The sequence below is a fragment of the Amblyomma americanum genome, chromosome 1, assembly GCF_052857255.1.
Source record: "Amblyomma americanum isolate KBUSLIRL-KWMA chromosome 1, ASM5285725v1, whole genome shotgun sequence".
Lineage (NCBI taxonomy): Eukaryota > Metazoa > Arthropoda > Arachnida > Ixodida > Ixodidae > Amblyomma > Amblyomma americanum.
In genome coordinates, this window is record NC_135497.1 from 408,684,297 (window position 1) to 408,756,112 (window position 71,816).

General features: G+C 48.4%; 1 protein-coding gene and 1 pseudogene across 1 annotated transcript; both read left to right on the top strand.

Annotated features, from left to right (window-relative positions):
- Positions 1-1,697: 1,697 nt before the first annotated feature.
- LOC144115791 (uncharacterized) lies at positions 1,698-3,840 on the top strand (annotated as a pseudogene).
- A 796-nt stretch (positions 3,841-4,636) lies between these two features.
- LOC144115793 (uncharacterized) lies at positions 4,637-41,489 on the top strand. Its single transcript, XM_077650286.1, has 7 exons — positions 4,637-4,720; positions 11,284-11,343; positions 11,816-12,109; positions 20,920-21,018; positions 23,775-23,922; positions 29,416-29,661; positions 41,156-41,489. Exons 3-7 carry the CDS (start codon positions 11,838-11,840, stop codon positions 41,441-41,443), a joined length of 1,053 nt encoding a protein of 350 aa, XP_077506412.1. The 5' UTR covers positions 4,637-4,720; positions 11,284-11,343; positions 11,816-11,837; the 3' UTR covers positions 41,444-41,489.
- Positions 41,490-71,816: the final 30,327 nt, after the last annotated feature.

A 71,816-nucleotide genomic window follows, 5' to 3' on the forward strand; every position in this document is an offset into this window, starting at 1 on the left:
GAGACCATGCCTGAATTTACTACACGGCTATTTTACGGATGCATATATTGTTTTGTTTTCATGAAAGCCAAATAACTAGCAGGTTACACTGTAACCTCTGCTATAGAGTTTAGTTATTTGGCTTTAAAAAAAACGATATGTGCATTAGTAGAATAACCGTGTTATAGGTATTTTTACTAATACCTTCGAAATGTTGCACCAGCTCACGATGCAAGATCGGTGGGAGTCGTGAGACATCGCTCGAACAACAGCTGTCAATGAACGGCACCATCCTTTGCCAATGATTTGCCAGAAGACACGTTCTGAGCGAAACAGCGCTCGCAGACAACGGACGACAACAAGGAAGACACAACACCGCAGGACAACACAAAGCGAGGACAAGATCTGCGAGCGCTCTTTTGCTCGGAATGTATCTCAACCAACTCGCCCAGAAATACGCACTTTGCCAGAAGACCCGGCTCTGATTGAACGGTTCTTCGAACGGCTCACTGAACGAGAGAGAAGCGGATCTCCAAAAGAGCCGCACAGCTCACTGAACGAGAGAAGCGCCTCTCCAAAAGAGCCGCACGGCTCACTGCACGAGAGAAGCAGTTCACCAAAAGAGCGACTCTCCAAAAGAGCCAAACGGCTCACTGAATGAGAGAATCGGTTCACCAGAAGAGCGGCTCTCCAAAAGAACCAAACGGCTCACTGAGCCAAAGACCCAGCTCTTCAAAAGATCCGGATCTCCAAAGGAGCCAAACGGCTCACTGAGCCAAAGACCCGGCTCTTCAAAAGATCCGGATCTCCAAAGGAGCCATTCGGCTCACTGAGCCGAAGACCCGGCTCTTCAAAAGATCCGGATCTCCAAAGGAGCCAAACGGCTCACTGAGCCAAAGACCCGGCTCTTCAAAAGATCCGGATCTTTTGAAGAGCCGGGTCTTCGGCTCAGTGAGCCGAATGGCTCCTTTGGAGATCCAGATCTCTCGTTCAGCGAGCAGGCGACCCGTTCACTCAACCAGCTTTCTCGCACTGCTAATAGATGGCGTGCAAATCGCACCCAGCAGCTCTGACGGACGGTTCGACATGGCTAACTGAACGACAAACCAGCTTTCTCGCAGTGCTAACAGATGGCGCGAAAATCTCACCCGGCAGAAGACCCAGCGACACAGCTCTGACGGAACAGACAGTTCGCCGTTCGGCACGGATCACTACGCTGGACTACGGTCCTATGGATCAGTGAGCCGGATCTCTAAAAGAACCGCCGCTCACTTTTACTGAGCCATGGCTCACCCGCTCTTTTAAAAGAGCGGCTCAGAAGACCCGGCTCACTCCTGAGCGACCCATCTCTAGTTTTGCGTTGCACGTGCGTACGCTGACGTTTACTCTCTGCAGCCGTGTGTTCAGACAGTTCTCTGCGTGTGACTGCAGCAATCCCGCGATCCGCAGAAATGCCCGGAAAGTGTACATTTCAAAGCGCGTGGCTCAGTAACAGCGCCTACAAGGATTGGGTGGCACCGGATGCTACGAATCCACATCGAGCAAAATGCAAACCTTGCGGGAAGTGCTTCGACCTTGTTGCTATGGGCGAGTCTGCACTGAAAAGCCACAGGAAGAGTGCAAAGCACAGCGCCTGTATGAAGAGAGCAGCGGCAGGTTCGGTGCGCGAGTATTTTTCCGCTAGCGCGCGACCCGTAGATACTCCATCGCAGTCGTCTGACGTCAACATCGCGTGCGAGGTAAACGAGCTGGTGACAGATGCGGAAATTTTATGGACGCTGAAGTTAGTCACAACCCACTGCTCCTACAGATCGTCGTCGGAAGCAGGCGAGTTGTTTAAACGCATGTTTTCTGATAGCGAGATCGCTAAAGGCTTCTCATGTGGTGAGAAGAAATGTGCTTACATAACCTGCCACGGCCTCAGACCTTTTTTCTGTCATTGCTGCAACGAGATATAGAACGGTGCGAGAACTATGTCGTACTTTTTGATGAGTCTGCTAACGAATGCCTTCAAGAGAAGCAAATGGACGTGCACATAAGATTTTGGGACTCGTCCAGAAAGGTGGTAACGAAGTAGTACACTTCTGTTTTCATGGGGCACGCAACGGCTGAGGATATTAAAGACCAACTTCTGAGTGCACTAGAACCGTTGCCACTGGCGAAGATTCTTCAAATCTCAATGGACGGACCCAACGTGAACCTGAAGTTCTTCAAGATGCTGCAATCTCACCTGCAGCAGAACTTTCAAGTCCACTGTCTTGACTTGGGTACTTGCAGCCTCCACACTGTGCACAATGCCTACAAGGCAGGCGTCATAGCGAGCAAGTGGGGACTCGACACCCTTTTGTCCAGTCTGAGTGCACTGTTTGAGGATGCCCCTGCAAGGAGGCATGATTTTTCAGCACTCACTGGGAAGGCAGTATTTCCTCTGAACTATGTTGCCCATCGCTGTGTTGAGAATGTGGCAGTCATCGAAAGAGCTCTGGAACTCTGGAGTGATGTGAAGAAGTTTGTGGAATCCGCAAGGAAGAAGCAAGTGAGTCTGCCAAAGTGTGTGTCTTTTCAGAACATTGTTGAATTCATTCAGGACACATTAGTAGTGGCAAAGCTGAATTTTGCTCTTAGTGTTGCTGCCACACGAAGCCATTCCTAATGGAATTCCAAACAGACAAACCGATGTTATTTCTTCTGGCGAGAGACTTGGAGACGATAGTCAGAAAGTTAATGACAAAATTTATCAAGTGTTCTACATTGTCTTCAGCAACGGGGATCACTGGCATGCTGCAGATTGATATAGAGGACCCAAAGAATCATACACCACTGGAAAAAGAGGATGTTGGTCACACAGTCGAACAAATCCTGAAGAAGTGCAATGCAAGTGCAAAAGATATATTTCAGTTCAAGATGGAGTGTAAGCAGTTCCTAGTCACAGTGACGAAGAAGGTCCTTGAGAAGAGCCCCTTGAGGTTCACAGTGGTTAGAGGCCTTTCCTCGCTTGACCCTCGACAAATGTGCTGCAGGCCTAATGAGTGCCTGGCAGGCCTCAAGAAAGTGTTGGAAGCGCTCATTGCGGCAGGGAGGCTGACAGATCAGCGTCGAGACTCTGTACTTGCAGAGTACATGGAGCTGTTGCAAGAAAAACATCAACTGCGACTTTTCGAGAAAGCCACCAGTCTGGACACCTTTTTTAGTGAACTTGTGCAGTTCAATGCTTCTTATGCAGAGCTGTGGAAAGTTGTAAAATCTTTGCTTGTGCTAAGCCATGGTCAGGCAACTGTTGAGAGAGGCTTTAGCATAAACTGACAGATCTCTGTAGAGAACTTGAAAGGCCTCTCTTACATCTCACAACGAATTGTGTGCGATGGAGTGGAAAAAGCTGGTGGTATCTTTAACATTGTCATCACAAAAGATTTGAGGAAGGCGGTATCAGCTGCAAGACATCATTATAGTGCTTACTTGGAAGCCCAGAAAAGGCTGGAACAAGAATGTGTCAAGCAGTCAAAAAAGCGCTGTGCTGAGGACCAGCTTGACAGCCTCAATAAAAAAAGGAAGATACTGGAAGCAGCTGTTAGCGATCTGACTGCATCAGCAGACGACTATGCTGAAAAGGCGGAAGCAGCCAATGACCTCACTTACATAATCAAATCAAATTCTATGAGAAAAGCAGCAAAGGCTAAGGCTGAGCAATTGTTAAACCTCAACAAAGAGATTGAGGCAAAGCTTCAGGATGTCTCTTGAACTTTCCTTGGTGCGTCTTGACAGATATGTTATCCTACATTGAGTGCAATAAAGATATTTATTTTTTGAAAATACTTTTGTGTTGCGAAACTACGAAATACAGCTTCGTAGCAAGTCCTTGAAAACCTCCTAGAAGGGCCTTGAAAGTCCTTGAATATCCTTGAATTTTTTTTTGTATAGCTTGTACGAACCCTGTAATCTGCAGCACCACCCTGTAAACCACAGATGTCACTGTTATGGGACGATAGTTACATCTGCTTTGTCCCCCTTTCTCTTATATATCATGTTCATTCTACTTAATCGCCTTTCATCTGGGACTTTTGCATCCACTGTCATTTTGTTCACTACCTGTATTAATGTTTGCTTGGATTTTGGTCCTAGCTTCTTTATCAGCATAATCGGGATACCATCTGGTCCTGTTGATGTGCCACTAGGAACCTTCTTCTCTGCCCTTTCCCACTCTCCTTGCTCAAGTGAAGCTATTGCTGTAACCGGTCTATCCTCCTTCGATAAATTATGTACCCCATTCCTTTCTGTAAATTTTGCTGTCATCTTTGTTCCTATGTGTTTTATTGCTTCATCCCCTTCTAGTTGAATACCATCATCTGTAACAATAAATTTTTGTTCTAGCCTAGTCTTATTACTCATTGCATTTAGATCTTTCCAGGATTTTTGGGCTGCTTTTCTATCCTTTTTATTTACTTTTTACATCCATTGGGCACCCTTCTCATTTTCTCATTAATCGAATAGGATGCTTCCCTTCTACACTTTATGAAGGGTCCCATTTTCTGTCTACTTCAAATTTTGGTTCCCCCCTCTTCTTGGAATATCTGTGTTCCCTGGACGCTTCTTGACGTATTCTACTCACACAGCGCCGCCGTGCGGCAGACGCGAGCAGTGGCGCTGCCGGCGTCCGACGGCCTGAGGAGAGCGTTCTCACAGGCACAGAAAGCCAGTCCGCGCAGGAGAGAGAGGTAGTTTTATTCGGAAGACCCAAATCTGCGTGAGTATTGTTATTTGCTGCTTCGCAGTATTTTCCCGTGCTTTAATTTCACGCCTCTCTGAACGAGATTTTTAAGTTCGTGGTGTGTTGAGGAATTTGGCAACCAGTTGTTTTGAGAACATTTGTCGTTAGGCCTGACGGCGCGTTTCACGAAAGGTGTACATACCAAGTAATTATCATGCTCCTTCGCAATTTGGATCTCGATTTTTGCTCTGTCGCGATGCATTGCCTCTGTATTAGTAAATCCAGATAGATTCCACGCGTCGGAAGTTTTTTCGAATGATTTATACCGGCGAAACAGGCATGGGATTTTCCGGGCGCGGTGTAGAATGCGTGGGCGAGGCCTGCCTGGCGTTGCATGTCTCCTCGCCCAATGTCTCCTCTCCTCCTCCCCTTCTTTCCCCCCCCCCTCCAGAATGAAAGAAAAAAAAATCTCGACACGCCGCCGACCCGACAAATACACCAAAGATCGGCAGACCTTGTCTGTGGCAGACCAAGCTGTCACACTAGGCCGACAACGACACCAACGCGTCCGATAGCCAGTTGTCTTCGTAGTGTGACATGCTTTGACGCCCGCGACGGCGACAAAACCAGTCTGCCGACTGTGTCGTCGCGACATCAGTCGCCGAGCAAAAACATTCACCAGACACGAACACGATTCCGCTATAGTACTTTCGCATCGATGCCGTAGCTCAGGGCGCTTTGGAACTAGCCAGCGCAGTAATAAAGGAACTTCTCTAGTCACCTCTTGACTGCCAACCTGTCCCATAATGAAATAAAGTTATGCTCGATTTCCGTGACGGCTTCAGCAGCGGATCTAGCAGACGTCAGGCGAGCCGCTCGAAGTAGCCGCAGCAGCAGGCGGCTATAGGATGAAATTTGCTCGTATCGTAGTTATCACTTCAACCATTGCCTCCTCTAGAAGGCGATGCTTCAACCAGCACCGTGCCATTGGCCAACGAGCCTCAGTAATGATACCTTTTTGGACATTCATCTATGTCAGAGCTTATGAACGTAAACAAACAGTACTATGGAAACCAGCTAGGCTTAGCAACGAGTACGGCAGCCGGGAACAGTAATAAAGCCGGTCGTGGCCGGGAAGCAGCGCAGTTCGTCGCCCTGGCGCTCCCGCAGGCGGCGTCTTTGCTCGAATATAGCAGGCGGACTTTCTGATAGCATGGCTGTTTTGTCGTTTTTGGTGCGAACGTGAAGTAAACCGAGCCTGCTCGCCGGCAGGCCAGCCTGGATCCCGTCCGCCGCCGTAATAAAAATCAGCTTAAGATTGTTTTTGACGTAAGCAGTAAACGCCGAGACAGAGAAATGTGACAGATGTATCATTTCTGAGGATCGTTGATCAACACCGAGTTGCTGGTAAAAGCAACAACTGTGATACGAGCAAAATTTCTCGCCAGAATCGCCTCGCAAGCTGCCGCTGGCCCGCCGTTGCGGTCCGGCTCGCCTGTTGCCCGCAGCGGTCCGCTAGCTCCGCAGCCGAAGGTGTCGCGCAAATTGACCATAATTTTAGTTTATGGTGCGATTATACTGTTAACAGCCAAGCGATATTAAGAGATAGCGCAAGCTACTTGCGAAGCGGCGTCCGCTGCGCCAGGCAGCAGCTCAGTTCGTCGCCTGGCGCGACCGCGGGCGGTGCCGTTGCCGAAAGCTCGCTACTTGTGCAAGCATGCTTTGTCGGTGCTCGTGTATAGCAGGCGGTCTTTGTGATAATATGGCTATTTTGTCTTTTCTGGTGCGAATTTCAGCACCAAGTCAAGCAGTAATCAGACCGCTGCGGGTGGCAAAGCCTACGCTTTGAGCTCGAGTCGAGCGGCGCAGCGATGCTTGCTGCTCCGGGTGTCCGTGCTTGCAGTGGGGCTGCAGTTCGCAAGCAGCGACCGGTGCAGCGCGCCGGCCGAGATTTCACACATGGGTCGCCTGCTTTATTTCTGTCGCAAGTGTCACACTGGGGAGCACCTCTGAAGGCTGCAATTTCCTCTGTTCTCCATGGCGTCGATACAGTAAAGAAAAAAAAATTCTCCATGCCGTCGTGGGTATAGCAGCAGCTTCGAATTCCAGAGTTTCCAGTTCGAATCCGCGTGGTCGAGAATTTTTTCATTTTATTATTTTAGCCTTAAATAATCTCTCCCGTCCTGTTTACTCGCGAGCGACTGGATTGATTTTTCGAGCTATGCCTTTCTGACCCAGCAATAAGTGCCGCTCAGTACTGGGCTGCACTCAACCTAGGTTCATAATCACGATTGTTAATGACTTTGTTTTACTATGGTGGGATTTATTTAAAAGAGTTAAAAATGAAGCATCCTGGACCATGAATTTCGCATAGCAGGAAATGACAAAAGAAGAATGAGAACGAGAAAGGGCCAAGTCGGCAGGAGGTCTCGCACGCTGTCTTGCTAGTGTGACATGGAAGTTGGCGGACCATCGGCCAACTGCCGTCTTGTGGGAGACCTGGCGCCGATGCCGACAGTCGGCCGACTGTTTTGGTCGGCGCAGTGCGACATAGAGCCGGACATCATGACGACATGGTTGTCAGACCAAATCGGCCGACTGTTGGACGAGTGTGACATGCCCATAACAGAATCGGTGACTTCATGCCCGGGAATCCTTTCCTATCGGGTTCGGGACACACCCTTACCTAAAGCCTATTTAAACACTGGAACTGTGCCCACCGGAGTCATTTTAGGCTGTTTCGTGTTTGTCGGCTTCTTTCGTGAGCACATGTCCTTCCGAAGAATGTCTGCCATCCGCAAGGACCCGAAGTTCGCCGAGATGGGCCGCATCACAGAGGACGACGAGGTCCAAGAAGCGTTCGTGAAGCGGTTCAACCTGGCACCGCAGTCGTCGGTAGTGTGACCCAGCCCTCCGCAGCCTCCATGGGCCGGCCGGCCACATCGGAATACTGGGGAGTTTGCGGCCAGCTGGGGTTTAACGACCAACGGCCAAACTGTGACGGCCAGGTTGTCACGTACTACCACCCTTCAACTAAAGGGAAGCGGGCCCAGTTTCGCTGCAACAGATGCTGCAAGCAGCTCTCTCAACTCCACGGCACCGCTGCCTTGCATGAGAGTGCTGCTCTTCAAGCAAGTGGAGGGGGCTCGGCAAGCTTTTTTTGCCAACAAGGATCGTCTGGGCCGCCCGAATGTCAAGTTGTCAAGAGCACGCGTATTGTACCTGACGTACTGCATGGTGAAAAGGATGCCAATTTGTCGCCAGGGAAATGCAAGGTGGCGAAATATGCAAGCAAGCTTGCACAGACTGGACCAATTACGTCCAGGAGGTGTGCTGCAAAAAGGTCCACCGAGCGCCTCCGATGGGTAGTCCTGGGGAAGAAATTCAGGTGGACGAATGCCTGATGAGAGGTAGGCGAAAATGCAACCGCGGCCGGCTTATGGCCGGCGACAACGTGCCGCCTCATCGCCAAAACAACTACGGCGGCGTCGTCGACCGAGGGCCATGGATTTTTGGTATGGTTTCTGTGGTCACAAAGGAGCTGGGCCTGTTCAAAGTAGAACGAAGAGACGCGGAAACCCTGGGCACCATCATCGCTGCCAACGTTCTCTCAGGGACCACCATCAGCAGCGACGAGTGGGCCGCTTACCTGTGCATGCCAGGACTGGTTGACGGGAACGGCATCTCCATGGGCCTGTCTCACAAGACCGTTAACCACTCCACAAACTCATCAAGACGATTCGTTTAAGCGCACTTGAGCATTTAATTATGCAATGCCAGCTAGGCGGCAGAAAACTCACGAGAGCACCGAGCTAGCATGCAGTGCTGGAGATACGATGGGGCACGGCGGGTCTCGAGGGGAGGGTTGGTGAAGAGGAGGACAGAAGGGAAGGAAGCGTCGCTGCTCCCTGAAATGATGTAGAGGAGGAGAGGTGCTGTCTGCCGAAGGGGCGACTGAAATAATGTAAAGGAGGAGAGGAGGAGAAAGAAGGGGAGGAGAGGCGACGTTGGTCAAGGAGACATGCAACGCCAGGCAAGCCTTGCCCTAAGGAGGCTTTGGCTCCGTTGGTTCTTGTCCCTGCCAGTTCCCACGCCGTAAGTGAACTTCTGTTGCACTGTACTGTAAGTAAGCTTCTGCTGTAGCCTTCTGCCAGTCCGTTACTACAGAAGGTAAAGCTTGTCTGCCTCGAAGCGAGTGGTAACGATTGTCATTCACGTATGTGGGCCGATGTTTTACCATCCATGGGTTGAACAAACCCGAAGCGCGCGAAGTCTGTACGCGTTTACGTTAAAATGCCCGTAACAACGCTAAACCGCCTGCAACAGTGAGGCTAGTGCTTGGCTCCGACGTTTCATTTTGGTACGAAAAACAGCACAGCGGTTGCTGTACCTGGGCACAGGAGCGTCGCTCTTTGTTTCTAAGCTGATCGACCAAAGGGGCATTGAACTTCAGACGTTTTACTGACAGTACATATGTTTTATAGTGAGAACGAAGCTTGTTTTATTGAAACGTAGTCAGACGCTGCGATTTCGGCCGGTGTGTAATTGTAAAGGCAGAACAACAAGGCAGCGTTTCTTTGGCGTCACGTCAGCGTCTCGGCTATCATTGTCAGAGGCGAAATTTTGACGCTATTTGTCTGTATCTAACACCTTTCAAACGCAGAAATTTTGCCTCCGGTGACTCCAGTAGCTGAGACTCTGAAGAAATGCGCTGCCTTAATGCCGTGAAACGCTCACGTGTACGCTTTGAGTTGCAGTTCTGCCTTTTGTTGATTAACTCATTGTGTGCTTGCAGAAAAAAAAATTAGATGCACGAGGGATTTTGTCCATTGTTTGTTTTCAGACTGGACGCTTGCATATGTCATGATAGTTATACATAGCTTCATTGTTTGTCATTGGAATGCTGAATGCTTATTTGTGCGCTGTGTAGGAACTTTTTTCTTCTCGCAGGTTGGGTAGGGACGAGCAACATGTGTTCATCCCTTCCTAACCTCTGTGAGAAATTATTCCTGTGCGGTCCCAAGCAACACACGCAGCAATGAAGCGCTAGCTCATGCAGTAAGAGATTTAGTTCAGTGGGTTCAGTGTTTATTGTTGAAACAAATGGAAAGGCATTGCCAAAAATTAAGTAGGAAGTTTCGAAAACGCACTGAAAACATTTTGGAAGCACTAGTTACGAACATACTTTTGGACTTTAATACGTGCAGATTAGGTCATAATTAAATGGACCAGTGACATAACACAGCATTCGGCATTGTGGGTGCACTTTGAGCACGAGTCTGGTACACTGGTGTTATGTTGACTGCGCCCTCTAGGTACGGCGCAGTCCCTGCCTTTGTGTGTTTTTGCCCTGTACCCCGATTTCTGAAAGTCTATTCTCGAAATTGCTGGCGTCTTTACTGCACTGCTGTTGCTAGTGTGCTTCAAGAATACTTTCAGGCTGTGGTACCGCTGTTCTGTTTTTTAAGCTTTTGTGTCACTTCTGCTTGAATGAGTACATTGATGCAGGTATGGGGTGCAGAACATAAACTGTTAAAAAAGTTAGGTACTGCGCCTGTTCATATTCTTATTGCACATCACCAACATGGCACAATCCCATGCTGGTGATGTGTCATCAGTACAAGTGCAAATTGTGAGTGTGCAGAATGTCCACAGCCATTAGACACTTTATTTTAAGAAATGTTATCGACCTACTGTTCATCTGTTTACTTGTCTCTTTATATTTATCTACATACTTTCAGTATCCTGTGTTTAACTATCCCAAGCAGCAGCCTTGTTGTCAGAACTTTTTATACAAAACATGCTGGCAGTAAGCGATGAAACCCTTAGCGGTCTCTACCCTTATCTTGTAGGGATTCCGATGTTGAGATTTATGTTGCTACATGATGTTAAGTGTTGATAACTAGAGGCTCAATATGTTGAGTGCAGTTGTAGTGACTCTCACGTCACATTTTCTGAGCACTAAATACTGGTGGTTGCTGACTATATTACAGCCAATATGTTGCAGATTCCTGTCCATTTAGAATGAGTCACGTGCTGCTACTTTCATTACTAGTGGGGAGAAAACCATGCAGCACTGGTGAAACCAATGGCTGAATCATTGACCTTTCCACTGCAGTGGTGGTTTTGTGGTATGAGCATTCGCCTCTCATTTTGGAGGTGTGGGGAGGTGGAGCTTGTTTTGCACGTAAAAAGACAGAAAAGAACTAGCAGACTTTGCACTGAGAAGGATGATGGCAGTGCAATAGGCATTTATTGCACTTAAATCAGTGCTATGGCTTTTGCCAATATTGTTCCTATTTCTACATCTCATTACGACATAAGCTGTTCTTTCTTTCTGTATTTGCTCAATTTTGCAATTCGAAAAATGTGGACAGGTCAGCACACTCCTGGCATGTCCTATCAAAAAAGTCTTTTCATCCTGGGTTTTTGTTTTGTGATGGTTGTAAACATTAGTTTTCAAAGTTGGAATGCACATTTCATGTGTCTGGGATCTCCGTGATTGTGAAGAATTCAACCTGCTTCAAGATTTTCCTCCATCAGAGTTCACATTGTGTCAGTTTAGTCAAGGAGTGAACAGTTCTTTGTGTTGGCTGCAGGGGAACAGTCATTGCCAAGGAACTGTGTAGTGGGTCTAGCTCCGTTTGCTTGACGGCAAGGTGAGTGACCATCTTTATTGGGAACCACAGGCAGCCTAAATTAATCTGGAGTCCTGCACTACTGAGTCTTTCATAGCCCCTTTGCAACTTTGAGGTGTTTTATCCTGCATACTGTTGCCACAGTGGTTCAGTGGTTATGATGCTCGGCTGCTGAGCCGAAAGACACAGATTCGATCCCGGCCGTGGCGGTCGAATTTTGATGGGGGTGAAATTCTAGAGGTCTGCATACTGCACAATGTCAGTGCACATTAAAGGACCCCTGGTGGTAAAAATTTCCAGAGCCCTTCACTGTGGTGTCCGTCATAGCCTAAGTTGCTTTGGGATGTTAAACCCCTATAAACCAATCCTGCATCCATACCATAACATACCATACCATTTTTATTAGGAGTGGACTTTGAGGAATATTTCAGGCTGCTTAGCCAGCTCACCCATGAGATGGCTCATTCTGGTGGTACATTGCCTTTTTCTGCAGAGCCTGTGCAACAGTGTGTGACATGATGGAGGCATCGTCTGACTCCCCGCTCAGCACTCCTGGCACGTCTTCTGCTGAGTCACTGGCTGATGAAACCGGTATGTCCCCTTCTGAACCACCGGCCGAGAATGAGACCCCCCCTTCTCAGCCACCAGCCAAGAAAGCGAAGGCATCCAGAGGGCCACGGAGGCATTTGCTACCGAGACTGCGTTCCAGCCGTGGGCGGAACTTGAAGCTGCCCATGCACTTCAAGAGTGAAGGCTTGAAGGATGACTATAAGAATTGGACGGCCAAGTGAGTCTAGGGTGTTTCTTGCAGACTACTGCATGCTGCAGTAGCTGACCTACTCTACATGCCTACAATCTTTGCAGCTGTGGCTTCTTTGAAGGATGTGTAATGCGATGAGTTACAGCAGTTCTTGTGTGTGAATGTTCAAATTTTCAAATAATTGGGGAATAATACTAGCTCTTGGGTTCACATGAGACCTTACCACGCACAGTTCTACAGGTCACTTTCATTTGGCTGCACAAACTGCACTTGTTCCGTGGAGTTCTTTGGCGGTGCCGCCAGCGTGCAGCAGGGGCGGCTCCCCTCCCCCCCACCCTGTTTCGCTATTTCAACCACTGTATTATATTTATTGCAGCCTTTCATGCAAAGCCTCCTAAAGGACATTCAGTTGAAACCCGGTTTAAAATATGTGGAAATATGCGGGGACAAACCTTTCGCCCCGCCCGCACTCCCACTCCGTGGATGCAGTGTTCCCATTCGCTAACCGCGGAGGGGTTCGTGCTCCAGGGACAAAGGGAAGGGACGACACAGCGTTAACACTCATATGCTATTTATTACACTTGGAATCAATACACAGAGCGGGCCAGCTAGCTACAAAACATCAACGAGGCATTCCTCGGAAATAGAAGACTGCGTAAGAAGGACTTTCGACTTACCGGCTGGGGCAGGGGCGCGACTTTCAACGTTTGTATGCGCTGATAATGGCGGCCGGATTCTCCCGTGCACGCCGCATTCTTGAGGCAAAGCCATTCCCTAGCATTTGCTGGGGAAGGCGACCAGAGCGCGCGTTTGCTGCGCTCGCTTCACTGCCTGGAACCAGAAGTCCAGCGGCGAGGCACAAGGATCCCCGTGCGCCTGCCGCGGAAGGTGGCGGGAGCGTGCGGCCGCAACCGGTCAAGACGCTGGCCGGATCCCGAAGGGCCTCTCTCCGGTTCCGCAGAATTCCGCGTAACCTACGAGGTGGCGCTCCCGTCGCCGTTCCCTTTCCCCCATGAGGGAGACTTCCCTCCTCTCCCGGCTGGGGGCTGTCCGTCCCGACGGCCGACGATGAAGATGGGCCGCATCGAAATGGAGGGGGGGAAACAGGTTCTCCACAAATAGTACACAGGGACTGCATGCACATGTGCGTATGTGAAGCCTGCCCCCCCCCCTAAAGCACACCTAGCGGATCGGACCTGATTGGGGCACACTCGGTCTGGAAGGTGCCATCTCTGGAGCACCCCCTCCTGTAGGTGCACCTGCGGGCACCCACCAGTCTTTAGTTCCTATTTATGTAGATGACTCTCATTTATCATCAGATTAATGAACCTAACGAGTCTCATCTTGTACAGGAGGATCTTGTAGGTGCACCTGCGGGCACCCACCAGTCTTTAGTTCCTATTTATGTAGATGACTCTCATTTATCATCAGATTAATGAACCTAACGAGTCTCATCTTGTACAGGAGGATCTTAATGCATTATCATAATGATGTGTCGTGTGGTAAATGCAGAATATAATGTTAACAAAACCAAGGTAATGACATTCATTGTACTCCATCTCAGTAATTCCTTGCAGCATTACCAAAGCTGCGAATAGTTCACAGGCGATGTTCTGACACTGCAGATTGTTGTGCCAGTATAAAACGGGCATATGGGATAGCATGTGCTAAGATTGCATGCTTTGTGGTGTACATGTGCCAAACACTGTTTCAAGTCTAGCTTTACTGTATGCTTGTGTTATGTATGCTATTTCCCGAGTCTAGCGTGCGTTGCTCTTGCCACTGCTCTTTCTAATGGCAAAATATTGTTTCCAAAATGGTGGTGCACTTTAAAGCAGGACTCCTAGCTTCGGACTATATTATTCGTTCTTGCTTGCACTTTCAGTACGTTCACTGGCCATAAATGGGGCACGAGGCTTTTGCTCTATCTTATCTCGCCTATAACAAAACATATGAGAGATAAATTTGCAGTATTTTTTATTTAGACTGACGGTTCTTCCACTTCTAGGCTCTGGAGCAGCGATGGTTTGAACCATATTTATGTACGCCACAGGCAGACACGCTGATGACGAGGCACGGAGGAACGTGTTTAACGCACTCTCCTGATTGTTTGTGCCAGTCGCTATCTTTTATAGTGCCTCAAGGAACTCTTGAAATACAGTATACATGTTGCTACAATGTGCCATTTTCTTATGATATCAACCATGCTCCCATTGAGTGGATAAGTCAGTTCAAATGACTGTGTGTCATCATGTCATGGAATCTGTACATGGAATACACCTTCAGCAGGGTGAGTCGAACACTCGGACTAGTTTGAAAAACGCACTACATGTGGCTACACCTGACACCAAGCTCCTGGTGTACAACATTCTAGTCAAACTGCAGCTGGAATATGCCTCTGTTATTTGGAATCCGCATCAGGGATATTTAACACAGTTACTCAAATCATTACAGTACTGTGCAATTCGTTTTATTACTAGCAACCACACATGCGACAGTATTACTCAACTGCAAAACTTCTTGAATTTTGAAACATTCCATCAGTGAAGACTCAGTTCTTTATCTCAGTATTTTCAAACTCTGCCACTACAGCTTTCCAGATTGAACAGATTCGCCCTTCTTCACATGTAGTGCAGTACACTGACCACTGATTCAAAATATATCTACCGCTATCTAGGTCTAACTTGTTCAAATTGTCACCTGCTTTTAGCCACCTTTAAAACGATGAAAGGACGAGTCTATTAATAATTATGGCACATTTTGTGCTGCAATGTCTTCTGTATAGGCCTGCCATTCTGTATTCTGTGTTCTCTTTGCATTATTGTTTCGTCCACTTTTGTAATATTCTTAGTGGGTCTTTAAGGGGGGACACGACTCTTTGGCACTGAAAATCGGCCCAAAAATCAGATTTTCAATCTTTTAATTTTCGTGTTCCTCGCACCATTCCGCATCTGTATGCAAATTTCATCATTTTACCCCACGTAATTAAGAAGTTATAGCGATTTAAAAATGCAGTACCACACCCACGGCCTTTTAAATTGTGGACAAACGACACCCAATTTCGATCGCCCGGCGCATCGAAACTACGCGCTCTACCGCGGCCATTTTGGTCTCGTTCGAAAGCGCAGGCTTTCGGCTTATTTTTTCTTTCGAGCAGCAACCCTGTACATGCCGCCTTCGCCAAAAAAAAACGAAGGGAAAAATAATAGCGGCGCACGCAGCTATTGGCCGGTTTAGGCACGTGATCAAAATGGCGTCGTCTGGTTGGTTCCAGCAAGCTAGCCATGGAAAGCAGATGCCCGGCGACGCCATTTTGTCTTTCTGCCGACCACGCTAGTGCAACGCGAGAACCATGCCAGGAGGCGCGAAGAAGTACCGCTCTGTGCACAAGTTCGGGCGAAAGCGTGCAAAAGGAAAAAAACGTGTTAATGGCATGACATTGTTGCATACTGTGCAACAAGCAAGCGCCAGTGGTTCGGGGTTGCGTGACGGTCACGTTGTGGGTGGCGACGCTTCTCCGTCTCCGCTGGATAACGGCGGTGTTCTTCGTGCCGATTGGAGCCGCGTACGACTTGACACCGCACCTGTCACTAACATAACTCAAGCGAGTGCCCGTGAGCAGTCTACACTTTATCGACTGGAATCGACGCCGGCGACGGCACGAAAGACCGCGCTGTTCGCCGGTGCAAGTGGTGCGTTCGCAGGATCAGACGCAGACGGAACAGCCTCCTACGCAATAATTGACATCAGCATTGCGAACGTCCTCTTGGATGCCATGCGGTGCAAAACGTGTCGCGGATGCGTGAGGTTGATTACCAGCGACCAGAGCTATGGCCTCGCCGTGAAACTGATCGTGCTATGGTACAACTGTGGTGAGATTGCGGCCGAGTGGAACTCGCGGAGGGTTGACGGTGAGAAAAAGTGCAGTCCTTTCGAGCTCAATATTCTTGCTAGTCGAGCAATGCTGTCGACTGGTAACGCCCACACAGCAATGAACGATATCTTTTCAGCAATGGGATTGTCGCGGCGGGGCATGCACAACAAGTTGTTTCAACGGCACTTGAAAAACACACTGCAAGCTGCTGCTACTCGAGCAGCCGCGGCAGCTATGGCACAGGCCGCGCAGGCAGTGGCGAAGGTATATGACGACTTGTGTTTTGGGCACAGGGGGAACATTGCCGTGTGTTACGATGGCACATGGATGACGCGCGGGCACTTGTCACATATAGGCGTCGGTGCCGTAGTGGAACTCTGCAGTGGTTATGTGCTCGATTATGTGGTGCTATCAAACTTTTGTCTGGGCTGCGAAACTGGCCCAAAGCCGAACACTGACGGCTATGAACTCGGGATATCGCGCCACGAGTGCCAAAAGAACACCAACTGCAAGGCTGGCCAAATGGAGGTAGAGGCAGGCAAAATTCTATTTGAGAGGTCTCCACAGCATGCGCTACACAACGATGTTATGCGATGGGGACAGCCGCACGTTTAATGCCCTTCAAGATGCTAAAATCTGTGGCTACATTGAAGTAGTCAAGGAGGATTGCATAAACCATGTGCACAAGCGTATGGGAGCAGCTTTGCGCAACCTCTTGCAAAGGCACAAGGGTGCAGGAAAACAGTCTCGATGGCAGAGGAAGGCTCACAGCTAATCTAGTTACAAGCTGGCTACATATTATGGCCGAGCACTAAGGTCAAATGTAGGTAATGGGGATCCCATGCAGCGAGCCGTGATGGCGACATATTACCACATCACGTCTACTGATGACTGCCCCAATCACACTTTGTGTCCCACTGGTGAGCAGTCTTTGTGCCGCCACAACGCTGCAAAAGCAATAGAGGAGCCTGAACCGAAGCTTAAGTACAGTCTGCCAAGCGATGTGGCTGAAGCTCTTTTGCTCGTGTACAGTCGCTTATCATAGAAGAGCCTGCTGCAGAGGTGCATTCGGGGGAAGACCCAGAATTCAAACAAGAGCTTCCACTCGATCATCTGGACCTTGATCCACAAAGAGCGGCATTCGTCACTGTTTGCTGTGGAAGCAGCCACAGCAGAAGCTGTGCTGCACTTCAATGCCGGCTGCAAGCATACAGCAACAGCAATTCTGCAAGAATGCAACGCGAACGTGCCAGCAACTATCTCCAGGAGAGCTGAAGAAAAGGACTTGCGCCGTAACACGCGTTCTGCGAAGAAGCGGGCGGCTTCGCTTGGCTTTGCTAAAGTGGAAAAAAAGAAGCACCGCGACAGCATGCACCCTGACTATGCTCCTGGTGCATTTTGAAAGCATGCGAAGGTCTTTGGGGTTTTCTTTCCTAATTAAATATGCTGTGAGGCTTGAGTGCTTCTCACAATCCCCCACTTTTGGTGGTGTTGCATTTTTGAAAGATTAATATCTCCGGTCCTGTTCTTGCTATTGCTATAATTTTTTTTTTTTTGCTATAAAGGGAACCTTGTGAGTCACATGACACCAAGGTAATTGCAATGACCACAAGAAAAAATTTACTGAGAAGGTTATCTGTCTTGGGTACCCAAATGGACCTTTCCTTTCAAAAGTTTCCTATTGCATAACTTACGCTAAAATTGGCATAAGCCATTAATTTTTGCTTTAGCTCACTTTCCACTAGTTTCTGATCATGTTGACATATCAATCATTGACATAATTTACATGTAGATACTGCGAAGAAGCGAAGATGTTTTTTCTCGTTTTCTAAAAACTGCAATTTTCAGGGTTCTACAATTTTAGAGGAGCGATATCTCTTAAACTATTTGTGCTATAGCTCTCATTCTTGTTCTGTTAGAAAGAAAAACTCTTGGATAGTGCATTAAGACTAAAATATGTTCAGTTATTACACAGCAAAAATTAATTATCAATCTTGGGTGCCAACTTGGGCTTTTTGTCACAAAAGTTTGACTATGTGCAACTTTGGTTGAAATTCTTCTAGCACATTAATTCTTGTCTTGTTGCACTCTGTGATCCTTCTAGATCACTCTGGCTGGTTTATTCTCATCATGCCATAGAGTGTTTAGTAATTAGCTCACCTCCAAACGAACAACATGAATTAGGTGAAATATTGAAAACTATTTCATCTACAAGAAAACTAATCAGATATTTGAAATCAGCATGCAAAAATATGCAAATGATGCAAGTTTCAACCAAATCCACCCATATATAAAGAAAAAAGTTCTAAGAGGGTGTCCCCCGTTAAGCGGATTGTAAATAAATAAAAAATGCACCTCCTACCTACGGCATCTACGCATCACCAAGCCACCCTCCAGAAGCTGATATCCACGAGAAGCCTGCAGCAGAATCAAATGGAAAGCTGCAGTGCCCGCCGCGGTGGCTCAGTGGTTAGGGCGCTCGGCTACTGATCCGGAGTTCCTGGGTTCGAACCCGACTGCGGCGGCTGCATTTCGATGGAGGCAAAACGCTAAGGCGCCCGTGTGCTGCGCAATGTCAGTGCATGTTAGAGATGCCCAGGTAATTGAAATTATTCCGGAGCGCTCCACTATGGCACCTGTTCCTTTCTTCTTTCACTTTCCTCCTTTATCCCTTCCCTTACGGCACGGTTCAGGTGTCCCCCGATATGTGAGACAGATACTGCACCATTTCCTTGCCCCCCCCCCAAAAAAAAAAATTTGAATGAGAGGGGAATTGGTGTAAAATCTAAATGTGCGACGAATACTTTAATGCACATTTGTCGCATCACTTTGTATGATTGCCTATGCATTTTTTTTTCGGAAAACAGCAACATGTCCAGGCGATGAAAAAAAATGTTTTTGTCGTTCCTCGTTGAAGGCGGTTTTCCTTTGGTGTGCGATGCACTTACCGTATGTTGCAAGGGTGTTGTGTGCCTTGTTGCTTCTTCCTGGGCAGCCGTCAGACCAGATGTAAATTCCATTCATCACCTGGATAGGCTTCATTGGAGGGAGTTCATAAGTATCCATTGACTATATCCATTGACAATGTCCTTGCTGTTCAGAACCTCTGATTATTGCATGGGTGATGGCACTAGTGTTGAAATAGTTGCAAAAGCTGGCACCACATTTTACTCACCAGAATTTTCATGGCTGGAATATGATTCTTTCTTCTGGCATCTGAAACTTACTAAATCTGTTTCAACATGTTGGATTCTGTTATGGATTTGTTGTACATCTGCGCTTTTGTGATGACAAAATTGGTCTTTAATGCTCATTTCATATCTTTATTTTGTTTACTATGCTGAAAACTTTCTATGAGATCAGATTCATTGTGATGGAAGGAAGTCCAGGTAATGCGTGTTTGGGCTTAATAACAATGGGGCACAAGATTGCAAATTGGCATACAACAGCATTCAAGCCAGTCCACAGGTACTGAGGCCATGTGGTGGGTTGGCTTTGTATTAACTGGCAATTTTGCTTTGAGCTTGGACTACAGCCTGTTGACTAGCTATGAAACAACCCCTGTCAGCTTGTCCAGAGTTGGATATCACTTTTGTGTAAAAACTCTACAGCTAAGAATTATGCGCAGGACTCTGCTGTTCTGAGTTTCACAGGACCTCTGAAAAAAAAAAAATTACCAGCCGGGAAGCGTGCATAAGAAAAATTGTGCCATCAGTGTCTGGCCTTTTTCGGGGGGGATTGGGGGGGGGGGGAGGGGGGGGGGGGCTATTGTATTATTTTTAACTTCTAGTAAAGGCAGCAATGCTTCACTAGAATTTTCAAGGCTCTCCAGTTCTCAGTCGTTTGCATGCACTGAATGTCCTAGATGCCCTGCGATGGCTCTGTCCTCCCGAGCAGCTTTTGTGGAAGGCAGGTAGTAGCAAAGAGGGAAGCAGTGCAGAGCAGGAAGTTTGGGCATGCATAAGCACTTCTGCTCAATTTTCATGGCAGCCGCTTTAATCCTGCAGAATCTTCATCTGTTGGAACCTATAAATTGTGTTAAGCCGCAGGCAACAAGGCAAACATGGATTACAGAAACATGCCTTGTAGCCAACAGCACTGCCCGCACTGCATAGCTGTCGTACAGCTTCGTTTTCATGCCTTTTTTTGTTCGTGCTGAACCGGTGATGGAACTCCACCAGCAGCTGCAACCAGATTCATGCTGCCTGTAAGTGTGCTCGACGGCATTGGCGTGGGTGCAGCATGGCGGTAGCCACCGAACACGGTGGCGGCCATGTGTCGATGGATTCATTATTAAAGAAGAAAGACAGTCTAGTTGATGCCTTTGCTGCACTGTCTGAAACATGATTACTAGCGCTAAAAAACGCAAGCTAAACGTCAACTGAAGTTTATTAGACATGTAGGTGAAAGATGCACAATGTGCATCCATGCATGCTTGAGAAACATGGAAATTGTTTGCATAACGTGATAGCACGCTATCGCTGATACACGGGAAAAACAAAACCAAAGTTCACAACACATCAAGGCACTTGCTTTTTACCATGTAATCAAACCAGGTAAGCAGATGGAGTCTTTTCCTCTTTAGGCAGTCTGCCACCGCTGTTCCACGCTCGCTGAACGTTGTATGTCAGAATGCTGGTGCTGGGTAAAGCACTGTTGCGACGTAGCATGTGGGAATGCTGCCACAGTTGCGACATAACCGAGGAATCTGTATTGCATGGGTTTTTATTGTATTGGAGGTTAGGTGGGACTGGCTCATGAAGACATAGCAGCTGGTAAAACTGCACCCAGGAACATAACAGCAGGGTTCTGCTGTATGTTGTTACTGCTGTATCTGATTCCAGCTCAGCTAAAGATGTTCAGAGATTTCTTCACTTGAAGTCTACTTGTAAGCCTGCCTTGCAAATAAGCTGCTGGGTGCGGAAGGAGTACACGTCATAGTGCTGTGCTTCTGTCTCTGCAGGGAACGCAAGCAGCTGCTGGATGCATTGAAGGAGCATGGAAGCAATGACTTGGAGAAGCTGGCCCGGGCAGTACCGACGCGATCAGCGACTGCCATCAAGTAAGTTAAAAGCGAAGATGAACAAAAATTAAGTGAGACATGAAAAACTTTTTCTTCAAGCTTACAGTTCGTGAAAAAGGCATGCCCAAAACAAGAATGAGTATGTCCGAGATGATTTGCAATAATGACGTTTCTCATACAAAAATGGGAAAAAACAGTTGTAACCAGCTGCAGGAAGTGACACAGGACTTCTAATTGCTATGACCTAGTGATGTACAGTACTCACGGATTGAAATAGGACATTCGGAGCGCGTGGCCGTCGCTTCATGGAGCGCCGCCTGTAGATGCTCATAGAACCAAGGTGGTGCATTGTGGTATGGCGCGAGAGGAGGAACATCTACAAAGCAGAATTGTTCCTTCCAGTAGCCAATGAGCCGGCCTGTGGTTTACCACATGCCTGCGTGGCACTGCAAGGCTAGCGCTCCGAATGTCCTATTTCAATCCGTGAGTACTGTACATCTGCTTTTTGCATGCGTGTTCTGTAGCTGTCACCCACTGATCTTTTACGCACATCAGTGCTGATAAATGTGACTGCGAACTGAAAGGGTAATATGTATATTAGTTACTTAAATGAGCCTCACAAAAGTCACTGCAAGTTTTTTCTTGTGTGATAATATTACTCTTTGCATATACTATATTATACAGTCAATATTTTAGACTTGAAGGGACCAGCGAGTTTTGTTTAAATCATCGGAAGCTTGTATTTTCAGAAGTGCAACTTTCCAAGGCCATCCAAGGCCAAATGTGATTTATGTCTATGCATAACATTTTGGAACCTCTATGTGCAGACATAGCTATAAGCATCAGTACTACATCAAGTATTGGTGAAATGCAATGATTTGTTTATTCAACCACCAGTCTTCAAATGGAGGTGGGATTTTAAAAAGTGTTATCAATAATATACTTGTTTTCTATTAAAGTAAACTCGCACTAATTGGAACTTTAAGGAACTGAAGAAAATGCCCGAATTATCCGAAGTGCAACTTTCAAATGGTCTTTGAAAAATGCATAAAATCGTCTCGCCACATAGTCAATCAAATTGGTAATAAAAATGCAGTGGTCGTCTGTTTCTGAGTGATAACTGCATGACAGCAACTATTTTCCACCGCTCCATCAATGCTTTATTGCGCGCACATTGTCATAAGTGTCAAAGCAGAACTGCTCCAAAATTGTAAGAGCTTCCGCGGCCTCTCTGATGGTGTGCTACGGTAGTGGTACAGCCTTTCACAAGTGTCAGTATTCATGTGAGGAGGCTTCACTGCACAGACGGATCGTCATAGGCGTGCATTTTCAGTGTACAGGAAGATCCACGCTGACAGAAGTGAGGGGGAACTCAAAGTTGGCGTGCGAGATGCTTTCTAGACAAAAAAAAAAATGAGAAAAGACCAACTAGGCACCATTTGCCATCCTGAGCGCTGTGGAGCTGGACTTTGCCGACTGATGTGCTGCTGACATCCGCTGTCGCCATGGGCTGTTTGCAAAGTGCAGAAAATGAAACTGTATGGCTACAGTGACCCTTTATTGTCATCGCACGAGCCGTTGCACACGTCTGAGCTTGAGTGGGGGGCAACAATGTGCCGCATAATTGAGGCTTGAGGAAGGATATTCAAACGATTGCCTGCTGTGTCGAGGTAAAGCTGCTGAGATTTCTGCTGACGCTGTGCTGCGAATCTGACAAATTTGACCTTGGCCGCTGCTCTTTTCCGCATCGACAGAGTTGGAGCCAAACAAAAAGTTTGAATCAAGTGAAACCACGGTACAATTTTAGGGCCCTAACCAAAATTATGAAATTGTACTGTACTGCGGTGCTGGTGCCAGCAGTGGATACAGGCATGTCGCTCTACAACACATTGCTGCACATATTATGTCGAGCTTATTCTGAAAAAATTCTTGCACACTTAGTGTTTAATAGAGGAAACAATAGTTTAATAAAGTAGATAGCAAAGTGAAGTACAAGTGGGCACTACAGCGTAGAAATTTCTTTTTGTTCAGAAAAGGTGAAATTCACGCTCATGTCCTGAATTTGCCTAGTGCCTTTGTGTGTGTTCTACAGGACAAGCGGTTGGTGACCTCTGAGGCAACTTGTAGTGGATGGCCACAGTCTCTTTTGGTTGAAGATTCTGCCCTCCAGTCCATGTGGTGCCCCGGTATGATTTTCTAGGCGGTGCACAAAGGTCTGCTCTGATGTAATGCAGAATTTTAGTGACCAGTAAGAAATTATCAAAAGCCCCTGGCGTTATTAGAAGTGTATATGCACAAACATCCTTTGAATAGTGTTAATTTTTCCCTGTGTGTGGTGTGCTCTACTATTTGTGTGTTCCCAGCTTTTTCAGTTGACAAAAACTCTTATTAGTTGCTACACGTCATTTTTTTGTTTGGTCACCGATGCTGCATCCACAAATTAGTGCAACATGCTAGAGATACTGTTTCACAGGTTTCAAGCAGTGTATTGTTTACAGGTTTGAAGCAGTACATATTGAGAAAATGAAGCAAAATTTACAAGAAGCTAAAACTCTCTCCAGCAGAGTCATGCCGCCAACAGTTCCTCCTGGTGATGTCAGACTAGCAACCTTCCCTTCAGAATGTAGAAACCACCCATGTCGGTTGCTTGAGCCACAAGGAGTGCAGGTGTGGTAGGTCTGATGAGAGGAAATCAGTGGCACCAGATATGAAGCCACCAAAATTATTGATGACATGTTGTCAAAGGATTTTTATTAAAAGGAAATAAATATGAAATTTCGCTCTAATTCTTGCAGCTATTTCCTGATGGAGCACCGGTGCAAGAAAGATCGCATCGTGGTGGATGGCGCAACTGGCAGACGCACAGCGCAAGCTCTCCGCATCCTACGGAGGGCGCTGGACGTGGAGCGGCGTCGCGTTGACCGCTCACAGGCGCTCGTGCAGGTGAGAAGGCAACAGCAGGCTGCATCCTTCTACCACATCCATTGTGTATTGTAAAGGCATCAGTAGTGTGAGGAGTACCTCGGTTGCGGCATCCAGGGCCACCTGCTGTAGTCCGAAACCAAGGCCATGCTAAAATCCAAGTGAAGACTAGATTTGTTTTGAATTCTTGGTGTTTGAAAAAATGCTCAGGTGTCTCTCTCTCCCATCAGGGTAAAGAAGTGAATGGCAACAGCACTCGTCCCTCATGAATCCACACATTCCCAGGGCTAGCTAGACCACATGGCTAAAAAGGGCAGCAAATTAAGTGTACTCTCCACAGAGGGAAATTGACGTGACAACATTGGTGTGCGAGGATCCTGTTGTACTTGGTGGACTCTCACATTTTACATCTGTAATTTACCATTCTGTTCTCCTCGGGAACAGTCTGCAAACTCCGTTCGCCAATGTGAAATTTCTGTAATGTTGGTGACCCCATCATACCACAGCAAAACAAGCTCATTGGAAGCAAGTCCCTTTCAATCCAGCAACGTAGTAATCCTTCGTTATAACGAAGTCAGCGGGACAGTAAAAAATTCGTTATGAGCAGTAATTCGATATAAGCGACCACCCGAGAAAAACTAAAGCAGTCGAGCTTTAATTGTGCCGCAACTGCGAGGAAGCCAAAATAAAATGTATTCAGCGAACTACGACTACAAAATCAGTATCAGCAGTATAAAATCATCACTGGCTCTCCCCTCATTAGTCTTTCGCCGCAAGATATCACGACTATGCTTCTTTCACAAGATATTCTATCATTTCACGCATCTGCGCCAAACTTTTCTTCATCCACCAGCACGTTCATCTCGACGCTTATTCAATAGCTTAAGGGGGGAGACGGCTCTTAGAGGCGAAAAAATTGCGAAAAAATCGATTTTTCAAAAATGTAATTTTCGAAATCTGCAGCAGTTTCTCTACCACCCTGTGAATTTTCTAATCTCTAGAGCCAATATGTGAGCTGTAAAAGGAGTATAAAACTTCGATCCGAGCTCGCTCTTGGCAAATTTTCGCGCAATACCGGGGCTTTTTCCGAGACATGCTATTATCGTTTCACTGCAGCGATCGCGGCCATCTTGGTCTCGTTTGGAAGAGCTGCTTTTCGTTTTAAATTTCGTGCAGTTCCTGCTCCTTTATGCTTATTGGATGAAGGAGAAAATGCTGCCAAAAAGCAGTCTCAACGCGCGATGCTATTCGCTAGTCGGTGCACGTGACTGAAAGCTGCTATCTGATTGGCTGAAGGGCCTCATGTCGTCTGCTGGAAGCGTCTGTTGAGCCCAAGCGGTAGCCATTTTGTCAAGGTGTGTTCGCTGGTGCATCTCGCAACGATGTCAACGCCGGCGCCATAGTTCAGCACGACGCACAGATATGGAAAAAAAGAGGAAAAAATCGCTCATTAACAACCTCAAGAAGAGCGCCACGGTCACCTCGAGCACCGTGGACACCACAGGCACCGTGGGTACGCCTCCGCCAGCGGATCGGGAGGTGCCGACCGAGCTAGGCCTAACGGCGCCGCCGGTCGCGGAAGCCTCATCGGGCAGCGGCAGTGTTCGTCGCGATACCCGAATGATGCAACCTTCCGAGATAGAAGAAAGGGACAAAAAAGCCCAGGAGAAACTTCAGGAGATGGCATCAGCGGCAGCAACAGAGCGAAAGGCAGCATTCTTCGGTGCAATGGGAGACGTCGCAACTGCCCCACCCGGCGACACCTATCGTCAGCTTGCGCTCGGTGAACGAGAAAATCTTCAGCGCTCACTCAAAAAGCGCCATTTTAATAACTCTGGTCAGACAGACTACCTTCCAGGAGGTTATTAAGTGTCTGCTGATGCCAGTATATAAATAAATTTGAAGTACTTTGCCATAAACACCACTTCGTTTGTTTTTGCTGTTTTTCTCAAGATGGAAATTTTGGACTCGTAGCATGTCCCAAACTAGCATATCTCAGCAGCTATGGCAGATAGAACCATAATTCTTTTTTTAGCAAGTAGCCATATGTGTAGTCTACACAATGTTGGGAGTAGAATTTGTAATTAAGGTTCAGAAATTTTTAATTTGCTCTAGTTTTTGATTGCAAGTTAGGCACTATTTGTACCTTGAGTTTCAGTGTCTTTAAAAACTACTTATGATAGTAAAATTAAAAAACTGTTTCCAACATTGTATTCATTTCTGTTTCTAGAACCCAACCAAGTGCAATTTATAAACTTTTTAATGTGTTTTTTCTCTTAATTGTGCTTATTAGTGAGAAGGGTGTAATTAAGTGTATCTCAATAACTAATGATCCTGTCATGAAACCAATGACATTTTCGGAATCAGCATGAAAAACTAGTCATGGGTGTGCAATTTGATTAAATTTGGTGCAGAAACAAAATTTTTTTCTTTAAGAGTAGCCTCCCCCCCTTAAGTATACAGCGCCTTCATGGATCAAAATCTGCTTTTAATAAGTCATTTCTTCCAATCGCAATACAGGAAGGGAATGAATTGCCAGATTCTACTGTCATGGAAAGTGACCCTGTCAAATTTAAAGACCGGTTACTGTCTTTCTTTGAACATTAAATTTGTCTATATTTCTTTTCTCGCCCACAGTTTGATGTGCTTGAGCCACTCGTTTGTAAATCCCGTTCTGTGATCGATTGATTGTTTTTGTAACTGTTTTAGTTGTGTTCTCATTTGATCTCACTGATTGTATTCGTTGTCCTAATTGCCTTCATTGTATGTTTATATATATGTTTTTACTATATTTGTTCTTTTTTTCTCAACCTCTGACTTTGTTCTTGTATTGTCCTACGTACGTCCCCCCCCTATGTAATACCCTGTGAAGGGTCCTTAAGGGATCAATAATTGATGATGATGAAGCAAAATTTTACACAGGTGCAAAAAAGCCAGTGAGCTTTGGCTGTTTCATGTTCAGTTACTGGGCACGTGCAACTCGGCCCTGTTCTAATCTGACCAAGCATTGCACGAGGCTGCGGTCACCGCCCATGCATTCAACCTTCAGCGTATTTCGAATCGCGAAGGCAGTGCCCGCTTTTATGGGGGTATTTCGGGGTACTTCGAAGGCAGAGGCCGCTTTCATGGAGGGGGTCACAGAAATGCCATGGCTTGAGTCGTGTTTGTTGTGCTCAAAAAACGATTAGCTGCTCATTGTAGGTACGCAGCGCAATCGTGAAAGCTGGAATGGTTTTGCAATAGGGGCTTCGCATGATTACTGGGCAGTATTTTTCCCGATGTGTACAGCTGTGAAGTTTGCACTTGAGTTTTTCGGCGAGAGTTTTGCGGCGCACCGTTGTCGACGACACTGTGCCTTGTTCTAGGGTTCGAGTGTCAGTGTTCGCGCCGTTGACGGATGTCTAGGAACAAAATTCAATGACCGTACCACGCATTTACACTGTTTGTCTGGTCGGATCGCACGAATTGAGCATGACCGGCTCGAGAAAATCGCCGGGGAGCGCCGTGGTTGTGTTGACCCGCCATGTGAAATGGTTAGGCTTAGCGACAACCACGGCAGGCAGAAAGCAGCTCAGTTTGTTGCCGAAAGCTCACGTCGCATGCGACTCTCAAGCGTGAATGTGCCTTTAATGGGAGGGACACTTTTGTGCTCTTTGGCACGTTTCACGTCGTCGCATGCGACTCTCAAGCGTGAATGTGCCTTTAATGGGAGGGACACTTTTGTGCTCTTTGGCACGTTTCAGCACCAGAAATGTTCGTTAGAGTGGTAAAATTTTGCTTAGAGGGCACCCCATGGAATGCTACTGCACAAGTCTGCCCGTGGTCTTTTGGGTACTTTTCAGCATCCAAGAGATTGCGGTTTTCTGGCATCGCAAAGCATCCCCAAATTTTTATTTTCGTTTGGATTCTATCGCAGGGACCACAGCGATGCGGTTGCGACTGATTCGGGCGCGCTTCCGTTCGCATCCGCTGTAAACAGATGGGGCCCGCACTCTGCACTCGCTTGGTACTGGTTACTAGGCAGGTCATCGATTGTAGGTTTGGTACTTTTGTGGCCTGTTCTGTACCTGCACGAGTCTAATTCGTCGCCGGTATTAATTTGACACTACATGCGAAAAAGGGTCGCCGCGGCGCCGATGCCTACACTTGCCACTTCGCTCTAAGTGGCTCAAGCACTTCGTGCGCTTCGAGTAATGCGGCTTGAAATGCATGCGTTTGGGTTGGGACTGGAAGAAATTTCGAGTAGTGCGATTTCGTTATAACGAGGGATTACGGTATCTGAAACTTCTGTGACAACTGTTGGCGAACTCCTTGTCACACCGGAAAAGATTTGGGCGGCGCTCCTCCGTCACCTCTTTCCAAGCACAGCTGTGAGGGCAGGAAGCACCTTGTGCTGTCTAGTGCTTTATGCGTTCTGCAGTGAAGATGTAGGACTAATAACTGTCGTGTGCGGCTACTGCCACAGTAGTTATGCTGCTGTTCTGCGTCGCCGATTCTGGCTCGAACGATGTATACGTGTGGCAGGAAATGCGCCTACACCTTACACCATCTCACTTCCGAAGCGAGTGTAGTACACACTAAAATGCCTACATGGAACATGCCCCTTCAAAGAATCTCGGAGAAACAGTGTGACACTACTGATTTGTTAATCTTGGTTTTCAATACGCTTGGGCAAATAACTTGTGCTCACCTGTGAAACCTGATCCCACTTTGTAGTTCTCTCTTCTAATGATCTTTCCTTAAGCTCATGCTGATTGTACCCCCTTCGTTGCGTGGTAATTAGCACTCAAGAATGGGATGCAGACCGGATGGCGCTCCTCCATAGTGGCTCCAGCGGAGGTGTCGGCTGGATCGAGGCACGGCAGCCAGCCATCTGACTGTGTCGACAACAGTAGTCTGCCCACTGGCATTTGCATGCCTGCAAGATGCTGCATTGCGGCAGACAACAATGCGGCTAAAGGAAATGTTTTGCGAACAATGTTTGCAATTGGGAAAGGCACAAAAGCGGTCAGTCACTGCAAAGTGCGTGCTTTGGCTGGTGTGTTGTAGCCAGAAAATTTGCCCAACTGGAGAGCAGGCCAAACAGTGTCCACGAACGGTGTTTGTTCCTAGTACTGGTTCCCAAAAGTTGTCGTACTGAGGCAATGCTACAGCAATCTGTCTTGTTTCTCTGCTGCTTGTGCAGTGTGACATGTTTGGGAATGAGTTGGTTCGGCAACTTGTTAATGGCTCGCTGGCGAAAGTGTTTGGTTGATGTCACTGTTGTGTTTCTGCAATGTGACTTAGGCTCAATGAGCTGTCATTTTTTTTTGTGGATGTGTCTTACTCTCTATTCATGCTCGTTTTATGCATTCCTGAGGAAGTGCTCTGTGAGCAAGCTGCCATTGTGCCATTAGAGTCAAGTCGTCATTCCAGAGAGGTGGCAGTAATGTGTCAGCATTGGAAGGCCTGCAGTCACCCTTTGTCAGCCTGCTTGCATTGATCCCTTGTTCTTTGCCTGCTGTCTTTGTGCAGGTGGTGGCATCGTTCCAGCGGCAGCCCTTCACCGAACCCACGGAGGTTGACGGTGCAGAGCTCCCCAACTTTGACAATATCTACCAGATGTTGCAAGATGTCATGGAGAACAAGGTGCCAGCTGCCTTGGGTCCCTGCGACCAGTTTGTGGTGCGGCGCCTGCTTGGCACCCTGACCACCCTTGTGGCCACGCTCAATTTAAACGAGGAACGGGAGGTTCTGAAGAAGCAGCTAGCCTGGGCAGCCGTGAGTCTCTGCACATTCCTGTTGGAGGGGTTGGGTGGCGCTTAGTTCTAGCTCGTTTCTTTCGCACGGTCACTGAGGATAATGTTGTACAGTAAACTCTCAGTTGTACGAACATCGGTTTATTGAATATTTCAGAACGAACTTTTTAAAAATTCCCGGCAGTTTTCTTATAGATTCTATGCAAAAAGGTTTCACTTAAACGACTTTTGGAACAGTCAATATTTCAGTTTAACGAACTCGCTCAAAGGACCCAGGCTTATTTTTCCGATCAGTTCAACGAAGTTTTGTGCCCTGCACTGCAGGCACAACTGATGCCCGCCCTCATCAAACCACCGCTCTAGCGGCAGTGTAACGTCGCTGGCGCTACAGCTCCCCTGGGGCAAAGCAGCGGCACGGAAGACGAACGGCAATGAGGCATGGCCTCCGAGATCACCCGCGCGAAACGAGCGTGCGTGTGATCTCAAAGGCCATGAACAAAGTAACATCGCTGGCGCTTACAGTGCCGCCAAAGCAAAGCGGTGATCTGCCACACCACAAACCACGTGATGTGTGTGTGTTTTTTTTTTCCAACCGGCTAGTCCTGGCATGGTCATCGTCTCTTTCCTTCCAGTCTCGTCGGTTCCGCGTGTGCACACAACCCACGTGGTGCGTTCTTCATCGGCTCCGTTCAGCCTTCCAGTTTTAAGTAACAACGGCAATTCGCGTGCCCACTTTCGAGATGAGTGTGACGAAACGGAAGCGGTTGTCTCTCTCGGACAAGCTGGAAATCCTTCAGCGCCTGGACAACGGTCAAAGGCAAGTGGATGTTGCAAAGGACTATGGAATTGCACCGTCAATGTTGTCAATGATTGTGAAACAAAAATCGAAGCTTGAAGGAGAAACTTCGATGACTCCCACCAGGAAACGACTGCACGGGGTACTTCAAAGAAGTGGATGATGCCGTTGTGGTATAGCTTTGCGACCTACGATCCCAAACCATTCCAGTGTCCGGCCCGATGATACAGGGCAAAGCGAAGAAATTTGCTCTTCTTCTGGATGTTTGCGGCTTCGAAGCAAGCAGTGGATGGCTTACACGATTTCGGGATAGGCATGGGATCGCATGGAAAACGATTTGCGGCAAAAGCAAGGATGCCGACCAAGAGGCAGCGAGAACCTGGAGGGATGAAAAACTTCGCGATGTCATTATCAGATATTCACCTGACGACATTTACAACGCGGATGAGACTGGTAGGTTTTATCAGACTCTTCCAAACAAGACAATGGCTTTCAAGGACGACATTTGCAAAGGCAGGAAGCAGTCAAAGGTTGGAGTTACTGTGCTCTCTTGCTGCAACGCCAGTGGCACCCACAAGCTCAAGCCACTAGTGATAGGGAAATATGCGAAACCACGATGTTTTAAAGGTCTCCCTTCACTGCCATGTACCTATAAAAGCAACCAGAAGGCATGGATGACCAGGAATATATTCAGCGAATGGCTCCTGACCTGAACAAAGAAATGAGGAAGGCAAAGAGAAACATTATTCTGATAGTGGACAATTGCTCAGCCCACCTTGTTGATGTCCATTTCAGCAATGTGCGTGTCGAATACCTTCCGCCTAACCGCACGGCTGTGCTTCAACCGCTCGACCTGGGCATCATTCAAAGCCTGAAGGTGGAGTACCGACGGCGGCTGGTTCAGCGGATTTTGGTCAATCTGAGGGCTGGCAGCAATGCCCCCATCAACGTCAGGCAGGCGGCCAAGATGGTGACAGGCTCCTGGTGGTCAGTAACTCCGGCTACCATTAGGAACTGCTGGCAGAAATCTGGCCTTTTCCCCCTGAGCAATGAATGCGAGCCTGAGGAACAGCGCGACGAGATGATAGACTCCGCGATGTGGGCAGAGATCTGTTATCAGCTGGAGGTCGATAGCAATAGTACTTCGTTTGAAGACTATGCACAGTGTGACAGTGCACTGATTACCTGTGCTAGACAGATGGATCTGGAGATTGTTTCCAGTGTTCATCCTGAAGAAGAGTGCAACAAAGAAGAGGCAACTGCAGAGCCAGTTTCAAGCCCTATAACTCTTGCTGGGGTTGTAGGGTAACTTGGAAAGTTGAGAGACTTTGTGTCTCAACAGCAAGATGTGCCAGAAGAAGTGTACAAAAACATTGACTCTAAGGACAGTTTTGTTACTTCCTGTGCTTTAAAAGTACAAGTTGTGGGGTTTGAATTGGGGAGATAAGTACGTTCTCCCCACTCAATCGCGGCTGACACGGTTCAAAGCCGCCCGGACCCCACCCCGTGATCGCGTATGCTACCGAGCGCTCGCCGACCACGCCGGTCCTTGCTCTGGGGGAACAAAGGAACGACACACTGGCTGACACAAACAGGCATTTATTGCTACAGCAACAATAACGCCAGCTAGCAACAAGGCACGCTAATGAATCGAGGTCGTCCGACTCACCAGCAAGGTTCCGAGCGAATGTTCGCCCGCGCTAGGGCAAGGGATATAAACTCCGCAGGCCGGACGGGTCGAGTACGGGAGCCTGTCTCCCCGTCGCTTCTTCGCCCCGCCGGCGAAGAGCGGAGCCGCGAGCGAGAGCGGACGCGCTCGCGGCGATTATCCCAGCCGAAGAGACCCCATCTCCCGCGGGCGGGCTTCAGCAGTCTCCCGCGCAGCGACGCTGGCGCCCTCTCTTGCCAGTTAATGTAACTGACAAGGGAACGCGTTCATCCTCGGGGTGAGACTGCTGCTGCACGGTGCCTCGCGGGAAAGCAAACTCGGGGCTGCAGGGCAGGTCCCCACATCCCCCCAACCTTAAATAGACCCACGCGCCTGAAGGTACATGCTATGGAGGAGTCTCCTGGTCATCTCCTTGAGGCACGTCTTGCAGCGGAGGTCACGCCGACAGCGTCCACGCAGACTTCCACGGTATTCCGAAGGCGGCGTGAGGGTCTCCGCTGGGACGACTCGTATGGCCCGCGGACTACTGTGTCCGCAGGCCCGCGAATCGAAGGCCGGTGGGAAAACTGCAGGCCAGGATCCTGCAGTAGTCGCCAGGGCAGCAGCAGCCGGAGGTGACTGCTGACTGGTCTCGCCACAGCTGCCCCGGGTGGATGCGGCGCACAGGATACAGGCCGCTCCGTCGCAGCAGGTGGCAGCGAGACGATGTGCACCGGACAGCAAGCCTGGGTGGCTCCACCGGATCTGCAAAATTGCCGAAACGCTCTCGGCGTGCCTTTAACGTAGGTCACAGGAGGGGAAACGGCATCCGCAAGGGCCTCGTGGCACAATGCCTAACTCGCTAGCAAAACGTGTCGGCGGCTGTGCAAACGCAAAGTTCGAGTGAACAAAGCCCTTTCTTGAGTTGAACGAGACTGCTCAGTTCGTGCGAGGTTACAAACAAACAAACAAAAACGGGCGGGCAGCAAAGTATGCCCCCTCTCAACGACACGGTCCGGTGGTCGCGTCTCTTTTAACGTGGTGCAGGCAGCTCTGAAAAGCCTCAGGCCTAACTACCGCTTTGACAACGACCGTGACCACAACAAAGACCCGAAACGGGTTATGTGCGCGCAGCCGCGAGGAGGCGTCAGCTTTGTGGGGTGGTCCTACCCCGCTCACTGCACAAAGCAGCTTCTGAGCGGTCGGCGCCCACCGTATCGGACGGTGTTGGAGCACCCGGTGCCGAGCTGCAATACCAGCGAGCTCGTAGCGGCACCCGTGGCCCCAGGCCACCCGGCTCCCGGAGCCGCGCGACTCCCAGAGTCGAAAAAGAGACAGTAGAGAAAATATATACAGAAACTCGGACCACCCACGCGGCTTCCGTACTCACTCGCTTCGGGCCCGGCGACTCCGCGAGCGCTAGGCCTCGCGCTCCCTCGATGCGGACCGATTCTCACGAAGAAACTCCAGGGAAAAAAAAATGTGCTGAGCATGTCGAAAAGTTCAAACATGCTGCAGCGCAATACTCGCACTCAAGAAAGCATGCCGCAGGTCCTAGTGATCAAAATTCACTCTAGGCCTAGCACTTGTCAAGTCCGGACAAAGAGCGTTCCTCGAACCGAACCGACAGTCGTCCAATGTTCCAAGAGCAGGCCCCACGTTGGGCGCCAGATGTGGGGTTTGAATTGGGGAGATAAGTACGTTCTCCCCACTCAATCGCGGCTGACACGGTTCAAAGCCGCCCGGACCCCACCCCGTGATCGCATACGCTACCGAGCGCTCGCCGACCACGCCGGGCCTTGCTCTGGGGGAACAAAGGTACGGCACACTGGCTGACACAAACAGGCATTTATTGCTACAGCAACAATAATGCCAGCTAGCAACAAGGCACGCTAATGAATCGAGGTCGTCCGACTCACCAGCAAGGTTCCGAGCGAATGTTCGCCCGCGCTAGGGCAAGGGATATAAACTCCGCAGGCCGGACGGGTCGCGTACGGGAGCCTGTCTCCCCGTCGCTTCTTCGCCCCGCCGGCGAAGAGCGGAGCCGCGAGCGACGCGTCCGCTCGCGGCGATTGTCCCAGCCGAAGAGACCCCATCTCCCGTGGGCGGGCTTCAGCAGTCTCCCGCGCAGCGACGCTGGCGCCCTCTCTCGCCAGTTAATGTAACTGACAAGGGAACGCGTTCGTCCTCGGGGTGAGACTGCTGCTGCACGGTGCCTCGCGGGAAAGCAAACTCAGAGGGGCTGCAGGGCAGGTCCCCACAAAGTGCAGAAGAAGATTACAGATTTTTTTTCAAAGTGAGAAAGGCAGCATTATAACTGTTTTGCACCTTGTACTTAATGATATGTATAAATTCTATTTCACACATTTTTAACACTATGGATGGGGGAGTGCAGCCCACTCCTTGGCAGTGCTGGCTGCTGATAACATCACTTGTCTATCTTTTGAGGAGAGCTCTTGCCAGAGGGGGAGGGGGGGGGGGGGCGAACTTGGCAGAGCGCCAAGACGTTGTATGCTGTAAGCTAAGGCACTCATTGCCATCCTCTTTAAACCTCTCCCAAAAAATAAAAAAACGTGCACCTGACCTTCAGGGGGGGGCGGGGCCGTTCAGCATGCTCGCGTTATCTAGACGTGCCGCTGGCTACCGCAAAATTGCAGGATCGCATCACCGTGCTAAACACCAGCAGCACCCACGCACGCATCTGACCACGGGAGTTTTTTGATGACAGACAGATGGAGGTATGATATGAAATATCGACCCTTCCAAAAAAAATGTGTTGAAACTTTTTTTTCTGCGTAATGAACCCTCCCCTTAAACAGATGTCAACTTTTCTGGAAAAAGGGGGTTCATTACGCGAGTAGATATGGTATACATTTCAAAAATTGCTTCAAAAGCAGTTCAGTGATCTGGAAGTGGCGAGAAGGGAGTATGTCTTCTCAGCGCCCATTGGTGTGGCAACACTCCTGCTGTGCTATCGTGTTGTTGCTGCCTCAACACCATTGTCTAGGATCTGTTTGGGCTATTAAATGCATTTTGTGTTAAAGGATGTGCACTGTTTCACATAGTGGTTGCAGCCATTTCTGAGTACAGGGTGCGTGGTGATGACCCGGAGGTTCCCTGCTAAGTTACTTGTCATTAAGGGGGTTGAGGCTTTTGCTGGTGTTTCTTCACCAAAAGTGGTAGGGCAGTTTTAAGACTGATTCCCAGTTTTCCATTTCTTCGTGCATTATTCCTTTCCCTTTGAAGCCTAGCTATGGCGTTCACATACCTTCCAAGCCTTTGGAGCCTCAGTCAGGTTCACCGTGGCCACTTTCTGACCACGAAAACTGCAACGCCTTTCCCGAGAACCTCCGCATTGAAAGCTAGCGTTCTAAAACGGCAAACACTGCTGCCATTGCCTCGGATTGCATTAGTTGCAACAAAACTCCCATCACCTTTAAACCAAGCCCAACCACTTGCTTCTGCCTTGGAACAGTTATGAATCAGCATTTATAGCGCAAGTTTTCGAATATTTATTTTTGCACTGCAGTTACTGATGCAATGGTTGGTGTGCAGTTTCATTAGAGGTAATGCAACAGAAAAGGCAGGTTAGCTGCTGTCATGCAGCCAGTGCCTCTGCATTTGGGTCGCCAACCAATTGGCACAGACTGAATTTGTAAGTGTCCACCAGGTAGGCGTGCCTGAGTATGGGCCTAGCACATGCATGTGCTGGGTATTTGGCTGTCAAGTTCGAAGTGAATTGCCGCTCTGTGCAATTCTATGCCAGTTGCTGGCTGCACACTCACACTAATGAAGCAGTAGTGGTGCACACTCATACTAATGAAGCAGTGGTGGCGCCACTTATTGGTCAGTTTTGGCCTGTTGCTTGTGAAAAAGAGAAGCCTCGTTAGCAACTAGTAAAATCTCGTAACAAGATACGTGGTTACAAGAGACACTCCATTATAAAAGACATTATAAAGTGGCTTGGTTGGTTTCCTTATGTTTCCATGTTAACATCGCATAAAAGAGGCAGGGTTACAAGAGACACTCTGTTACTGAGGACAACTTTTTTCAGGTCCCTAGAGTAAATTCTTCACTATTTAAGGGGGGAGACTGCTCTTAAAGAAAAGATTTTTGTTTCTGCACCAAATTTAATCAAATTACACACCCTTGACTAGTTTGTCGTGCTGATTCCAAAAATGTCATTGGTTGCATGATAGGCTGATTAGTTCCTGAGATACACTTAATTAATACCCTTTATTAATAAGTACAATTAAGAGATTAAAAAAGTTAATAAATTGCACTTTGTTAGGTTCTACAAACCGAAATGGATGAAATGTTGGAAAGAGTTTTTTGATTTTACCGTCATAAGTAATTTTTAAAGACAATCGAGAAATAGGGCAAATTAAAAAATTTCTGAACTTTAATTACAAATTCTGCTCCCAAAATTACCTAGTGTACACATATGGCTACGTGCTAAAAAAAGAATTGTGGTTCTATCTGCCATATATGCTGAGATATGCTAATTTGGGATTTGCTACGAGTCCAAAATTTCCATTTTGAGAAAAACAGCAAAAACAGACGAAGTGTTGTTTATGGCAAAGTACTTCAAATTTATTCACATACTGGCATTAGCAGACACCTAATAGCCTCCTGGGACGTAGTCTGTGTGACCAGAGTGATTGGAATAGCGCTTTTTCAGTGTGCGCTGAAGATTTTCTGCAGATTTGCGCTTCTGCACAGATGCTGTTTTCCTCTGGACATCTTTTTCCCGCATGCGCTTGGTTGTCTGGGGGCTAGGCATTAGGCTGAGCTCTTACAGTATACATGCAGCAGTTCTTTCGCTCCCTGCATTGAACTTCATCACTGCTTCAGCCACAGCAGCCTGCACTGTGAAGAGAGAGGCATGCCTTTCCTTTCGAGCAAGGGACCATATCATTAAGTGCAAGCTCTCATTGTTGTTTTGAGTCTTGCCTCGTTGGCAGCATTCTAGCAGTCTCCTGTCTGAAAGCCTTTCGTATATAGGCAGTAAGGCATTGCAGACATGAAGAGGTAGATTGTGCCGATGAGGTGGCATTGCCTCGCCTCTGGCCTCTGCCGCATTCTGCCGGCACCAAGAATCAGGACCTGTTGGACAGAGGCTGTGGTTTGAAGTGGAGTCGTTGGACGTCACATGATGGTAGGTGGCCATCACAGCTTTGTGCAGGGCCTCCACATCACCTATGTGGGATTTGAGCGCCCACGAATAATAAGAGCTCAATTTAGCGATCAAATCTTGCGTGAGCTTGCCTCTCCCACCAAGCGATTCTCCAGCAGCACCTTTCTGTTTGGTAACCACGTTGCGCAAAGCAGTGCCCATGCGTTTCTGCACGTGGTTCACACAATCCTCCTTATGGATTTCAATATATCCATACACTTCAGCTTCTTCCAAAGCGGGGAACGTGCGACTGTCCCCGTCAGGCAGCATTGTGGTATAACGGAGGTTTTGTTGCTGCAGGGAACGCTGAAATAAGATCAGGGCAGCCTCAACCTTCATTTCACCAGCCTTCTTGGATGTGTTTTTTTGGCAGATGTGGCTCTGCTTCCACAATGGGTACGCCGGGTCGTCTTCTTTGGGGCCCTGCTCACAGCCGGCGCAAAAATTGCTCAGAACAACAAAGTCAAGAATAAGCCCTGTGAACAGTTCAATCACAGTTCCGACGCCGATGTGCGATGAATGCCCATGTGTCATCCATGAGCCGTCGAATGACACCGCGATGTTGCCCGGATTTCCAAAATTAAACTCTGTGTAAACTTCCCGAACTGATCACGAGCAGTCGGAAGCCAACTTCTGCGCCGCACGGTCCACCGTGGGCGTCAACTTTTTTTGACGTATTTCTGCCAAGTTTTTGAATGCAGACCGCGGTGGGAAATATTCATCACCGAAAATATGTCATTCAACACGGCACGCTGGTTTCCCGTTGACTGCATCGCGCGCGCGGCGAGGATGTTCACCACGAACGGGCTAACTGTCTGGTCGGTCTCCACACGCGGCGAACTCCATCGAGATGAAATGTCGCCACAGTTCTCACATGTCAGGGTCAGTTTGGCGGCGAGGCCGTACTCTCTATCGGATTTTTCAATCGTCACGTCGCCGTTGCATACTTTGCACTTCACTGACGCGAGCATCTCGTTCACCAAACGCAAACTGACGATGGAGAAGGTATCTCTGGGTGGGGCACTTGCGGAGTCTCCCATTCCACCGAAGAACGCTGCCTTGCGCTCTGTTGCTGCCGCTGATGCCATCTGCTGAAGTTTCTCCTGCGCTTTCTTGTCCGTTTCTTCGATCTCACAAGCTTGCAGCATTCGGGTGTCATGACGAACACGACCGCTGCCCGATGAGGCTTCCGCGACCGGCGCCGCAGTTAGGCCTAGCTCGGACGGCACCTCCCGATCTGCTGGTGGAGTCGTATCCACGGCGCTTGAGGTGTCCGCAGTGCTCGAGGTGACCGTGGCGCTCTTCTTCAGAACAAGCGATTTTTTCCTCTTTTTCCCATATCTGTGAGTCGTGCGGAACTTTGGCGCCGGCGTTGACATCGTCGCGAGATGCACCAGCGAACACACCTTGACAAGATGGCTACCGCTTGCGCTCAACAGACGCTTCCAGCAGACGACACGAGACCCTTCAGCCAATTAGATAGCAACTTTCAGTCACGTGCACCGACTAGCGAATAGCATCGCGCGTTGCGACTGCTTTTTGGCGGCATTTTCTCCCTCATTCAATAAACATAAAAGAGCAGCAACTGCGCGAAATTCAAAACGAAAAGCAGCTCTTCCAAATGAAACCAAGATGGCCGCGATCGCTGCAGTGAAACGATAATAGGATGTCGCAGAAAGAGCCCCGTTATTGCGCGAAAATCTGCCGAGAGAGAGCTCGGATTGAAGTTTTATCCTCATTTTACAGCACAATTATTGGCTCTGAAGAATAGAAAATTCACAGGCTGGTAGAGAAACAGCTGCAGATTTCGAAAATTCCATTTTTGAAAAATCGATTTTTTCGCGATTTTTTAGCCTCCAAGAGCCGTCTCCCCCCTTAAAAGAGATGCAACCCAGATAAGCTCATGCAGTGCGACCGATGTCGTGCCAACTTCTATGTGCTGCACTTTTAATTCCCTTGGCTGGATACTGTTCTGTTCTTCGGCCGGATGTCGCACATCACATGGTTGCTATTACTGTCTCACTGCATGAAAATTTCAGTCGTTTTGCTTCTATAATTGCATTCGCACTCCTGCACAGTCTGTTGAATTGAATTTATGTTGGGTTGTATCTCACTCCCAGCTTCTGCGGTGCGCTGGTCGCTTCGTACGCCGGTAGTCAGATCGGTCGGACTCCTGGGCTGTCGCCATGTTTGTATGGAATAGTTCTGTTCGTCGAATTATCCGCGATAGTTTCACATCAGACACAAACTCAAATAACTAGATGTCATGTTGAAGTGAAGCCATGCAAAATCACATTAACAATTTCCTGTTAATGTGTGTGAATGTGTTTAAATCCTGATGTGCTATAAACTGATCTTGTCAGAAGCCTCAGAGTGTTTAGAATTTTCTTTCTCAGGTTTCTTGAGTTTCTTTTGTAACAAGGCTTTACTGTATTGCCTTTCCTGGGGCAAAGTAATAGGGATAGCTGCATGCAACTGCGGAAAGGTGCCCACTTCTAAATCCTCGGCAGAGAATGTGTATTTTGAACATAGGCGCTGTACAGTTCCGTGGTGACCAAATGACATATAAGAAGGCTGTCCACGTGATGTTTTCACCTGTCAAACATTCAGCGCTGGTGATGCAGTTAGATGTAGAGAGTCCCGTGTGCAGTTATAGATGTAAAAAAAAAAATGCGACTCCACCAACACAGCCTCATATTCGATATGAGAGCGTTAGCTACGGGAGCTTCAATTGTTTACATCGGTGTGCTCAGAAAACGTGGAAAAGACCGAATTCAAACACCTGCGGATGTTTCTTTTCCGGAAACATCCCTTCTAAGACACAAGCAGCGCCATGTACCTTGTGGATTTTGCACTATTGCGATTTACAGCCACCTTCGCTATATCTGGCATATTTCCTCGTTATACTGGTTAATTTTACATGCGTGTGCATCACAGCGTGACAAATTGTTTGACACGATCCGGAACACCCTGCGACAAATGGTTCAGTCGTAATGGCCGTCTGAAGGCCCTCGGAATGTACGGTTTTGGAGCGGAAAGGTTGTCGTTGCGAATCTCGCACATATTATGGGCTTCATCTCAACTAGTAATTTTATCAGCGGGAACATGCCAAGCCATTTGACACCACTTCAAACAGGTGGCCCCCAAATTTTATGCAAATGGTGTTCCTGGGGGGGGTCTCACTTCGAAGGCCGCTATACTTGCACATGTATAACTGATCGAAAGCATCGGTAGAATTGAGGAGCTACGTGCCCAGTGTTGCTATGTGATGTAGTGTGGTCACGTAGAAACTGTTGATTTGACCTTCATTGGAGACAGACGTGTCCTTGACAAACATAAGTAGGAAGAGGTAATGCTCTTCAAAAAAAAAAAAAATTGTGGTCTTACCTACAGTCTTGAAGAAGATGCCATATGGCCCAACCTCAAATATTCCAACAGGACCCCCAAATTTTGGAAGTAGGCACACCCCAGGAAATGGATTAAGGTGGATTAGTGGGTTTATTAAAGTAGGTTAGTGGATGGATTAAGGTGAGCATTGGGTTTGATTAGTAAAATCTTATATGATAAACCAATGGGAGGTACTAGATCATTCTGGTCCTCAGATTTTCAAATTTGGCAGTGTTGAGGATGTAGAGACCCTTTCGACCAAATAGGACAATTTTGTTAGGGAGGGACCAGGGGTTTTTTGCAAGATGACAACCTAAATGCTGTTGCATGAATTATGGGCACAGTACTCATCCTCACTGGAGAAGTTCGGCTCGCCTAGTGGGGCTGTACATTGCTGACATGTGATATTAAGCTATTAGAGAACAGGAAGACATGGAACAGTGTGTTGAAAAGGAACAAACTTGACAAATATCCTCTCCCCGATTCCCTTTTCTCTCTTGGCGATTCAGACGCTGCCTGCGATGCCAACCAGAAAGGATGCGGAGGGACCCAGATTAGAGCCTGGCGAAAAGCCTACGCTGACTTTTCCCTCCATGAGCCAGCGTAAGGAAAACCTGAAATCTTCGTGGAACCCGCTGCAGCTGCCGGCTGAAGTTATCCAAAAGCCGTGGCCTGCCATCAATAAACTGATGGCTGCCAACGTGTTCAGATCCGAGCGCACCACGAGCCAGGGAAAGTCGGCACCATCGACCGCTGCACAGGGCAGATCTCGCCGGGAGCCCCAGTCACTGCAATAAATTCTCAGCATGGAAGTGCTGAGCCCAGCTGTGTGCATGCCCACAATTTGATGTTTATGCTTGCTTGGAGTTTGTTTTCCTAGTTCCGTCCAGAAGTACAGTAATCCCTCGTTATAGCGAAGTCAGCGGGATGGCGAAAAAATTCGTTATAAGCGGTAATTCGATATAAACGACCACCCGAGAAAATCTAAAGCAGTCGAGCTTTAATTGCGCCGCACCGGCGAGGCAGTAAAAAATCAGTGAAGCAAAACTTTATTCAGGTGCAAAAAAGGCAGTGAGCTTTGGCTGTTTCAAGTTCTTACTGGGCGCGTGCAACCCCTGCTCTAATCTGACCAAGGATTGAACGAGGGCGCGGTCGCCACGCCCATGCATTCAACCTGCGGGGTATTTCGAATCGCGAAGGCAGTGGCCGCTTTCATACGGGGGGTTCACGGAAATGCCGTGGCTCGAGTCTGAGGTGTTGTGCTCAAAAAACGATTACCTGCTCATTGTAGGTACGCAGCGCGATCGTGAAAACTGAACGGTTTTGCAATAGGGGCTTCGCATGATTACTGGGCAGTTTTTTTCCCGATGTGTACAGCTATGAAGTTTGCAATTGAGTTTTTCGGTGCACCGTTGTCGATGACATTGTGCTAATTCTACGGTTCGAGTGTCAGTGTTCGCGTCGCGTCTGCGCCGTTGACAGATGTGTAGGAACAAAATTCAATGACCCTACCACGCATTTAGACCGTCTGTCTAGCCGGACGGCGCGAATGACCGCCTGGAGAAAATCGCCGGGGAAACACCGTGGCTTCGTTCACCCGCCTTGTTGACAACCTGATTCGCCGCTGGCGATGCTCGGATTTTTTGTTTTTGGCAAGTTATCGATCTATTTGCACCGTTGTACGAAGCTAGGGGCGGTGTTTTATTGCGATGCAGGCCGATTATCATGACGAGTGGCAAGCAGATTTTTGGACCGGCTTCGCCAAAGTCGTCTTCCCGATTTGTTAAAGGGACGCTGAAACTGTTTTCAAATCGCATGAAACGCTGTGGTTGGGAAGAAAGGACCTTGAAAATCTTGTCTAAATTTTTTTCCTGATTCTGTCCGCAAAGAGAGCTGCAATCGCTTCTTAAAAACCTTCCGTCGCACGCCCTCTTCGCTTCCGGAAGCGCCAGGTGGGGGGACGCCAGTGAGGAAGAACTGGCGGAAGTGTGCGCCATTCACGGAGAGTCGGCCGGCCGTCCGGCTGCGCTTGCTTCGCTGTGGCCCGCGCTCTACCAAACCACAGATCGACGTAATCTTCTGCCAGTGCCGTTTACCTTCTCTTGTTCGGGCGTTCCGTGTAATGCTTGAAGCCTGTATATAAACTAGTTTTGGCATGACACTTTCGAACAGCGCTCAGCACACAGTGTGGTTGAATCCGTCGGTTGTTCTCCCCCAGCCTTTTCCACATTAACCAGACAGTCTGGTGGTACGCAGCTGAAACTGCCTGCACAAAATATGTGCATCAATACTTCTCTTTTCGTTACATTACTTTCTTACCTGTTTGTAAACTCATTGCCTTTTCCAGCCGGTTCACATCCATGCTGAGCTAAGGCTGCTTCCAGCACTCTCTTTGAGGCACACAGTCTTGAACACTTTTGAGCTCGTTACGCACTGTGTGCCTTTTGGCTTTTTCTTGATTGCTTGCACCTCATGGCAGCACAAGCAATTCTCTTAATCCTTCATCAGTGCGCAGCACATGCAGCTGCACCTAACTGAACAAAAAACCGATTATATAAGCCTAGTATACTTGAGCAAAGCAAACATTTGCATTCATGAGCACTTGGTCATGGCTGACGATCGGCAATGGCACCAGGATTCATGCAAATTTGTCCTTGAGTCAGAACGGCAAAGTTGTCGAGCCGCGGTACGCATATATCTGCCACAAGCAATTCTGCCGGTTATCTCGATATGCAACAGCAGCAGCTATATCTTGCAGCACACTAGTTTTGATGAGCAGCACTGCGAGCTCCGAAACACAGCCATAATTTTTGTTCAAAAGTGTGTTCAGCATGCAAAAAACAACGTATGGGTAAGTGCAGAAGTTTCATGGTTGAACACTAGCCCGAACATGCGACAGAAGGAAAGCGCACGCGGGAGCTTCCTCCCGGTCGCCCCGTCTCTTCGCGCTGCAGTACAGCGCCTTCGGGAGTAATTAGGCAAGTAACTATTAATAAATGAACAAATGCTTTACCTCGCGCGACTCGTGTAAGCTTGCCGGTGAACTGAATTAGATCATGTTTACAGGCGTTACAAAAAGTTGGTGGCCAGGCTTTTTGCAGCAGCGGTACACAAACGTTTCGACTCAATTTACTTTTTTTTTTATTGCCACTTGAACCTACGCAAATCATACGTATCAGTCGAGATTTGGTTTTCGTGTTACCTGGGCATGGTAGGACGTGAAAGGCCCATACTGGGTTAACGAAATTTCCGGCTAGCGGGCGCCGCCTTGCGGTCGCTTCTCTATTACATGGCTTCTTATCAGGCGGTGGCACTAGTTTTCTGTTAACTCTGTAGTTCTCAACGGTTTCGGAATAGGTTTGCGCGCGCTCGTCCAGGTTCCGACAGTCAGGTGGTTTCCACAGTTACCCGCAAGCAGAGAATATGGGAATGCGCGGACTACCCCGGATTCGACGAATGTTTGATAGCAGAGAAAGCTGGGAAGCCCTGCTGCGCAGCAAAGAACACGCTCGGCAGAAACAAGCCAATCCGCCTGGTGGCTGATGCCGCGAAGAGAGAAAATTTCTATTAGCCTTTAGTCACGGAGGCTCCGGCCCCCGCCCTCCAGGCCTGCGTGCCGGGGGCGGTGAGTAGTAAGGTGTCTCCATTTCCGGTGGAAGTAAAAGCTGTCATCCACTAGGGTCCCTAGAAATACTTGCTAGTCTGGCGTCCGCCGCCTGCGGTGGGGGCTGATGCTGAATGACCGCTGCGGAGGCGCTGTGAGCAATCGGTGTGCCTTGCCAGCCACGGCGTCTGCGGTAGACGCGCGCGTTTCACCCCGCGAAACGAATTTCCTGCGTGTTTTCAGATGACTTGCGCGTGCGATTGCTCTATTTTTTTTTTATTTCAGCTTAGCCGTGGTTTTTCAATGCGCAGTTCAGTCATCGGCGTAGCGACGCAAACGTTTTTGTTTTTTTTTTGTGAGCAAATTTTGTGCGCGCACTCCAGAGTCGAAGGCGAAACGAACCCACTTATTTTTACACCCTATTCTCGTTTCTGAATACTGCTGCCATGCCATATTATATACCGTCTTAGGAATTTAAATAAAAATATCCTTCCATCAAGAACATTACCCATGATTCTAAACCCCATGACCGTGTGTGCACGCAACAGAGCGCTATTGACAGTGGCATTTTCATTCATACTATTGATCCGATCTCAACTTCTACGGGAGCCGCCGCGGTGGCTGAGTGGTTATGGCGCTCGGCTGCCGGCCCGAAAGACGCGGGTTCGATCCCGGCCGCGGCGGTCGAAATTCGATGGAGGCGAAATTCTAGAGGCCCGTGTACTGTGCGATGTCAGTGCACGTTAAAGAACCCCAGGTGGTCGAAATTTCCGGAGCCCTTCACTACGGCGTCTCTCATAGCTTAAGTTGCTTTGGGACGTTAAACCCCTATAAACCAAACCTATAAACCAATCAAATTTTACGGACTCTGACGCTAAAAAGACTGAACACTGGAAACTTCTAGATGCATGCACAATTAAAACATGTAAGATGAGAACCTGGGTCCTGTAAATCATGTGCTTTAGGCAAGCTGCAGGAACGCATTCCTTAGTGCTTAGGCAACCGAGTTACAGAAGTAATGAACACAAGCATGCATTCTAAGTAGTACTTAGAATCCCGTGCATTATTAGCCCATGCTGTGTAGGTCACACGACCTGTCAGGAAAAAGATACCCAAGGATCAGTAATGTATAGCACAACATAAAAGTCATTGTTAAACACATTTATTTTCATCACTTTGCACTCAGGCTGCCCACATTTTTGTTTGCACCACTTACTGGCATCTTCTCATCTTTTAACAGCTTCGGCTGCTCTTTCTTGGCAGCCCTCTCAACATTGATTGGCTTCATGCATGTAGAAGCGCAGGCGAAGCAAAATATAGAATTTGATTGTCATTAACAATTTCACGTCCATGTTTCACACAGGCCGTACAGTCTATGCACTGGATTTTTTTCAGTGCTTTTCTAGCCGGAGATACAATTAACATCTCGTGGCTTTTTCCTGTCACACAGGCACTGTCGTAAGAGGTAATACTTGTACGTGGGACACAAGAGACCAATGCAGTTTTTGCATCATGAGCGCTCCTTTATCAATTAGTCTGTCGAGTATAAGCAGCATATTCTCGCTGCACGGCTGTTTCTTAGCCACCGAAACTAAGGAAGTGACCACTTCTGGAGCACAGTTTCCCGCTGGTGGTAGTTTCGCAAGATTGTAGAATGTGAGTACATTAACCAAAAACTAAGCGGCATTCCGATGGTCATAGATCCTGATGATTGCCGAACAATGCTAAATACGCTTTCAAGTCTGTCTTGGCTCAAGTTTGCAGTCATCACGTACTTAAAATGAAGTGTGCTGAGATATGCAACTAAAGTGTGCTCTGAATTGAAACACGAAGTCCCTCTGCTATGCTGTTGCTCAAAAACCCGCCGATTGTGGCCTTTGCATGAATTTCCCACTTGGTGAGGTGTTCAAGGAACTCCTTTAAAATATAAAGTTTGTTGACTGGGGGTATAACGCTGCTTTTGGCACACGCGCAGTCATCCTGATAAGCTTATTCATTCTTCTGCAAAAGATTCAGTGCCTTCCACGAAATCAAAAGAGCGTCCTAACTGGGTGCAATGAATAAAAAGACCTAATTATATCACCAAATAGCTGGAATGCGGGAGCAGCTCTCGTTTTCTGAAAAGAATTGGGATTCAGGTGCATGCTGGTGATCTTCGGCATGGCTTTAAGCGAAACACTCTGGCTGTCCATTTTCCAAGCTTCTCGGATCGGTTTGAGCGTGCACCCGACCCTTGGGTGCGTTAAACCATTTGCCTACAAATGCATTTCGCGCATTTTTAACTAGATGGTGGAAATCTGACGGAAAGCGCAGGTGGCGAATTGAACTTGCAAGATGTGGCGCTTGTCACGTCATCTAGACATGACGCGATCACACATCCATAAGAACACACACGCGAGTCAGCGTTCATGGATTTGGCAAAAAAACCACCAGTATTGTGGGCTCGCGACCAAGAAGCAGCGCGCACCACTTCCGCAGCCACGGCACGACGTTCCGAATGTGTGCAGCGCCCCCTGCGCATTCATCCGAGGCGCGGTCAACCGATTCCGTAGGGAGCTCCGCGCGAACGGCAGACTAGCAAGTATTTCTAGGGACCCTACATATACCCATCCATCCAGTCGAGATTTCCAACACGTGAAATGTCGCGACTTGACTTTCGCTGCCGGCGCGCTCCGCGGCGTCGTTGGTTCCGCCGTTTTCTGAAGCTGCTGATGGCTCGAACATGTATGGCGAAAGTCCAAACTGTTCAACACTAATTGAATTATCCATAATTTCCAAAACGTGGTCCTTAAAAGCCAGCTGAAGCAATGCGCTACGCAGCAACGCCGTCGGTGTCGGCTGGAGATCCCCGTGGATGACGTCTCACGATGGTCCCGGCCAATCGTGGCCAAGAGCGGCGTTCGCTCGGCGCCCTGAGGCGATGGGGCGCGTTTTATTCTAAAAAACTTTTTGCGTTTATTTCCGCTCTTTTTGAATGAGATGTTCTTTTTGAGCCGGTTAAAAGCTATAAAATGACGTAGAGAACTCATTTTTTTTTTCGAAAAGTGCTTGGGCTTCTCTTTAACTATTCTCGAGCACGGGAACCACGCTGATGAGAGTGGTGTATTTGGAAGGTGAGCCGTACCGGACGAAGTAGTTATTTCACCAGGCCTCTTTCTGTCCTTTTGCTACCGCTTAAAATATCTTCGGAATATTTTACACTCCGGCAATGAAGGTACCCTCCGTCCAAAGAAAAAAAAGATTTTTTTTGCATTTTTTTTGCAAAGAAGTGCGTTCATTATGGGAGTAAATGCCGTATTTCACTTTAACCATTTCCTACTTTTTCTTTACTCGTTTCCTCGCTTGTTCTCGCAGGCAACGGTTCCGCTGAATGCCAGGAGAGTTAACCTATTTCTTGCACATTTATCCGGATATATACAACCCGAACTGTAAACATTGTGGCCAACGAGCCAAGTACGATCACATCTTGTGAAGCTGTAAAATTTAGCTACCTCCGGGTGACCTAGTTACTGCTCCTCTCGAGCGGTGGGAGGCCGTTCTGGCCAGCTCTGACCCCAGAACGCAAGTTCTGGCGATGGATGGGGCTGACAAATTCGTCGAGGGCTTTGTATTCTCGACCACTTAATGCGACCTCATACCAAGTTCTTTCCGGCGAATAAAATGTTTTAGAATCAATTCTGTTTCATTTTCATGTTTGCAAAAGAACAAACTGTATATGCTGCACCCAGATGGCGTCATTGCTGCGCCCTCTGCCAGCTGCGACCGCCCTATCACTACAAAGTTCTTCAACCATCCGCCTACCTAACCTTCTGCCGCCCAAAGTTACGCTTGCCTTTTCCTGACATGCTCTCCGCTACCTTTAACGAACATCTGTTAGCTTGCCTTCGCATTACATGCCCAGACAAAGCCCATTCCTCTTTACTCCGCCCGCAAGCAACGCTATGCCAGTTCTGCCCTCTGCAGGCGCGTTTTAGAGCGGAATGTGAACAGCCTGCACCAGCTCCAGTTCATGTTATATAATATATAATTGGTTTTTTGGGGAAAGGAAATGGCGCAGTATCTGTCTCGTATATCTTTGGACACCTGAACCGCGCCGTAAGGGAAGGGATAAAGGAGGAAGTGAAAGAAGAAAGGAAGAATAGGTGCCGTAGTGGAGGGCTCCGGAATAATTTCGACCACCTGGGGATCTTTAACGTGCACTGACATCGCACAGCACACGGGCGCCTTAGCGTTTTTCCTCCATAAAAACGCAGCCGCCAGTTCATGTTCCCGGCCGTGCTTTCGCAGTTCAATAAGCATACAGTTATCACCGGGCCTACAGGAGAACATGAGACGCCATTCACCGGCGGAGCCGTTCGCTACGCATGGAACGGACACTATGTGGGGTCGCAGTGTAGGACGCCCATAGGTGTCACATGGAACGCGCATCTGTAGGAGCCTGCCACAGATGCGGGACGTGTGCCAGGACGTGCTAACGCGCGCCACCACGGCCGGTCTCGAGGAGAGCGCGCGCTTCTTACGGCCTTCGCAATGGGGTCTGTTTCCGCCTCCCGCCGCACCTCGATGGGGTCGCCACTGCCCCACCGCTCCGCCGCTGCGACTGCCGTTCACGCGGAAGGAGAATAACGCGCGCTCGCTCCCAGTTCGGCCTGCGTCAGTAGTAACCGTCAAGCCTTTATATTTTACCTCTTTACGCAAAGACCGTGTATCAGCCCCTTTGCCATGGGAGAAATCTGAAACAACGGATTAACGATTGCGCGCTCTCTCCTTGAGCCCGACTGTGGTCGAACGTATTGCTTCGAGCACGGACGTCAACACGTTCTACCCTTATATTTGGCTAAAAAGCACGGCTATCAGCTTACATAGTTCGTCTTCCTGCAGGTTCTTTATGAGCGTGTAGAATGATATGCGGCATGTAATACTTGGATGGCAAGTTTCAAAGAGTAAAAGATTCTGCGGCGTACATATAGCTCCTGAAATTTCAAGTGCAGCTGCTTTAATTTTGCACAACAGCGGCGTTAGCAAGAATTCATGGTGCTCCCCAGGAAAACGCATCATGTCATTTGCTAAAGGAACCGGTATAGACGGAACCCAACCCTGGCCGCAGGAGCAGAGCACGCTGCACGCACGCGACGTCCAAGATCTCTTGGAAGAGCATATTGAAGTTTGGCGAAAAAATTAAGTCAGTAGACAGTAACTGCAAGCATGAACTGCCAGCAAAGCAAAATTAGTTCGGAACTTCGTTCTGTCAATAAAATCGGCCTTTACGAGCGAACAGACATCTGAGAGGCGATGGCTATAAAAGATTTGCATATTCTCCTGCATTTCTGTAGCCTCGTCATCGCTTTAGATAAAACTTCCGAGTGCACGAACTTTCACGTCATTCAGGAAACAAAGTAGCACCCCCAAAAGAAGTTTTCAGCAACCTAACGGAGCTCCACTAAAAGTCACAGCAATGTGCGTTATACCAGCTGACTTAGCTTACAATGTAAGGAAATAAAAATTAACATTTGCGATGCTTACATCTTAATAAATGTCCCCGAATTTAAGAATAAAGGGCACTGGGCATTCAACTGCATAATCTGAGATCTTTCGCAAAGATATTTAAATCAATTTTTTTTAGGCAGCTTCAGGACACGGCGCAGGTTGAATATACGTGGGCAACAAAAAATGGCGGTCTTTATGGTAGCTGAAGTCAATCACTGGACATACATACTCTCTGAAATTGCAATACTCAGTACGCGTCAATATCTGTGGCAGCATACGCAGCTTGTACTGGTTGCTTCTGCTACGTTCTGGTAGCGTTAGTCAGGCCAGAATGACGACAAGGAAGCTTGCGTCCAAGTCGAAAATTGTTTATTGGGCGAACTCGTGTCCTCAAACAGGCGGCGCGACGATAAAGCAAAATTTAAAGGTGACAAGGAACTTGAAACATTAGACGCCTAATGCGCTTACAATTTTGAACATGGAGAGACTTGTGCGCGGCTACAGTCATTCCAAAGAAATCTGGTGGCCTCTCGTTTTACAACAAAAGCCGAAAGGCCGCGTGTCATTGGCTTCGAGCACGGAACAGTGCATTACAGTTTTTCTTGAGACTTGCTCGCACATTAGTAATTAGCATTCTTTTGAGCTATCGATACAGGCCTCTCGTTCAAGGAAGTTGTGATGTATGTGAGGGTGAAAATAAGTACATTCAGGACTTGCGAAAAGCGATATCGGAGAAATCGAGTACTATGTACATTTCCCAGCAATCAGTTTATTTGACAGCTCAACGTTGGTGTACATGAGTGACTTTCAACTTTACAAGTATCGTCTCAAGCCACCAGCTACGGCGCTCTCGGATTTACGGCTCACGCGTCGTAGAGAATATTTTCCTCGATATAGTACATATTTATGGGACGAGCGCAACACTTCCCTTCTCCAAGATTTCATTCTTTTCCACTTAGCATTAACTTGTCATTTGATCACGGACCATGAGATATACGCGAGGAAGTGATCAGAGTATTTCCTTCTGTATTTAAAACCACAAATGCTCGACATAGTTCTGGGAAATGTGAGAGTGATTCCTTATTTTAAATGTTTTCATCGAGCAAAGTTTGTGACGAAGAATCTGTGCACAAGTGGACTATGTTGAAGATACGCAGCTTAAGCACCTGCATTTTGCTTTCTCTGATTTCGGTGCTGCGCCCACCATGAAACAACGGGCTACAGCGCGAAACCAGGCAAAAACCATTCGCCGCCCCAGATGCAGGCGTGGAGCCAGCGGTAGGGCCGTCGCGCCTCTAGCGGCGGCGGGCGGCGTAACTCTCGGAGAAAAACTGGCATTGCTTCCGCGGCGAATGCGAAGGCCGTATGAAAGAGCGCGCGCGCCCCTCTCGAGACCGGCCGTGGCGCCACGGAGAGGACACCTTCGTCACCCGCTAGACGGCCGCCTCGCAACCATGTGGCCGCCATTGAGGACAAGACCATGGCTGTGCATGTGATGTAAATTACTACATGCCTATTGATCATGTGCCCGGCTGCGGCCTAGGGACACTGGAGAGCCTCATTGCTTTATGAGGCCTACGCCAGACGCAGTAAGTGGTCTCGTGGTGGACTAGACTCTTTAAAGACGTTCATCTGCGCCCTCTTTTATCCTGTTGTAAATAAGGCATGTAAATGTTTCGTTTTTCTTACGTCTTTAAGATCTCGTAGTATGTGTTCCTTCAAGGCACACTTAATTGAAGCCGCCCTCAACGTTCGAGAACCACATCAGAAATCACAGGATTGCACTTGTCTTAAGAGCGTAAATACGAAAGCCTTTCCCAGGCTTATTCTACCATTTTTTTTCATTTTGCTGTTATTTTTGTATTTTTTTACGCGACAGCGTATACAGCTCGTTCGGTCGAAAAGCCGTCGGCGTCGTAGTAGTGGTAGTAAGTAGTAGTAGTAGTCGGCACCGCGCGTCAGAAATATTCCTTCCCTTATGGCGCGGTTCGGATGTCCACCCAGATATGTGAGACAGGCGTGATTTCCTTTCCTTCAATTGCCCAACGGGCAACGCGTCGCGCCGAACGGGCGATGACGTTCCGTGGACACCGTGACAACGCTGCAACAAGGTGTCGCGTCAAAGACGTAGCTTAAACGTCATTGTTTATTTTTTGTTTGTTTTTTGCACTTCTTGTTATTTTGATTTCTTATATATTTATTTATTTTTACTTTTTATTTTTAATCTCTTGTTTCTTTCATTACGTATAGGTTGCTATAAACTGTTGCTGAATAAACCTTTACATTTTTGTTTTAGTTACCACACAACTTGTGATTGACAGTTCGTGCGGATAACTTCCGTCTACAGCTTCAGTCTACAACTTCCGTCCACGCCACTCATAAGCCAAGAAAGGCCTTCGTCTTAATACCTTAATCTTCTCATCTTTTTTTTTTTACCTGGAATGAATTCCTTCTCATGCAACATACCCGCCACGGTGGCTCAGTGGTTAAGGCGCTCGGCTACTAAGCCGTGGATACCAGGTTTGAACCAGACCGCGGCGGCTGCGTTTCGATGGAGGCGAAGCGCAAAAATTATGCCGCCAGCGTCTGGAAGACGTTGAAGTAACGAGCGTTAGCTGTTTGGTAGCGCAGTCTATCGTTCATGCGATGTATTTCCGCTTGATTTGGCTCCTTTTCCATAGCTCATGGTGAGTGGGCGCCTACCGCCTTGTGAGCTGCCGAGTGCTGACGTCACGGCCGCCAGTTAAGCCTCACCATAACTAAATATTAAACTAATTGGGCGATATTGGTGTCTAACATGTTCTACTCATCGAGTCCGTTACGAATAGGACATTAGTTAGATCATGACTCATCGGTTAATTACCTATAAGAAATTAAATTTAAGCTTACCCACAGCTAAATATTACCTTTATTAGTTGGTTATGGTGTCTAACGTGTTCTACTCACCTAGAGGATTCCAGATATCTAATTCGTTTTTTGACTACCTAATTAATTACTGAGTTATAAGCGACTAAACATAGTCACGTGGCTAGTTAATTATGGCGTCACAAAATCAGTGACCTCACCAATAAATCACCAATTCGATATACTAATGACGTGACAGTCAATCACCAATTGGGTTGCTACATCGATTTACTATGGGGGCCACCATCTTCACTTCCTCAGACTTAGAAAATTTCCCGCCGAAGGGAGGTGGTAGCAGACCCCGAGAAATCGAGAAACGTGATGAATAAGAGCTAACGCTCTTAAAAGACTTTATTGGATTGTTTTCGCCTTTAGTGAGCTGTGCAGACCTACGATCTTCGAAAGAGGAGCTCATAATAATCAGTGCATAAAGTTATATCTGCTGAAGTTTGCCTTGCTATTTTCTGAAGAATGCACAGCAAAGGATGGCCGGTTTTGCCAACATCTTCCATTGATTTTCTTGCTATCTCCGGGTCAAGCGCGAACGTAGAACATGCGTTCTAGGCTGGTGTTTCCTGAGCGTGTTTGGATGGCTGACAGATCTCTCAGAATGTACATGTCCATATTTTTCAAGACTCTAAGTTTTAATTCCGTGCTGCGGAAAGCGTCATGTTTCAGTTCTTATTTTCACTCGTTGGTGCATTAAATATTTAGAGTGGTATGTGCTCAATAACGTTGCGCACTGTCAGGTACTTACGGCACACTTTCTCAAGTAATTATGCAGTTTCTTCAGCAACTTTACTACACAAGACCGGATAAACATTGATTTCTCTCCGGCGCTAAAATTAGACACCGAAAAGCTCCGAATCAAAAGGGAAAATAAGCACTGATAAATACCCTAAAATTTGAAGAGAAATAATTACTGAGAACACGGACCCCTACTTGTAATCTACGGTCCGCAGAAAAACTCTCGTCGTAAATGGCGTGAAACGCAGCGGCAAGCCGATGGTCCTCGAGCCTGTTGTGCCGTAGTTTAATGGTTCGGTTGTTTTGGAAGAGTGATGCGAATTCACTTTGCATGAGTCGCTTTGGGACGTTAAACCCATGTAAACCAAACGATGCAATCGCTTTTACTCTAAAAAAAAAGAAATAGTGCAGAAAAAAAGATCTCTTGAATTCCTCTCTGTATTTCCACTAATGAAGTTTTCGCTCATCTGTCGCATGGAATCTTATTTATTTTTTCTGTTAAACATCACTATACGCGTAGATGTTTTGGATGGACGACGCTGGGATTGTACCTGTCGGATACCTGCAGGCAGCCAGCGGTAGTGCCGATCGAGCCCAGCAACTCCCGCATGCGAAACCGCTACTCAAACCAACAGGGGGTTGCTGCGGTCCACTGAGGATATAGGAGTGAAAGAGCGGGGCTGGGAATTGCATCTTTCGCCAGATGGCCAACTGTTATAGCCTATATTCATATAGTACGCTAGGTGACATGCTGCGGTCAGGTACTCGCGAAAAGAGAATGCCAATTGCTGAAATACTAGAGGCTATTGACTGCACCATCGACACCATTCTAGGCACACAAGGCCGAGTGGCCTGAAATTTGTCGAATAAATTGTTACGTGCGTCGTTTTTTTTTCAGAAAACTTCTTTGATCCCTTTTTACTGCCGTGCATATTGTACCTCACCCCTAACAACGTCCAGTGTGGTGCCGCTGTTTCTACCACATCAGTGTGTAAATACCTGGGCGTGAGATATCATATGGCATTTATTTCTCCACCAATATTCTAGCCAAGAGTTGAAATCTGGGCCAGTTGGTACATAGGTGAAAAAACCAGACATAAACAGACGAGGGACAAGAGGAGGAATGCACATAACGAGCAGTCGAATGTGCAGTCGTAGTTGTATGCATTCCGCTCTTGTCCCTCCTCTGTTTTTGACTGGTTTTTTCCCCTAAGATATTGTAGCCGTCACAAACTAAGCTAATCGTGGCCCATCTTATTTAAGACGCAATTTCAAATCAGTTGCCTATTCTGTTTGCTCTCTGCCAATTATAACACTAGTTAGCCTTAACCAGAAATATGCAGGCGATTTTTGGGACCTTAATCTTTTTATTAGACTAAAGCATTTGAATCAGTTCAAAATTGCTCAATTAGATTCATTTAGTCAATCTATTCATCTGGGAAACTCAGAAAAAAATGTAAAGTAATGACGCTCTCTCTTCAATTCTTCAACTGGAAGTTGAAACAAATGAGTGCACGTGTTGCGAGAAGCTTGCAGTTGAAGAGTTCGAGAGAGGACTTCATTTATTTATCAAATAAATAAATAGTTCTCCCTTGAATTCTTTAACAGTAAGTTGGAACCAAAAAGTTGCACATCGCAAGGAGCTTCAGGCAAGAGGTGTTTTGTCGAATTGCTGTTCAAAGTAACAGAAGAACGTAGCAAAACACAAAATGGGAGCTCTTCTTCCGGAATAGTATCCTTGGAACAAGAACATTGCAGTGAAAAAATATTCTGCCTGCTCCCAATGTAAACCTGGCCTAAATTTTCTACATGATATGGACATTGGGCCTTAAGCGATCCCACAAGATGATGTGGGGGCCACTCAGCGAGTCCCCTCTGATGACTCATTGTGCCCACCTATCCTACTCCAACAGCCGTTGAACCAGATGCTCCACTGTTGAAAATAAGTAGTTAAGAATTGTTACTCTCTCGCAAGCAATTGTTAAAGTTAGCTGTAGAAACAATCGGTAGTTCCTGCCTTTTTACTGTCTCTGGTTGCTTGTTATTGCCTTGTTATTACCGTTCATTTCTCTACAGACATATACAGATTGTTTTGAATAAAAGGGTTTTTAATGAGATGTACTTGCAGCCTCATGCGCTTGGTTGCAAGTACCCTGTCTGCAATCGCGGGTTCATAATTAAGGGCGGTACCCTCAACGGAGGTGCTGGCCCTAACTGAAGGCCTCATTTACAGGTTACATAAGAAGAAAAGCCTTATTCTTGTACACTCAGTGAGCGCGTCACAATTGTGTGACCGTTGCTGACTCGTGGTTTCCTTGCTTCCTGTAGTTTTGTGCTTGCTGCAATTAGGGTTGCTTGCTTGATGTCTTGAAGAACGTCCCTCCTTCAGTTGCCTGCATTCATTGAATACTTTTTGTGCATTTACTCGAGTGAGGATGTATTCGCTAGGCGAAGGTACAGTAATGCACACTGGGTTTTCGCCAAAAGTCAAAAGATAGTGCTCGCTACTAAGCTTAGCAAAAAAGCTTGGTTCGTATTACTACTTTCAAACGGTAGCAGATACTACAGTCAAACTTTCTTATAACGGCCGCAAATATTACAAACGAGGGCGATGGTGCCGTCAAAATATATTAAGGCAATGGCGATGAATCGCAGGCACAACGAACTGTGCCGCCAACACTCGTTTGAAGAGCGTCTCTAAACCCCCGCGACACCGCCCCACACAAAGCATATCGGTACAAAACAGCAATAAAAAACGCGGCACTGAAAGTCTAGACAGCCGCCAGCCAAGCGATGGCCTGTAACTGGTCAGCCATTGTGCATGAGTGCCAGCTGGGCAAAACGTCTGAGCAGAAGGAGAAGCGCGGTGGGCGCCTGACAGGGGCGGCGTCGAAAGCGAAGTTGCTGCGCATGCTCAGGGATCAAGCAAGGGCAGCGATGTGAGAGGTCTAAAAGCCTTGCTGGCCCCACTGGTCACGTGGTATGCGTCGCCTTTCTACCGCGAGCATGCGTGCACACTTGCGCCGTGCTTGCCTTTGTCGCTACATGGGACCAAGAACAACAGATGACGCGGTCGGAAACCCACGTGATCAGATATGCGTGTATCTGTGCCAGCGCGTCGTTGTTACACAGCTGGTCGGATGTTGCCTGGGATGACTTAGTTGGTATGTGCGGACGCCGACTTCGCGTAGGCGTGCTCTGGCGAAGCCATTGTATGCAGAGTACGAATACTACTCGACCTCCAGGAATCTGATTAAAGAGGCCGATCTGCCCTCAGGTTCCATCATCGCTCAAATCGCGATTAGTTAACAGCAAGGGTCTCGGCAAAGGAAAATGACAGCGCTGGGACTGCTTTGAATAAGTAAATTCGCGTAACGTACTTCTTAATAAACGCTGCTTTTATCAAAGTCAGTATTTTTAGCTGCAATATGAGAAGTCCACTTGCTTCTAACTTCGGATACAACGAACGATACCTGCGTGACCATCAGGTTCGTTGTAAGTTGACTGGACTGTGCTTCATACAGTTTACTACCTCCAATTACAAAGAATGCAGCAACATGTGTGTGAGAGACAGTTGCTGTTTTGTTAGTAAGTATGTTACCATTTTTTAAAGTGTGTGCGTTGAAAAATTGATCAGAGTGCGTCTCTCCACTGCAGTTGTGGGTCGCCTCGGAACGTGTCCAATTTCTGCAAATGAGCATACCTTCCCAGAAATCAAGATGTTTCAGGGAAGCCTGTAACAAAAAAAGGGAAAACTGGTTTGGTTTGGTTTATGGGGGTTTAACGTCCCAAAGCGACTCAGACTATGAGGGACGCCGTAGTGAAGGACTCCGGAAATTTCGACCACCTGGGGCTCTTTTACGTGCACTGACATGGCACAGCACACGGCCCTCTAGAATTTCGCCTCCATCGAAATTCGACCGCCGCGGCCGAGATCGAACCCGCGTCTTTCGGGCCGGCAGCCGAGCGCCGTAACCACTCAGCCACCGCGGCGGCTAAAAAAAAAAGGGAAAACTAACAGTTCGTGCAGACAAATGGTGGAAAATTTTTCGAGCGTAAAACAGAACCATCTTCAGCGCTGCAGTCTTATCTGGTGGTTATCTGGAAGCTATCTGCAGAGTTATCTGGGAGCTATCTCCGCTGCAGATAACTCCCGTGCCCGACATTAGCAAAGTATACCAGTAAAATCATAACACAGTAAACTTGTTTTAAACATCACACTGCCTAGCCTCGTTTCCGTTTGGTAGCAAACGTGTTATCTCGCGTGATACATAAAATGATGCAATCATGACCCTGTTTGGCATCTTTGCATTACGTGCAGGTGCTATAAGGGTTTTGAAACCTGGTAGAGTAGCGAGTATGGCATAATAAAGTTACCTGGATGTTTCCCGTATTCTCTGCACTGTCGAAGAAAAATGGGCCGTCGCATTGGGGATAATAATCAAGGAGGTATTCGCTCGTGTGCTAAGTAAAGATTTTCCAGAATAAGGAAAGAATAGAAATTTGACGAGCAGACAAAGTTTTCTTTCGCTCGGGTATCGCCTTCCGCGAAAGAACATGACTCCGTCACGAAATTTCCTGATTGGTCAAGGGGGTCACAGCGTCATCAGCAGCGTCAAATTTGAAAGTGGGGATTAGAACGTTCGAGTACCATCCATCCGTCCGTCCATCCATCCATACACCCACCCGTCCGTCCGTGTGCGCACGCGCGTGTGTGTGTGTGTGGGGGGGGGGGTGCGAGAAAGGATAGGAAACAACGGGAACAGCCAAAAGAAAAACTCACTGGCAGCCAGGGAGGCGCAGTGGTGCTCCTGGTTCTCGGTAATATGTTGAGCCAAGGTGTCCGTTATTTTTTTTTTATAGTTTGAATAAAGTTGAACAAGTTTGAATAAATTTTGAAGTTTGAATAAAGTTTAATAAGTTTGAACAAAGCACAACCAAAGCTAGTCTGGAACCGGACGTGTCTGAACCCATGACTTGAGCAAGTTCTTTGCAGTCCTTAGACAATAGGGCCCGCGCTGGTGGCTGCCAGCTGGGGCTTCTTTCGGGTAGTATGTATATTGATCAGACATGGGCACCCTCACGGGGGTGAGCCTCACCCTCACCTCGTAAGGCCTTCACTCGGTGAGGCGAAGGTGAGAGAGTGAAAGATGCGCTGGTTGAGGATGAGGGCGTGTGTCAAATTTCGTGCCCGACCTGGCCTTTTTTAAGTTTCCCGGCCGCGATATACAGCCTATTCTAGAGCACACGTAGACGCGGGACAACCACTATAAAGGCGAGCTGCGCGAACCGTGTGCCTCATTCACTCCCAACTGCGTACTACGCAAACACTGAACGGGAGAGGACGATCGAAAGCACAATGCAACTAAGAGAAGCTGAGAAAAAAGCTTCAACATGTGCCAGGCAGGAGACACCGGCTTTCTCAACAGGAAGCCAGCTGCAACAGAGCTAGTGGCTCAAGTTGGGCCGAATACACTGGCGCCCATGGCCGGAAATTCTCAACAAGCGCATTTTGCAAAGGCAAACAGTTTATCAACGCCATTCTTTCATATAGCGCCAAATTTTACTAGAAGAATCAATATATTGCCACACTACTGACTCCTATACTGGCGCCGTATCGCGGCTAAACTGTATTATCTGGCAGTTGGCAAGCCTTGAGCCATCTCAGGGCTAGATGCCTCCTCATCTTCTTGTCTCGAGCTGCCTGCTGCCTTGCGCGTTCCAACAGCGTCTTGCACTTACAAGTAAACGAGCCCTGCGTACGTCAACCATTCCTCGGTGACATATTTGGTGGAGGTGCGGGGTAACGGTCCATGTACGCTGACCTCGAGGACACTCTTGACTTCAGTTCTCAACGCGTGGCTACAACACCAGTCCACAAGGCGAGCCGCCGCCGGCGAGGCCTACAACCAGAGTTCGGCCAGCTCACGAGATCAGCAAGGGCCATGACGTCCGCTACGACTAGCCAGACAAGTCAGCTTTCCGGGAATGCCCCACCGTTCGTCCTTCACACACCTCGGTCGCCCCCATCATTCCACGGTGAGAGGTTTGAGGACGTTGAAGACTGGTTGGCCAGCTTTGACCGTGTGGCGGGCTTCAACGAGTGGGGCGGCGAGCGCAAATTGCGGAGCGTGTACTTCACACTGCAGGACTCGGCCAACACGTGGTATGAGAACCACGAAGCTTTTTTCACTAACTGGTAGATCTTTCGCCGAGAGCTCTTAGCCACGTTCAGCACCAGAGAACGAAAGGAGAATTCTGAAATCGCCTTGCAGTCGAGGTCGCAGCAGCCGAACGAGAGCGTCGCCTTGTTCATAGATGACATGACGCGACTCTTCAATCGCACCGACCCTGCTATGCCCGAGGACAAGAAGGTACGCCACCTAACACGCGGCGTCAAAGAGCAATTGTTTGCCGGACTGGTACGTGACCCGCCAAGAACGGTGGCCGACTTTGCCAAGGAGCCAACAAGCATTCTCTGCAAGAACGGGGCACGCACTACGGCCGTCAGGCTAGTGTAGCAGCCGCTCACCACTGTACGCCCACGTCGCTACCCACTGAGGAGCTTCAAGAGCTTATGGGGAGCCTGGTGCGCGAAGAACTCGAGAAACTTCGCTTCGAAGCTCCACAGGCCGGCGTCGCTGCCATACCGGACGGGGTCAGAGATGAAGTCCGGCGAGCTGTTCAGTCGCCACCAGCTCCGCAGCTGGTGGAGACTGGTGTGATGACATACAGTCAAGCATTACAAAGTCGTCCTGGGCCAGTGAGACAAGCCTTTTCCCCCGTCACTCCTGTGCCTTCACTGCGGTACCCAACTGCAGCTGTACCCGTCGTACCGCAGAAGCCCCTGTCCACCATGAGCAAAACACGCGTTTGGCGTACGCCAAACAATAGGCCGCTCTGCTACCACTGCGGGGAGCCCGGCCACATCCTCCGCCACTGCCCCTACCGTAGAATGGGCTTAAGGGGGTTTTCACCTGACGCACCTCGACCACGCTACGGAGAACGGCCGCGGGACATCGAGCAGTATCTGTCTGATAACGTGCAGCCAACGACCTCGCGGCGACGCCAGTCCTGGTCGCCATCCCCGAGGCGGTTTTCTTCGCCAAGCCGCCCGTCTTTTTCTAGCCAGTTCAGAGGCGCGTCCCCACATCGGGAAAACTGAGGACGGCGTCCCCCGTGGCTAGGGCCACCGCTGTTGGATCAAGTCAAGAGCCTCCACCCGACGATTTGCGGCTACGATCCGATCGACGGCGACCTCACCCGACGACCTCAACGACAACGACGCGCTGTGACCGACTGGTGTCTGCCGAAATCTTAGTAATCGCTGATAATCGCGATGTGATCTCACTTGTGGATACCGGCGCTGATTTTTCTCTAATGAGCAGTCGGTTACCCACGGCCCTCAAAAATGTTCTGACCCCTTGGTCTGGACCACAGATCCGCACCGCCGGCGGCCATTTGGTTACGCCAATTGGCGTCTGCACGTCACGAATCGAGATCCGCGGTGCTACAGCGTCTGGCACGTACAAGTAAACGAGCCCTGCGTACGTCAACCATTTCTCGGTGACAATATCTGCACACCTAACCCTCGGCAGGTTTGCATTTTGTTGCTATAACGTTTTTTTCTGTCGTCAAAAAAGCTCCCCCGTTGGTTTTCTATGGTATTCTTAACTACTCGACAAACTTTAAAATAAGGACTTCTTCGCATCGGAAGAATGGGCCATTCCGTTCAACGTTTCCATAAAAGTACCTTACAATATTCAAAACAGATGTTGAAGAATCCTTGACTTGTCACAGCTATATAGACAAAAAGTGCAGGACTCTCTCGGGCTCCAACGAACACAGCGCTTCTACGAAGGAGTGGTGGCTGCGGTCCAGCGAAGGCCCGTATTTGGACAGGACGTGGCAACCTACGCATTGCAACCAAGGACGGCTGGAGGAAAAAAAAAACAGATTGGTTACGAGTGTGCAACGCGAATGTTTGGGCGTTAGCTGTGGTGTGGCAGTTAATAATTTTCCGAAGACATTTTTGTTTTCGTAAAGCCAAACAGCCGGAGGCGAATCCGGACTTGCCCAGGACTGCAGTGATTTTGTGGAGTCTCTTCCATGTGCCCACCCTGCATACTTGTCCCACCCTATCGCCATCTTTTCGTCTCTCTCGTTTACCCTAAAAGTGGAAAGGGGTATTTCTTGCTCTCCATTCTGCCAACCGAGGCAGGTGGCGCTGCGACGCCGGGACGATGACGGCGTGAAACTGAGGAACCAGCTCATGCTCTAATGGGGTGGCCCAACGTTGTTGTCTGAAGCGGTCCGCATTGCTCGAGCACGTGCGCGCGTTGTCCCGCCGCACCCTCCCCTGCGCTCCCCCTTTGAAGAGCAGCGAGCGAGAGTCCGCTGAAAGAAGCCTGTAACGCTATCGCTGCCTATCGTTGTGTCCCCGATTTTTTTTTACCAATAGACTGCAGCACAAAAATAGAACAGTTAAACGAAAAGCGCGCAAGGAAACGCGTCGACTGGATGCGCACTCTGCATGGCGTGGACAAGGCAGAATAAGTAGTTGACGCTTTCAGTTCAGCTCCGGTACAATGCAAATAACATCGGCGCACCTTCTCCGCATATCCCGAAGGCACGCTGCGGCCGGGATAGGGAAAGCCACGGTGAAATCAAATTAAAAGACGCAATGGGAATGCGATCAATGCAAAAGTGAAATGTAACACCAATACTTCTATCGCAGATCTGTTGCGTTGCATCATATGATCGCCTGTACATTTTTTGTATATTTTCGGGTTGCCATTTTGGGCGGGAGTAGCCCTCACACAAGCGCGACCCTTACTCGAGTGTACATGGTATACTCAGCGGTCGTGTATAGCGAATGCCACGCACGTGGTGAGCCATGTGTACTAATGCCTTACGCATCATTACAAGAAAACATGGAAGCAAAATTTGCTGTCTACTATCAATAAGAAAAAGAGCCGGAACCGTAAAGAGAGAAACGAAATGCTTATTTTTGCGCGCAAAGGATATGGGGCTATGGTAGTTCTGGTGAATGCAACCCATCATGGCCCTGTTAAGCCACCGAGGGCCCAGAGTGTGTTGCAGTGCAACAGGAGAGCGATCCATACGCGCCAGTCGGGTGGGCGGTGATGGGGAGGTTGAGTTGACAGTACGCGAGTCAGTCGGGTCTGTACAGCGAGTGCTGTCAGAATAGGCTTTTACAATGAGGGTGACCGCGTGCGCAAGAGATGTGAAATATGCGGGTTTGTTTTTGCCGTTCAAGACAAGTGTCCGAGCTTGACAGGAGGATTGAAGAAGGAAGTGAGGTATATTTTGTGTAAACGGAGCTCAAGAAACATGTACTTTCCGAAAACAAACTTCCGTTCAATTTAAGTTGGTTAGAAATCCGGGGTGGTATTCTGCGGACGTCGCCTTTTTAGACGTGTCTACTTCGGTCTGCGCCGATTGGCTCGAGCCCATGGCATCTAAGGTTCTATCCAACCAACGCGGACCGATGTAGAAATATCTAAAAAGGCGACGTCCGCAGAAACCACCCCTGAAGGTCACGGTTCTCAGCGTAAACTATAGCAAAGTTCTCAAAAAGGATAGGCTCAAGCTGCATTGTTAGCGGCTGCCTTGTGTGCTTGGTTAGTATTCCCTACTTTTCCCCTCAGTAATAAAATGAGGAATTAGGATTACATAGGGTAGCCAAGCAAAACATCCTTCTGGTTAACCATCCCTGCCTTCCCTCTTCCTATTTATCTCTCTCTTTATCTCAAGGATTAAATAAAATCTCCACCGTCAGAAAAAAATTGGAGGACGCTTAAGCTTCGCCTTTAAGAGTACATCGCGACAGCGTGTTGCAGCACTGCCAAGGAGTATACGAATCGCCATCGCCCGCTCGGCGCTACGCTCTGCTACGTATACAGGTGAAACGGACGCGCGGAGCGACAAACCACGTAGAAGCGCTGCCAGGCGCCTTGCCGAAACGCGCGGGACTCAAGTTGCAGTCGTAGTTCGTCGGCACATCGTTCTCGACAAACCCGATGCCACGAACGCCAGCATAGCTTCCGCGCCGAATGAACGGGCAGCAATCCGCAAGCTTCGTGGTGAACGCGCTTTGGATGTGCGCTGCGTTGTTCGCCGCTCACCGCGTGATTCCTGCGTGCCCGTACGGCCCCACTGCGCCCGAACGAGACGAGCGGGAGGCGCTGGTGTTCCTGTATATGCAGGGAGCATATACAAAAAGTATGGTGGAGCTGCCATAAAAAAAACGTAAACCAATAAGCTCCTGCCTGTGGCAATACGTAGGGAGCATATACAGGAGGAGCATATACAGGAGGCGCTCCCGTCAGGAGCCATCTGTTGGGGCAGTGGCGTACATTGCGAGGAGGAGGAGGACGATTTTTCGCCCACGGACAACGCCGCCGCCGACACCGGCTTTTCAGCGACATGGGGCCCTTAACGCTGTCGCGTTAAAAAAGCAGCGAGAAGTTCCATGTATGAAGTTATTGATTAAGCACATTCCAAAAAGCCTCGATGGAGTCGTTTTTTAACAGCAGAGTCGAGTCTCTCTGGGCAGGGGAAAAAAATAAACCCTCGAAACAATCCGTGCTGAAAAAAGACATTTGCAGCGTGAGCGCTTGTCCTTAAATAAAGCTTAAAGGTGGCAATATGTGACCTCTTCCAATACATATATCGCCAACATCCTTGGGCTGCGCAACACACGGTCTTTTTCCTCCGCCATGGCCGGACTGGAGCGGCAGCGGCGCGCGCTTCGGCCGCCGCCCCTCCAGTCTGGCCGTGCCTCCGCTAGCGCTGGTATGACTCTGCCTGCGCACCTCCGTATGCCGACCGAAAGCGCGCCGACAGCCGGGGACTCGTGCACAGGATGCCAGCGAGCGCAGGCGAAGCGCACAGCCAGCGGTACGTATTACCGCGCGCCCTATAGCCTGCCACCGCGTGTGATGGATCCTGCCATCTGTTCTTTTCTGGTCACAACTACACCTTTCGGCCGTACCGCACCGATACGTCGCCTGTACCAAACCATTCCTTGCAGCGTGCCTTTTCAGTTAAAACCGGCGCGCAGAAGCCCGCAGGACAAAAGAAAAAATGCGTAGAAAATTCGTCGATGCGGCCGTTTAAATGGAACCTGGGAACCACTCCATCCACTTAATGTTTTCAGCAAAAATTGATTCCCCAGTGCTTTCTGGCTTTTCCGACGCCTGTTCGGCAGCAAAATACGCATTTGTCGCCGAGGAAACTGGGTTTTAAAATCTTCCCGCCAGTCGATTCAAACTGGTGACGTCCTTGCCGAAAAAAAAAGGACAGGTAGCCACCGTTTTGAAGGGAATGACAGTGTAGCGCAGCCTCCGTGATCCTAGCAAAAAAATCGGTATCGACGCACGCATTTAAATGGGCGGGTGATGCATGGCGACTCCTGTGTTTATTTTTTCCATTTTCTACCTTATAAAACTTAGTTTCTGGTTAGAATGCCCCTTTGTCTTTAAAACGTGATTCCCCATACCGATAGAGCCCAGCTTCAATTTGTCCTCACTGTCCCTTTAACTGCATGCCTATATCTAGCGCCTGTGTCACTCACTCAGTACACGCTGCGGCAGTGTTGCCGTGTCGCGTGTTGAAGTTGGCGCAGCTGCATTCCCTATTAGGATTCGTTAGCTGCTGCTATCTCGGGGTCGAAAAAGAAGGTGCCCAGTAAAGGCGCAGTGTATCATGCGTATCATGTGAGCAAGTTGAAACAATAGATCATTTTCTACTCTCTTGCCGGCGGTTCGCAGTTCAGAGAAAACAGTATTTGGAGGTCCCTCTTTCGAGGGTAGGACTCCCTCTGTCTCTTCCAGTTATTCTTTCGTTCGGTGCGAGCGTAAAGGGATTCCCGTTAAGCAGTGTCTGCGGCTACCTTCATGATTACATAAGTGCAACTGATCGATTACCTTGTTAGCTGTATGCAAAATTTTTTCGCATGTCCAAAAATGCTCGATTATTTTCCTGGTAATTCATATTTCTTTAATTCTTTTGACTTTTTCAATTTTTATCTTGATTTAGTCTTCTCACGCCTTTTTTCCCCCGCGCAAATGCGTCATTGGGATTATCTACTGAACCTTGGCCCATCCCCCTGCGTGGGTATGTGCCATGCTTACTAAGGAGAAGTTGCCCTGTAAAGGCACAGTTTGTGCTCAGCATGACCTGCAGAACACAATATGTGGTATAGGAGCTCACTTTGTGATGTGGTGCTCGCCCGGTGGTGCTGGAAAGTTGAGCACCTTGCTGCTTTGCTTGCATTACAGTAGAGAAGAAAGAAAGTCGCTCTCGGAACTCTGTGCTGTGACTGGAGCGGCAGCTGTATGGTGCCCCTACTTGCACAAGTGTAGTATTATCGCCTTAGCCGTGAACAAAGTCTAAAACTCGGTCAGATCACGCTCTTTAGTGCAAAGAAACTAAGCTTACGCGTTAGATATCAGTTTAAATGCCATTAGCGCAAGTGCTCAGGATTTTGCTAGAGGACCAAGACGCGCTCAAGACAAAAATGGCAGATAAGAAGCATCTGAACACAGACTTGGTCGGCTGCTTGCAAGTGTCGTTCTCCCAGGCTCCCGGTTAAAAATCGGAACATCGTTCATGCACTTATTAAACGGACGACATGGTGGAGATGCGAACTGAATAAGCTGCATACAACCTTCGTCGCACTCTGCTGGCTGACGAACGCTTACAGATCCCGAGGTGACCTCTGTTATCAGTCTGGGGCGGCGCGCGAAAAGTCGGCCTGTATCGCAGCCAGTCGTCTCCAGCGGCGGCTGTGGGCACCGGATCCTGGGTTCGCGTCGAAGTTTTCGGCACTGTGACCAGAATGGCCAGGGTGACGAGGCGGTGCGCGAAGTTCGGGGCTTTCTGCGCTCCTAAATATTTTACTGGGGTTATTGTCCAAGGCTTGTTCGCGAAAATTGTTGGGATTGTGGGCCAGTCGCCGTGCCAGAACCCCAAACATTTAGCCCAGTTCACAGCTCTCCCACTCAAAGAACAAAAGTTTTTCACAGTTTCAACTGCAACAGCTTTCGTAGTCAGCACAGAATACGGCAATGTTATCAGCATAGGCGAGAACACGGACCTCGGCCGCATGCAGACGAAAACCATGAGCACTGCTACTTGGAATTTAGCTCAAAGAAAAGGGTTCAATATACAAACAAAATAGCAATGGTGACAGGGGGCAAACTTGACGAACAGAGCGTTGCTCTCGGATGCGCGCACCCACCCCTTTATACACTATCAACCGCGTCGTGCATCCCCTGAACGCCATGGCTATGCCCTGGCAAATGACTGATCCGACATTCGCGTGCTCTAACAGAGAGAACAAGAGCTCATGTGGCACCCTGTCAAAGGCTTTCTCTAGATCAAGCTGGAGCATTGCGATGCTTTCATACATGGCGTCGTACTACTCGAGCACAGACCGGGCTGTGTGGATGTTGGCATATATGGTGCGACATTTAATACCCCAAGGTCTGAAGTTCCCCTACTAATTCTTGCATAACAGTTTTGGAATCGTTTAGCCAGAATTCTCATGAAGATCTTATACTCTACATTCGTCATTGATATTGGTAGGCAAGCGGTAACTTGTCGCAGCTTAATTTCATCGTCGCATTTTGGTATTAAAATTGTGTGGGTTGTTATAAACGACGGGGGAAGCTTATCCTTGTCATAAGCATCATTAAACAACGCAACAAAAACCTTTGCAAAATCATTCTCGAATTCATTATAAAGCGATGCTACTAGCCCATTTGGTCCTAGAGACTTTCCAGGGTTGAGGTCTTGTATGGCTTTCCGCACTTCGGTTGAAATAGCCACTTCTAACCGTTATTTCGTTTCATCACTAAGCTTCGGAATTAAGGACAGGAAATGGGTTTTAAAGTCTTCGATCCTCACTTTCGTGTAACCAAAAATCCCGCTATAGTATTCATAAAAGTCCTCTGTATATTTTCTTTATCGGAGTAAATTACACCGTTCCACTCTATATTCAGCATGTCATTCTTGTGGGCATGCCTCTTTTCCAAGCCGAGAGCACGTTTCGTGGGCATTTAGCCCGCTATCAGGCGTTGTGCCCTCGCCCCCGCGATCGCTCCTCGATACCGCTCCGCATCTATCACCTCTAGCTTCCGCTTAATGGAGCGAATTTCTTCGATGCATGTTCCTGGCTGCTTGCCCTCTTGCGCTGTCAAAACATGAAGTCATCTCTAAGCATATTTTCCTTCGCTCTTTGTTCTTGCTTTATATCGCACGATCGTTAATAGCTGTCATTTTCATTGCCTGCTTAAATCTTTCCTACTTCACTCCTAGAAGTTCATTGTCCTCGATTTGCAGTTCGCGTATCGCCGACGCTGCACGTCCCATAAAGATATCTTTCAGCAGCCTTTCATTAACTTTCCAGTTTTCCCGCACGAATTTGCTTTTCGTGCCTCTTCTTCACTAAACGGCACTGGTTGTATGAGGTATTCGGCGCAGAATGGTATCAGTTCGGTAGATACGAATGTCCGATCCTAACGTACGTGACTCGTTTCCTGGAAATGGGTAAAACGAACGCCAGAACCACACCCGAGACAATCGCCAACACCTTCGAGATGACAGCGATCAGTTACGTCACTAAAACAGGCAGCACCCGCATCTCTACATGGCGTCGAACTGGTCTTGTCGCGGGCCAGGCATACGCAGATAAAATCGTCAAGACAGACGACCAGACGGTCTGTATCGCAACTGTTTCCAACTGTCTCAAAAAGTTTTCGCCTCTCCTACACGTTAGTGTGCGCGTAAATACAGATGACGCGCCATTCCAGACCAGCAAATGTCATGTCACAGAGAATCCAACGACCGAAAATGCAAGTCTAAACTATTTCCACAATCGCTCCCAGAGACTGGCGGATCAAAAGCATGCACCCTGCCGAAGTACCCACCGCATGAGACACGCAAACATCGTATCGGCGGCTGAACGGACGCACCATACTGTCGGACTGGTCTTGACTGTCGATTTTGGTTTCTTGTACCGCTACAATATCCAATTCCTGCTCAGTCACTAGTCGTAACAGCTGATTTTGACTCCTCCTGGATTAAACACCCCCGACATTGAGCGCGGCTACGACGAGGTGTCTTTCAAAAGCCGCCATCGCTTAGCAAGACCAGGCCACCAGTACGGCGCTTACCTTTGTACGCACAACGTCGCGCCGTGTATTGGCGTCTCGCCATTATTAGGACTTTGAGTTGTCGTCGCGAGGGAGCGACGACGATCGCTGCCCGCTGGTGACACGCTGCTTTTTCACCTCGCCGGCGTCCCGCTGGCTTTGTAACTGACGTTGCCTTTGATCCTGGCGCATTGCATCGACGTCGTCGCGGCGCCGTTTAGCAGCAGCAGCAGGGTCGACCTCCATGGATTCCTCGTTGCCTTTTTCAGCGGGGCGTTATGTTCGGCAACCTTGTCCATGACTGCCGACTCGGGTGGGCTGATCGTTGGTTCAGCAGTCGGTGGCGTGTCGTTTTCCTTGTCGTTGCGCTTCAATGCAGCCGTTAGGGACTCGACCACTGGGTTGGAGGCGGCCCGCTCAGCTTCATCCTCATCCATATGCAGCTTACTGTTTTCGCCGAGTGTTCCTCGTCCAGCCGCGTGGGCGTACGACTTCATTCATTCAGCCTCTTCGTACCCGTACATAAGCGTGACACTGGCTACACTTGGGCACCTTGCAGTCACGCCTAATGTGACCTGTGTTGCGGCAGCGGAGAAATATCGGCGCACGTCCAGGCACAACCCGATACGCATCTGATGGGGTAGGCGCTCGAGGCTTGCACCTTCTCGTAGAACCAGCCGCACAACTCGAGTAGTGGAGTCAGCGTTTTCAAACCCGCCGGTCTTCCATCTATCGCTCGAGACTTCTTTCATTTCGCCGCACTCAGCGAACGCCCGCCTCAGAGTTTCGTTGCTGACGTTGAAGGCGCACCAATGTACCTTCAGCCGCACTTTGTGCCTTTCAGGGTCGAAAACCACGCAAGCCTTCCCTTTAACAGTGATATGCCTGGCGTCGAGCAGCTTTTTCTTGGCCTCCTCGCTGCGGAAGTTTACTAACCAGACGTGCGACATCTGGTATGCTCCAATAGCGCGCCTGTTCGATGACGCCGGCTTCTTTCATCGGCTGGCGGAAATCTTCCATCCTGTAAGGACTTCCAGAGGTGTCGCAGTGAAAAACAACCATTGTTTTCAGTCCTTCTCCGGCAGGCAGGGGCGGCAGAACAATCCTGTAGTATTTCTAACCGTCCAAAAATGATGTTCCGCGGTCAGCATCGGCCGTTATCACGGCTCGCGAAAAGCCAGCTATCCTGCATCCTTTCACGACCGTTGCGGGAAACAGAATACGAAACCACTAGGCTGTCGCCACATCTTTTTATTTATTTCCTGTTTCGACCGTTTACAATAGATTACAAACAGATTATGTTCTGCACTGCACTCTCAAGCATCGGGAGTGGACATGCGCTTCGCTTACAAGAGAAACTCAGAACCATTTCAAGTAACACAACTGTCTCATCAAACTGAGAACTTCATCTCCAAAACATAGCACCTTGTACACTTCACGCAGCTTAAATACGTTTTCTTCGAAGAAAACGCGGACCCACCGCGCATCTTCATCGCAGTGTCGTACAGCCATCCTCCTTCGCGACTGTGCAGGCCAAGAAGGAAGACTACATCGTATTTATAAAGATCCTGCTCAACGTCGAGGAATCGTATCCCATACGGCGTCAAGGGTAAGTCTTTCTTTATTGTCCGCTGGAGCACGACCCAAAAGAGCAGCGCATCCCAGTAATCAATAAAGACGTGTTCGATTGACTCTGGTTTGTGGCACAACAAGCAGTCAGCTCCCCGTGGTAAAAAAACAATCCCTTCTCCTCCATCCATGTTTTAACCGGCAACGTAGGTACCAGTGTGCAACTTGAAAAAAAAAAAGTCTTCCCACCCGCTTGCCCCACCATTTTCCTTACCCTTTTTAAAGCTTTTCCTTCTTGGCCTCCACTGTATAAAGATCGGTACATTGGCTCGGTGAAGACAAGGTTAAACAAACATCTGAGCAATTACATTACGCGTGACATTTGAAAGGTATTCCAAACTGAAGCCAGCATTAAGAAACCGGAAAGCAGAGATCGCTTCTTTCAAAAATCGACTTGCTCTGTATCGCATCCCGTCGACAGCGGGAAAAAACATAATTCAACAAAGCCGAAGAAAGCCTCACTTGAGTGAAAGTCCGCAGGAAAGGGTCGCTTTGATCCCGAAGAAACAAATATTGACAATACTCGCCTCGGGTACAAATGTGCCAAGGAAAGACCCCTTTCTCTCAAACGTACAGATGGATTATCACGCTTAGTACTCTCTCATGAGGACTGCCAAACCAAAACTGCGAAGAGACGAGGCAACTATTGAATGATAAGTCGATAGCACGAAAGGACGTGCAACAAATACCACACCTTTGAAACCAAGTATACATTACCTATGTTTGCGCTCGCGAATAGACAGGTCCCTTCGCGGCCATTTCTGTGTTCTTCCATCTGTGACGGAGCAGATGGAAGTTGACGAAGACGACGCTCTTCAATGCACAGCGCGAGAGTGTGGTACTGTTTAACACGAGATGTGTTCGTCTGTGACAATAGCCTAAACGTTTATAACTAATGCTGATCATAAGCATTTAGGCTGTCGCCGCAGCCGAGCACGCCTCGTGTTAAACTGCGTCACCCTCTCGCACTGTGCATTGCAGAGCGTCGTCTTCATCAACATCCATCTGCTCATCGTTGTCTTCTGCGTAAGCACAAATCCGTGCTTTCGCACTGATTCAAATGTAGTAAACATTCTCTGTAGTTTCGAAAATTTCAAAATTTGGCCCGGCCCACCCCTGAAATTTGACGTTGGCCGATTTGGACCATAATCTATGTTCAACCATAACAGAGCGTGCCCGACACGATGGCGACCTCCAAATTTGGCCCAGATCAATGCCAAAATGCTATCGCTTGACCTTTGGGTATAACCGCGATTAAAAGCTGCCCAACTGTTTTTATGCATCCCGATTCCGCAAAAAAAAAGCGCACACCTAGGCAATGCCCAGCCTGACTGGGCGATAGCACAAGAATCTCGTCGGGCTCGCCAAGCACAACCTAGCACGACCGCACATGCTCCATACACGAATCGACATTGATAAGTTGTGATGTTTCACGTCTCGTAGTTCAAATCTGACGCGCGCCACTAGTTCGCGGGGCGACCACGAGGTCTCCGAGGGCACCACCACGCTTGCCACATTAACGGCGGAACTCTGGTGCAGCTGTACGTGTTGCCAGACCAGCGGCACCGGCCCAAGCGTTACGACGCACATCAACTTGGAGAGAGACTTGTGTATTCG

What these genes read in the sequence shown, in the direction of transcription:
- LOC144115793 (XM_077650286.1), top strand. Translation starts at nt 11,838, where the DNA reads ATGATGGAGGCATCGTCTGACTCCCCGCTCAGCACTCCTGGCACGTCT. An exon ending in GCTCACAGGCGCTCGTGCAG is followed by an intron (nt 23,923 to 29,415) that starts GTGAGAAGGCAA and finishes GTCTTTGTGCAG; the next exon opens with GTGGTGGCATCGTTCCAGCG. An exon ending in AGCAGCTAGCCTGGGCAGCC is followed by an intron (nt 29,662 to 41,155) that starts GTGAGTCTCTGC and finishes TTGGCGATTCAG; the next exon opens with ACGCTGCCTGCGATGCCAAC.